Here is a 72,089-nt window from a genome sequence, read left to right as displayed (position 1 = left end):
TACTTGTGGTTGTGTTACAGTGAAGTCACCTATATCCACTCTGTGAAACAGTAGGCCTATCAGATGTTTACTGGTCCAAATTTCAAAATATAAATGGATGGTCTTAGTTTTGTTTTTTCCCAGTGCTAGAACAGCCTGAACACACATAATCAGATCAGAACATTGAACTGTGAGAACAAGCAGATGAATCATGACAGCATGACAAATGTCTTGTTCTTTCTCATACTAGCATTCCTCTTTTATCTAAAGCCTGAAACTGAAATTTATTCACAATAGATTACATTACATTCTGTAAGGATTTTGAGATTTACTGGTGTAAATGTAGCTAAAAGTGTTTGAAAATGTGGTTTAAAGAGTTCTACCAGTGTTTTTTCTTTTTTTGTTTGTTTTTACCATGCTGAGGGAATTTGCTTCATTCAGCCACAAGAACATTGGTGATGTCCCACTTTGTTGTTTGATGAGAAGACCTGGCCTTCAGTCCATGTTCAAGTTAAAGTTTGATTGATGGGGCTGAGCTCATGCCATGTTAAGTTAAAATAAATTGAACAAAAATGACAGTCAATTCATTTGAGTTTAATAAAATCAAAATCATTTCAATTCACTTCGATTTAGCTTAATTCAGTTTTGTTTCTATAACACCAAATTCAAACAAAAGTCATCCAAAAAACCAGGAAGGGGGGCCAACTGCTTCGACTGGCTGGGGGTTTAGAGGACAGGAAAGAGGGGACAACAAGCACAGACACGGGATACCTACTGACAAAGAGAAACACAAGGTAATGACAATAATAATGTCATATGTACATAGAGAAAAAAAGAGAACAGAGTGAGGAGAGGTGCACCATGGGAGGTCCCCCAGTAATCTAAGCCTATCAGCACAGCTATGGAATGTTTCAGGGTCACCTGAGCCATCCTCAATAATAAAATTTATCAAAAAGGAACGTTTTAAGCCTTAACAGTAGGGAGGATGTCTTTCCGGCCTGATAACTGAAGGCTCTGCCTCCCATCCTACTTTTAGAAACTATGGGAACCACAAGTAAACCTGCAGTTTGGGAGCAAAGTGCTCTGTTGGGAAAATATCCAACTATGAGATCTCCATCCTCACCACCTCCATCACCATATGTTACACTGCTGCTACTGTGGCTGAGCCCCTCCCACTCAGGACATACAACTCTTTGAGGTGCTCCCCTCTGGCAGGAGGCTGTTCTTCAGGACCAAAACCTCTCGCCGCAAAAACAGCCATTTCCTGAGTGCTATCAGCATTATCAACAAGGATAAAGAGCCTCAGTAACACTGACCCCCTTGCTCCATCACAGAACTAGTGAACATTCCTTTCACTTTGCACAGTGTAAAAATGTATCTTTATTGCAAATATTCCACATTGCCATTACTTTGCACACTGTAAATACTCATTATTACAAATTATTTTATGTTAATATTCCACATCCCTGCTATAAACCTAACTTTGCTTACTTTTTCCTTTATTTTAGTTTTAAATGTATTCTTCTATTTATTTTTCTTTTCTACTTTTTACAGAAATCACCATAATAAACTTCTTGTATATGAAAACGTACTTGTCAATAAAACTGATTCTGATTTAAGATATAGAGGAGCTCGGTCATTAAGAGCTTTATATGTGAGGAGAATAATTTTAATTTCTATAATGAATTTAACAGGGAGCTAATGAAGCTAAATCAAGCTAAAATCTCTCCTGCTCTCATCAGAACTCTGGCTGCAGGATCAGCCGGTGGCTTTTTTAGAGAATTTTTTTGTCCTTCTGTCCTTTGACAGAATCTGTCAAAGGACAGATTCTGGTCAGAAATAACTCCAAGGTTCCTCACTGTAGTACTGGAAGCCAAGGAAATACCATCTAGTAACTATATTGCTTTACAGTGTCTTCCTGAGGCTCTAAGGTCCAAAAACAACTTCCAACTGACTGTTTTCTCTAGCTTTGTAATATAGCAGAGTATCATCTGCATAGCAATAGGAATTTATGCTAAGCTGTCTAATAATATTACCTAATGGAAGCATGTAGGTAGTGAAAAGTATTGGCTTCGGCCCAGAATCTTCAGGAACTGCATGACTTACTCTGGTGTGCGAGTAAAATTATTTGTTTTCAAGGACAAACTGGCATTTATCTGATAAAAATGGTTTAAACCTGCTGCAATGCTTTTATTTTATGTAAAGCACTTTGAATTGTTTGTACATGAAATGTGCTATATAAATAAATTTGATTTGATTTGATTTTGATTAAACCAGCCTAATGCTGTTCCTTTTCCTGTAATAGAAGGTTGTGATTGAGTGAATCAAATGCAGCACTGAGATCCAACAGGACAAGGGAGCATATCTGAGATATACTTAATCTAAAAATGTAAATCAGTGTTTTCTGTGCAACACGTTGAGAATAGCAGATAAGACTCATTATTGTGTTGGCATAAGTACTACATGTATCTCTACATATCAGTGCCGGTTTTCCTCTGAGTCTGGATTTAGGTCCTCATCTCTTCACCATCACACAACCGCAACAGTAAGATCTGATCAGACATGGACCCAATGGACCAGTTTTAGCCAGAATAGTTCCAAGTCGTTCACTTAGCGGTAAAGTCATTCTTTGACAAAGTAAATGAATCCTATTCACCATGGCATGCCTGAGGGTGACTGGTGAACTTCTGGAGGTGCTGTGGGTTAGACTGTGGCTCCTCTCATCTCTGGATTTGGCAGAGGTGGAAGAGGAAGCTGGGGCGGTTGGCAGTGCAGCTCTGTAAGAGATCTTTAATGTGGAGCCTGTTGTGTCGCCGCCTTGTTCTCCTGTGTTCTCGCTGCATGGCTCTCCTGTCTGTGAATGGTCGGGTGTGGCTTGCTTGGAGGTCTGGTTGGGCGCCCCTCTCTCTGCCTCCAAGGGGGTTGACCGTGATGCTTCATTAAATTGTCCATCTAGCAAAAGATGCTCCAGGCTACTGGCTGTCTTTGTCTGAACCACAGCAGAAGTTGGATTGAGGAGAGGAGATGATCACCCTTTGAGTTTTTTTGCTGGAAGGCAGCCAAGACAGTTCTGATGATGAGCCTATGCAGCTTGGCAGAGCCCAATTAACATCTGCTGAAAGGTTGAGGAGACAACAGACAACAGCAGCAAGTGTCTGCATTGTGAAAAGCCTGGTAATCTGGTAACTGATATCCATGTCCGCTGCCCTGTATCGCCAAAAGAGGGGGTTCATCAGCAAACCTGGGAGTAAAGCCCGTTTCCACTATGCAGTCCGGTAGGGGACAGTTCAGAACGGTTCGCTTATTTCAGTGTTTCCATTACCACGAAAGCGTACCGGTCTCATGGTTCCCGTTACCATTTTTGTAACCCTTCTGCTTGGGGTACCTAGCACACAGGACCGGTTCCAGGCTCTGCTCTCCGTTGTTGGTGAGGAGGCTGTGCAGCGGGAGCTCGATGGCGCTGTGCCAAACCAAAATTTTTTCCAGATGATTGCTGCAAAAATGGCAGAGAGTGGTTTCAAATTATGGATGCTATTTACGCTTCGGCACGCACTCCGCTCACCCCTGAGGGTCCCCTTTGTAAAGTGGGAACGCAAAGCTGACCCCAAAGCGACCCGACCCGTACCGTACCGATACGAAGTGACCCGAACCGTACTGATAGTGGAAACGAGGCTTAAGACTCAAGTTAAGGCCATCATTTACTGACTGAATTTAACAGGGAGCCAATGAAGAGAAGCTAAAACTGGAGAAATATGATATCTCCTGTTAGTTCTCATCAGAAAAAATAAATCCAGAATAAATCCAAAATCAAATCAAATCAAATCAAATTTATTTGTATAGCACATTTCATGTACAAACAGTTCAAAGTGCTTCACATAAAATAAAAGCTTTGCAGCAGGGAGTGGAAGAAGCATTAAAAATACATAAAATAATATAAAGAGAAACAAATAAAATCATTTAAATGAATTTAAAATCAGGCAACAGTCTAGATAAGTTAAAAGATATTTCAAGCATAGACACATGAGAAAAGAAATGTTTTTAACCTGGATTTGAAAATGTCTCCATTTGGTGAAAGTTTAATCTCCACTGGCAGTTTGTTCCACTTATTTGCAGCATAACAGCTAAATGCTGCTTCTCCATGTTTAGTCTGGACTCTGGACTGGACCAGCTGGCCTGAGTCCTTGGATCTAAGAGCTCTGCTGGGTTTATATTCTCTGAACATATCACAGATGTATTTTGGGCCTAAACCATTCTGGGATTTGTAAACCATCAGCAGGCTTTTAAAATCTATTCTGTGACTGACTGGAAGCCAGTGTAAAGATTTTAAAGCTGGTGTGATGTGTTCAGATCTCTTAGTCCGGGTTAAAACTCTAGCAGCAGCGTTCTGGATGAGCTGCAGATGTTTAATGCTCTTTTTGGGAAGTCCAGTTAAAAGAGCATTACAGTAATCGAGTCTACTGGAGATGAATGCATGGATGAGTTTCTCCTGGTCTTTTTGGGAGAGGAAACCTTTAATTCTGTTGATGTTTCTGAGGTGGTAAAAAGCTGCCTTGGTGACAGCTTTGATGTGGCTGCTGAAAGTCAGATCTGAGTCTATCAACACTCCGAGGTTACGAACTTGGTCAGTGATTGTAAGGTCCCGAGTCTCAAGATATTTACCAACGCTGACCCTCTTCTCTTTGCTACCAAACAGAATGATCTCAGTTTTGTCTTCATTTAATTGTAGAAAATTCTCTCTCATCCAGGTGTTTACTTCCTCCAGACACTGACACAGTACGTCTGCTGGGCTGCAGTCGTCCGGTGACAGAGACACATAAAGTTGTGTATCGTCTGCATAACTGTGATAATTGATGTTAAAATTCTGCAATATCTGACCCAAAGGGAGCATATACAAGTTAAACAGAAGAGGTCCAAGAATTGACCCCTGGGGGACTCCACAAGTCATGGCCACTCGCTCAGATTCATAGCTGCCAATAGTAACAAAATAACTCCGGCCTTCTAAGTAGGAACTGAACCAGTTAAGGACCGCTCCAGAAAGTCCAACCCAGTTTTCCAGCCTGTGCAACAGGATTCTGTGATCTACAGTATCAAACGCAGCGCTGAGGTCCAACAGAACCAGGACTGAAACATTACCAGAATCAGTATTCAACCTAATGTCGTTTAACACTTTGACCAGAGCTGTTTCAGTGCTGTGATGACGTCTGAAGCCTGATTGAAACTTATCAAGACTTCCACTTTCATTCAGAAAGTCGTTGAGCTGGTTAAATACAACTTTCTCAGTAATCTTGGATATAAAAGAGAGATTAGAGACAGGTCTGTAGTTGTTCATCATAGAGGCATCTAGAGTTCTCTTCTTTAGGAGTGGCTTAATGGCAGCTGTCTTTAGTGACTTGGGAAAAATGCCTGATGCCAGTGAGCTGTTAACTATTCGTACTACTACTTTCTACTGAGGTAAAAACAGTTTTTAAAAAGTCGGATGGTATTATTGATGATTTTATGAATTATGATTATTATTAATTAATTGAATTCCAATTGGCTTGAATTGGACTTACTATCTAAGTGCCTTGAGATGACATTTGTTGTATTTGGCGCTATATAAATAAAAATGAATTGAATTGAATTGAATTATGTCCAGAGAACAAGTTGTTGATTTCAGCTGCCGAACTGTTTCCTCTAGGATTTTTAAATTAACAATATTAAATTGTGACATAACGTCAGAGTTATTTCTAGGTTTTAGACACAGATTAGTTTTCTTGTTTGTCTGTGTTGCGTTAATGTTTTGTCTAATTGTTTTGATTTTTTGGCTAAAAAAGTTGGCAAATTCGTTGCATTTCTCAGTGGAGAGGAGGTTTGGGTTTGACTGTTTAGGAGGATTTGTGAGTTTTTCAACCATAGCAAACAGAGTTCGAGACTTGTTGACATTCTTATTAATCATTTCAGATAAATGCAGCTGTCTGGCCTTGCACGGCTCATTGTTATAACTACGCAGGCTTTCTTTGTACAGCTCATAGTGAATCTGAAGCTTTGTTTTCCTCCATTTACGTTCAGCTTTCCTGCATTCTCTTTTCAGGTTTTTGACCGTAGTGGTGTTTCTCCATGGGGTTTTCTGTTTGATCAAGGTGCTCTTGATTCTTATCGGTGCAACAGCTTCCATTACATTAAAAATTTTCAAGTTAAAATGATCCAGCATTCCTTCAACCGACTCTGCGCTCATTGTTGGTAACATAACTATGGCCTCCCTAAACTGAGCACTTGTTTTCTCATTGATGTACCTCTTCTTAACTGAGAAGCTGGTTGTTTGAACATTCTGAGTAATATGTAAATCAAATAAAATACAAAAATGGTCAGACAAGGCAAAATCAGTAACAACAACAGAAGAAATATCAACACCTTTAGAAATGACCAGGTCCAGAATGTGACCTCGAAGGTGGGTAGGTTCTGTTACATGCTGCCACAAACCAAACATGTCCAGCACAGAAGAAAATTCTTTGGCATTACCATCCGTCATATTATCCATGTGAATGTTAAAATCCCCGGTCAAGATAAAATGGTTAAAATCAGTCGAAATAACAGACAATAATTCAGAAAAATCATCAATAAAACTTGCACAGTATCCTGGAGATCTGTAAATGATTAAGAACAGGATTTTAGGAACACGCTTTAAAATAAAACTAAGATATTCAAAAGAAGTGAATTCCCCAAATGAGATATCTTTACACTGGAATGTATCTTTAAATAAGGCAGCCTCCCCCCCACCTTTCCTCCCATTTCGGCATTTATCCATAAAACTAAAGTTTGGGGGAGCTGCTTCATTAAGAACAGTAGCACTTGTGCTCTCTGTTAACCATGTTTCTGTCAGAAAAAGAAAATCTAAATTGTGTGAAATTATGAAGTCATTAACTAACAGTGACTTATTGGACAGAGATCTAATATTAAGTAAGGCTAGCTTTGTGGAGTTTACACTGGTCTCTGTTGTATTCTGAGTTGTACGTGGTACCGTTAACAGATTAGATAAATTCACCCAGCAGGTTGACTGTTTTCGATTCCTTCTTTTACTAACTAAAACAGGAATCCTATTGGGCCCCAGCTTGTTCTCAGAACAGCTGTCAGAAGTCGGACTTCTATAGCAGGGACCCTGAACACATCATGGCATGGTATCTTTGGTTTGAACAGTGCTATCTTTGTTTTGAACTCTGGATGTTGAGCTGCTCCTTGAACATCCTGCACATCCCCTTGTGCCCTGCTCTGCCAGGACAGATGATGTAAGAGGAGGAGGAGGGGGTGCCCTGCGTTTCTCGGTTGATGGTGGTCGCTGGAGTCCTGGCTGGGATAGAGACATCCTTTTGAGACCTTGGGTGATGTGGAGTAAAGGGTCTGGTGAGGGGGGAGGGCTGGGGGTTGTTTGCCTCGCTGCTGTGTCCTTCAGTCTAATCTGTACAGTCATGTTTGGGTTTGCCGTCCCAACAGCATGACGTAAATGTGCACCAAGTAATCTGCATCCAGTTCGATTGGGATGCACGCCATCAGGTCTGAAACGCTCCTTACAGTTCCAAAAGATATTAAAGTTATCAATGAACTTAATCCCATGGGCGATGCATGCATTTGACAACCATGTGTTCAGGCCAAGAAGTCTGCTGAAAAGTTCAATTCCTTTATCCACAGTAGGAATGGGGCCAGAAATGGAGACCCGGTGTGCTCCATAGTGACACAGTCTCTCAAACAGCAGAGAAAAGTCTTTCTTCAGGATCTCAGAGCCAGTCTTCCTTCTCAGAATATCAAAAGACCCTGTGTGGACAATGATCCTCGTGCCATCTGGATGAGTAGACAGAATGGTCGGCAAAATATCTATCAGTTCCCTGACTGATGTATCAGAAAAAGTTGTATTTTCCGTCTTTGCCATTCTGACATGCTGTGTTATAGAGTCCCCGATTAGAATGCTGTCTATTCCTTTTTGTGTGGAGGTGTCGATCGCTTCTGTAGTCCTCACCTTGGTTGTGGGATTTGGGCTTCTCCTTATGATCTGGTTAGCCCTAGGCTGAGGTTTGGGGCCATTTCTTTTGTTTGTCTTCATGTTTGGGTTACATTCATCATCACACACTCTATTTTGAGTCAACGGATCGTATCTATTATGCAATAGAGCTTCAGGTGGCGGAGTGAGTGCTGGAGGTTTAGTTTTGGTGCTGGATTTACCTCTGCGACGGACAACATGAGACCAGATCCTGGCTGGGGTTGATGATTTGGGTTTGGCACCAACACTGTTCCAGTGGGAGATGTCAGTCGGACCGTCCGGTTCGGAAGCTTCACCAGATATTCCAGTGTCATTTGGACACATCCAGGGAAGTGTGTCAGCCAGGGCTGCAGTGTGAGATTCCACATCAGCTGTGATCCCGTGTAGGAATATCTGAGTTAGTCCTTTGGCACATGAAGGCTCCACAGCCTGCGCAGGAACTATAATAGAGTCAATAAATTCCTCGTCGTTACGAATGTCTTGCAGCGTTTCAATCCTCTTCTCGAGCTGTGCTACCTTCGCAAAGAGTTGCTCACACTGTGTGCAGCTCACTGATACTGCAGGGTTAGGAGACGTTGTTCTGTCCGATTCTCTTTGTAAACAGGAGGGCTAATACCGTTTACAAATATACAATTAAAAGAAAAAGAATAAAAGAATAAAAGAATAAAATTATATCCAAGACTTGTGGAAAGAAGTAGAATGATTTAAAAGCGAATAAAGCAATAAGCAGCAGGAGGAAGCAGAGACACGTCTGCACTCTTCAGAAGCAGGAAGAGGAACCAGCTTAAAAACGTTTCTTTTCTCATGTGTCTATGCATGATATCTGCATGATATCTTTGAACTTATCTAGACTGTTGCTTGTTTTGAATCATTTAAATTATTTTATTTGTTTCTCTTTATGTCGTTTTATGTATTTTTAATGCTTCTTCCACTCCCCGCTGCAATACTTTTATTTTATGTAAAGCACTTTGAATTGTTTTTTATATGAAATGTGCTATACAAATAAATTTGACTTGACTTTTTGACTTGACTTGACAATGTGATAAAGAACTTTGCAGCAAGTACAGTCAGGAAAGTGAAACTGCAACTTGACAAAGACTGACTTTTTTTTATTCAATGGCCTCAAGTCTGTTGAAAAAGCTCAACAACTATGTATCCATTGTAATACAGTATATATATTAGTCATCACTTTATTATCTCTTCAGTATTATCTCCTCCACTTCACACCTCACCCCCCCCCCCCCCCGCCACACATCCTGTGGACATCAACCCCCGACTGCTCTCAATACCTTTGTCCTCCACTCCTCAATCCCCCCTGCTGAGTGCATTGGACTTCAACACCTCACCTCCGGACTGCTTTTACCCCACTGAGGCATCAACCCCTCTCCCCTGCCTGACTGTGAGTACTGGCCAGGTGAAGAGACAGCTGGAGAGACTCCACCTAGGCAAGGCTGCAGGACCTGATGGCATCAGCCCCAGAGTTCTGAGGACCTGTGCCAGCCAGCTGTCTGTGGTATTCCAGCACCTGTTTAACCTGAGCCTGTACCTAGAGAGGATCCCAGCACTGTGGAAGACGTCCTGCGTGGTTCCTGTCCCGAAGAAGACGACTCCTTCTGGACTCAATGATTACCGACCAGTAACCCTCACATCTCATGTGATGAAGGTGCTGGAGAGACTGGTCTTGACGCATCTCAGACCGCAGGTGGCTTGTTCCCTTGACCCTCTACAGTTTGCCTCCCAGCCTCACCTGGGGGTGGATGATGCTGTTGTTTACCTGCTGCAGCGTGCTCACTCGTACCTGGATGGATCGGGTTGCACTCTGAGAATCACATTCTTTGATTTTTCGAGTGCATTCAACACGATCCGGCCGGGTCTACTGAGTGACAAACTGCAGGTCATGGGGGTCGACACATCCATCATCTCCTGGATTGCCAACTACCTGACAGACAGACCACAGTATGTCCGGCTGGGCAGTGTTCTGTCTGATGTGGTGGTTGGCGGTACAGGAGCTCCTCAGGGGACTGTGCTGTCTCCTTTCCTGTTTACCTTGTACACCACAGACTTTAAATACAACTCAGAGTCATGCCACTTGCAGAAGTATTCAGATGACTCTGCAGTTGTTGGGTGTATAAGGGATGGACAGGAGGGGGAGTACAGAGCGCTGGTAGAGGATTTTGTGGATTGGTCTGGCAGAAATCACCTGCTTCTGAATGTGGCAAAGACCAGAGAGATGGTCATTGACTTCAGAAGGAGGAGGACGGCTCCAAAGCCTCTGTGCGTTTTGGGAGAGGACGTTGCAGTGGTGGAGGACTACAAGTACCTGGGAGTGCACCTGGATAACGGACTGAACTGGAGGACCAACACCAATGCTGTTTACAAGAAGGGGATGAGCCGACTCTATTTTCTGAGGAAGCTGAGATCCTTCAACGTGTGCAGCAAGATGTTGGAGCTGTTCTATCAGTCTGTTGTTGCCAGTGCACTCTTCTTCGCTGTGGTCTGCTGGGGGAACAGCATCAGAGCCGGTGACGCCAGCAGGCTTAATAAACTTATTAAGAAGGCTGGTTCTGTCATCGGCTGAAAACTGGACTCATTCGAATCGGTGGTCGAGAGGAGGACACTGAACAAACTGTTATCCATCATGGATAACCCCACCCATCCTCTCCACCAGCTGCTGGTTGGACAGCGGAGCTCATCCAGCTCTGCTGTCACAAGGACCGTTTCAGGAAATCCTTCCTACCAGCAGCCATCACCATATGCAACACCTCCCCTCTAGCTGGAAGAGAACTTAGACCTCAAAGTCTCCCCTAAAAAAACAATAACAAAAAACAAAAAATACTGTAGATTTGTACATAGCGAATGTTTATTCACTATTTTTATTTATTTTATTTTATATTTATTTTATTCGCTTGTTTTTTACTACTTTAATTGTTTTCATATCTTTACTGTATGCTGCTGCAACAAAACAATTGCCCAAATTGGGATTAACAAAGTATTTATCTATCTATCTATCTATCTATCTATCTATCTATCTATCTATCTATTATTCAGTGCTGAATCTTAAAACTTGGTAAGTTAGTTGTTTTTTAGCTGCAATTCAGAGGCATCTGTTTAATCAAGCCCCTTTATTAAAATCAACCATTGGTGATGATGTAAGCATCAGGGGGACATCTTATCTTACTTATTTTCATATATTTAAGTCTGTTAAAAGAGGCCAAAAGCCTACCTCAAATAGCTACCTACAGTCCTCATTACTGACAGTCACACTTTCTACATCTGCAGTCAGTCCATTCCTGCAGCAAACAGCTTTAAAACATGTGCACCCGCAGCCAAATCCATCACTCTGCTGTATTTCTCAACAAAATCATCAGCATTGTTGGGAAAGTAGATACTTTCTGTTGAATTTCTCTCAGATTCTGCTATACAGGAGGACAAACTTAGTTACTTATGCTCATTTAAACAGTAAGATGATTATTTAGAGGAAGTCTGAACAAGCAACTCCATTTCAGCAATTAAAAAAATAAATATATATATATATATATATAAACAGTACTGAGGATATCTACAAGCAACTTTTGTGGAAGTTGAGAAAACACAGGTACAACTTACAATACTTCCGTCTCTATTCTCGCTCCACACCTTCTGCTCACAACACAGAACAAAGATCCAGGGGAATTCAATCAAGAGGGGAGGTATTTGAGGTATTTGAGGGAATTTAGCCACTTCTCCCCTAAATAATTACAGTTATTATATCTGAAAATGAAAATAACGTTAACTTAGTAAAAAAAAATCCTTTTTAATCTTTTTGATTTACATCTTGAGTCGGTTCTATTTAGTGAGATTTAACAATCATTCCAGCAAAGTTGAGCTCAAGAAGGCCGACTTATAAACCCTCTGAAATCGCGCGCCATGTTCATTAAAGGCGGGGTAGGGGATCTTTTTCTGGAACATTTATTTACATATTGCTTGAAATACTCTTCACACCCCCATTGCAACCAATTAATTAAAAGTTTTGACACAAATATGAAAAGTTTTAGTGGCCTCTAGAATGTACAATCTAGGAAAAACAGTATCCAATCATTGTGAACGGACCGTTCACAATGATTGGATACTGATGCCTTCTATCAAACTGCAATCTGCTCCTCCCTCCCCCTCCTTCCCCCTGTGCGTACCCTGCTCCATGAAAGTCCAGAAGCTTGGCAGGAAGCTAAACTAGAGCCAGCTTGGCTAGCACCTAGCATTAGTAAACGTATAGTTAGCATAAACTAAATACTAAATACGGCAACGATCGATGCTTGCTGTCAGAACAGCGCTCGTGCACCTTCGTGCTCGTTCATGTACTCTAGAGGCTGCCTTCGGGGGAAAAGTGAAGAAAAGGGTTGGGACTTTTTACCTGTGTATTTTTAAAATGCAGCTTCGCTGGACTCAAAATCCAGGATCTCCTACCCTACCTTTAAGTCAAAGTTGATCTAAACAAGCCGACTGCAGAAAATGGGAACACAACGATGAACTTTTCACAAAGTTGCTGCAATTCAAATATTTTCCACACAGTGGCAGTAGCGTAAAGCCCCAGATCCTGCAAGCACAAGCAGCATAAAGACACACCGTGCAGGACAGGTGTTTCAGGTGTTGCTCACAGCTGATTGAGGTCATCCTTCATGATTAAATGAGACGGAAGTAGTGCATGCGTCATTTTATTTTAAACAGCAGTGGAGCAACTTTTCTACATGCCAATCATCCTGTCTGTGCTGTCCCTCTAACAGACTTAAAGGGGAACTCCGGTATTTGGTGAGGTTGCGTTTCAGTTTTATGCCCCTAAAATCTGGAACAGTCTTCCAGAAGATGTGAGACAGGCCTCAACTCTGACAATGTTTAAATCCAGGCTGAAAACAGTTCTATTTAGCTGTGCATATGACACCTGAAAGTATTTTATCTGCACTCTTCACTTTTTAATGAATTAATGATTATTTTAATGGGTTTTAAATTTCTTTCTTTTTTAATTTCTTTCTTTTATTTTTTTTATTCCTTTTTAATGGTTTTATTGACTTCTTGTGATTTTATGTAGCTGTAAAGCACTTTGAATTGCCCTGTGTATGAATTGTGCTCTATAAATAAAATTGCCTTGCCTTGCCTATGTTCAACATTAAGCCTCTTTTCTGAGTCGTCTGCAATGTTTTAGAACCCCCCTCACCGCTTTTTTGATGTTTACTACTGTCTCCGGTATTTGCCTAATTTTGATTCATCTCAACCTGCTTCAGAACGGCAAGTCATATGCACGTCTTAAAAGGTCCGTAAAAGCACCATAAACGTCCGTTTTCAAAATAATCAACTCACCGGAGTGGTTACTGGTGTGCACTGGTAATCCATATCAAATTTCGTGGCGAAAAGTTGCTTCTGTCGTGTTTTATTTGACATTTTGTACTGGATGTTCGTTGATATTACTCCGCCACCGCTAAGAAAATAGTGCGAGCATGCACGAGCTGCCAAATTACGGAAAATACCGGAGTTCCTCTTTAAACCTTTACTGTCTGTTGATGTTACAAACACGATGGACTAGACCGAGATGTTTCATATGAGGCTGTCAAACTTTCGATTAACTCACAAAAGTGCTCATGAAAAGTTATGTTAAGCCGACAGCGATGAACCACTCACAGGCCACAGTCATACGGCCTTTCTTTGTCAAATTAACTGTTCCACGTGTTCATCTTCAGCACTGGATGCACAGCTCTTAAAGCTGCGGTCGGCAACTTTTTTTTAGTCATATTAGCTTGAACTGTCATGGGATTCTGGAAGTAGAATATTAAATAGGCTGTTTAGGAAAAATAACGAAATCTGTAGCTCCCTCTGAAGCCTGTAATCATGCTTGCAAAAACCGAGCGCTCCCGGCTGTTTTTAACCAATCAAGTTAGGGTGGAGGAATCCTACCTGTCAATCACAGCTTGTGCACACGCTGCTGAGCGTGAGTCTGCCCCAGCTTGTGTGCGCTCACACTGGTGTGAACTCACGTGCACAACCTCGTCCACAGAGGGGGAGGGGTTTGGGGGGGCGATTCGGTGCTTGTTAGAGGTTGGGGGAGGGACCTGAAAGTTGTATCAGTTCGAATTTTCCGACTTTAGACTCGCAATTTTGAAAACCTGCCGACTGCAGCTTTAATGTAGTGGTTTCTGTGGTCCGTCTGTTTATGTGTCGAGTTTATTGGTTGTTTATTCTGGCCTAAGAGTACAGTGTGCGTTTATTATGATGCGCCATCATCGATGTGTAGGCTAGGCCTATATGTTTCATGGCTATGGTGCGCCATCACCAAGGTGTTTTCATGGCTATGGTGCGCCCTCACCAGCATGTTTTCATGGATGTGGTGCGCTGTCACCAATGGTTCCATTCAAGGTGCGCCGTCACTATTTTTCCATGTGTGTGATGTGTGATCATAAACTACTGAGAATTGCATAATTGTATGTTCTTGGCCTATTTATGGAACTGTCGCCCTATCCTGGACTTTTATCACGTGTTTATACGGAATATGGGGCCCACCTAGACAATGTTGTTTACGGGCCTATTGTTGTGTCGTTACGCCACTGGTTAAGGCAGAGTTTTGAATGGAACAGAAACCACGCAGCTGGCTGGAAGGTAACTCCCGCACATGGCCGTGCTGGGTGAACCCTTTTCGGCCCGGGGGCGGAGCCAAGGCAGCTCTAAGACGCGCTAAGACGTTTGCGGCAGTTTTAAACAGATGGCAGGGTGAGAACTTGGTCTGATTTGAGTATTTTGTGATAGTAGAAGGGACGGAAGAAGGGGTAGCTTCAGTCACTCGATAATATTTGAAGAGGCGGGTTAGTGATTAACTGAACTGTGTTGCAGCAGCTGCAGAGTTCCCAGCACACAGGCAGCGCGCTCCTCCGCCGGTCTGTCCGCGTCACCATGCAGTGTGTCCGCTTCTCCATGCAGTCTGTCCGCGTCACCATGCAGTCTGTCCGCTTCACCATGCAGTGCGTCCGGGCTTGGAGAGGTCCGACTTCCCTCTGCAGAGCACTGCACTTGAGATCCTGGAAACGGACCCAGAGTCACGCAGCAGCTGCCCGGCTGGATCTGAGCGGTATTTATCCGCCTATTGCTACTCCTTTCACCGCCAAGGAAGACGTCGACTATGAGAAACTGGAGGAAAACCTGCAGAAATATGCGAAGATACCATTTAAAGGTCAGGCAACAGATGCGTAATCCCAGTTTACTAACCGAACTCTGCGCTGTGCGGGATCAGTGTAGTCTGCAGCACTGGACGGGCCTCCAGAATAATGGTGCCCAGTTCATCCAGAGGCCGAGACTTTGTGCAGTGAAATAGATTCAGATTGAGCCCAAATTACCCACCCAAACAGAGAAGTTCGTTAGGCTGCTAAGAACGTCGACTCATTCGCAAATGAATAAACTCGGTTTCCTTTTTTTCCCTTCTTACTAACCCTTTATTTATAGCCATTTGTTCAGAGATCAGAGGTCCGACAGACAGGACAAAGTTCAACACGCACGAACAAACGCAAACTCGCCTCAGATCTGCTGCTAATGTTATGTCGCCCCCTGCTGTTCGTTTACTGCTACTGCAGATAAAACTTCTTCTTCTTCTTCTTTCGTTTATTGGCAGATTACATATTTTGGTTGTTGTATACCGCTACCTACTGTACAGGAGTGTGTAGAGATACTATGGCGATTTTATCTGATCAGTCAAGAGGGTGTAAAATAAAGCTACAGATAATAAGTAATAACAAAACAAAACAAAACCAACAAATAAATAATATAAAATAAACAATAATAAAAATGAATAAATAATATATATATATATATATATATATATATATATATATATATATATATATATATATATATTAAATTCTTTTAATTAATTCAGTGTCTTTCAGGAAGGTAAATAAGGCTCTAATTATGTCTCTTTGCATTCCTTGTTCCCCAAGAATATCCTCAATATGATCATCTAAGTCTTGCCATATCTTTCTTTGCTCATTGTACCTCCTACACCTAAATAAGACATGATCCACATCCTCCTGTGTTAGGCATTCAGTACATAGACCATCACTTTTACCTAATAGTTTAAGTGTTGAATTCAATCTTGTATGTCCCATTCTTAATCTTGAGTACACTGTTTCTTCTTTTCTATTTTGCATATTCATTCTTTTTAGATAAAACTTCAGCATGTGTGCAGTACTTCATCTGATCCTGCAGCAGCAACAAAAATAGCTGCTTGTTTGTGACTGCATCATTCTCTTTTATTTACAATGCTTATATTTACTGTGTCTACTGCTTTAATTACTAATGTATCTAATCAAATCAAATCGAATTTATTTAAATAGCACATTTCATGTACAAACAATTCAAAGTGCTTTACATAAAATAAAAGCATTGCAGCAGGGAGTGGAAGAAGCATTACAAGAATAAAAAGAGAAACAAATAAAATCATTTAAATGAATTTAAAAACAAGCAACAGTCTGGATTAAAAGATATCGTGAAGTTCAAAGATATCGTGCAGATTTCATGCATAAACACATGAGAAAATAAATGTTTTTAACCTGGATTTAAAAATATCTCCATTTGGTGAAAGTTTAATCTCCACTGGCAGTTTGTTCCACTTATTTGCAGCATAACAGCTAAATGCTGCTTCTCCATGTTTAGTCTGGACTCTGGACTGGACCAGCTGGCCTGAGTCCTTGGCTCTAAGAGCTCTGCTGGGTTTATATTCTCTGAACACATCACAGATGTATTTTGGGCCTAAACCGTTCTGGGATTTGTAAACCATCAGCAGGGTTTTAAAATCTATTCTGTGACTGACTGGAAGCCAGAGTAAAGATTTTAAAACTGGTGTGATGTGTTCAGAGGTCCGTTTCACGTAGCAGGTTTAGTGAAAACTCTGAGTAGGTTAACCCTGAAATGAGGGAAACCCTGAGTTTTCCGTTTCACAAAGGGAGGTAACTCAACCCCGTGAAACAGGCTAGAGTTTCTTTGTGAAACTCTAGCCTGTTTCACAAAGAGAGGTAACTTAACCTCACGGTCAGTTACCGGAGTAACAGACTCTCTGAACCTAACCTGGTCGGGACCAGGTTTTATTCAAGAAACCTTGAGTTTCTTTCTGTCTCCGCCCTCTTTCAGCCACACACGCCATTTGATTTCCTCATTTATTCAGTCAGCAGAGCGAGTTCTTCTACTTCTAGAAGTCATTAGGCACAGTAGGAGGCGACTTTTTTCACGAACATGTCCTTTTGACAACGATCCCGTGGATGAAGGTGCAGCATTATTGCGCAGAGAAATAAATATTCGTCGGAGATGGTTATCAGACCGCGCATAGATTTTTGCATTTACAGACAATTATCTTTTTGAGCGGCACCATCAGAATGTGTTGGGACAAAAGAAAAAAAAGACATAAAAGACAAATAAATATTTGAATGAATAGGCTTAAAAAAGACATATATAGGCCTATTATATTTTATAAAGGCACTCGTGTCTTGGGGGTGGATTCCCTCCGGGGATTCCCACTGCCCTCCCGTTAGAGGTGGTGGTGCTGGGCCACCACCCGTTTTACGGACATCTGCCTTCTTTCTGTTGGCTCAGTAGAAGTCTGTGTTAGTTTAAATAGGCTTAATTATTTAACAGAACATGATATAGATGATGACTCTAAATTGTCCTTCGGAGTGACTGTGAGTGTGTATGGTTGTTTGTCTCGTTTGTCTCTATGTGGCCCTGCGATGGACTGGCGGCGCAGGGTGTACCCCGCCTCTTGCCCATTGACCGCTGGGATAGGCTCCAGCCCCCCCGCGACCCGACTGACGGATTCAGCGGTATAGATAATGGATGGATGGATGGTATAGATGAGAAGACATAGTTTATGTGTGTGAAAACAGCATTATGTTGGGAATAAAATAACTGCACAGTCAAATAGCCACTTAATATTTATTTTACAGTGTAAAACATGATCAAAATGAGGTACCTCCATGCCGAGGTCTCACCTGTTTGAACAATGTTTTTATATTTCATCTTAAACTGCTGCCAGGAGCGCTTCTCCCCTGCGGGATTGCACCTAAATGAAATAAATGAATGGGCTACCATTCAAGCAGTTTCCCTGTAATATTATTGTGATTGCAAAGGACTACATTTAAACTTACACTTTTGCTGCTGCAACGGTGTTGCACTTATTTATAAAAACGTATTGAAACTCGCCGTATATGAGCGCATTATATTTCCAATTCGAGGTTGGTTAAAAACGTAGCCCCTCCTCTTCCCCGTTGCCAAGGTGACTCGTCGAATCGGGGCTCCATTGATGCTGGCTTTTTAAAGTTGTGGTGCACGCGCTAAACTCAAGGTGAACTTACTCAGAGTTGATTAACCTCACTCAAATCAGCGTTTCTGGAACCGAAAACTCAGGGTTTTCTATCTCAGAGTAGATCAACTCAGAGATCAGGAATAGACTCAGAGTTGGTTGAACCTGCTACGTGAAACGGACCCCAGATCTCTTAGTCCGGGTTAAAACTCCAGCAGCAGCGTTCAGGATGAGCTGCAGATGTTTAATGCTCTTTTTGGGAAGTCCAGTTAAAAGAGCATTACAGTGATGGAGTCTACTGGAGATGAATGCATGGATGAGTTTCTCCTGGTCTGTTTGGGAGAGGAAACCTTTAATCATGTTGATGTTTCTGAGATGGTAAAAAGCTGTCTTGGTGACAGCTTTGATGTGGCTGCTGAAAGTCAGATCTGAGTCTATCAACACTCCAAGGTTACGAACTTGGTCAGTGATTGTAAGGTCCCAAGTCTCAAGATATTTACCAACGCTGACCCTCTTCTCTTTGCTACCAAACAGAATGATCTCAGTTCTAGATCTAGTGGCATAATGTGTACCACATGATCCATGTTTCCTCCTCAGCGAAGCGAATCTCTGCTTGTATTGTTTCTTGTTTTGAGGTGTTTACATAACGTGAATTATATTAAAGTATGATCAAGAACAAATTTTATTTATATGGCACCTGTCATACTTAAAAAAGCAACACAAAGTGCCTCACTGAGGCTAAAAACAACAATGACATAACAAATAAACCCTCCCACCCTCAGAAATAACCAGAGAGACACAGACATGCATGCACGCACACACACACACACACACGCACACACACAAGCTCAGACCCACTGCACCGATTAGACAGAGACATGGCCGGGCACCCAGACCTAAGGCAAAGAAAAAGACCGACCACACTGAGAGGGCTCCCCGGCTCACGACTACAGGGAGCGCCGCCACAGAGACAGCCCCGACCCGGGCAGACAAGAGGCCCCACACCAAGGTGCAGAGCCCTGTAGACCCCCCGGCCAGAGCAGTCCACTGGACAGCACCCCTGTCAGTTGACCAAAAGCAGCTCCCAGTGTGATAGGCCCCCATGAGGGAACACTGGAGCTAAAAACTGAAAGACTAAATAGAATAGAAAAATACTTTATTTATCCCCCAATGGGGGAAATTCAAATTCGTCAAGTAGCTCAAATTTTTTTTAAATATTTACAATGATTGTAGTAACAACAATAAAACAATAATAATACTACTACTACTAACTAAATAATAATAAATGACAAAATAAACAAATAAATAAAAATCAATCAATTTGAGAAGAACTCAGCAGTCACTGTTATAAAGCCTTATGGCTGTAAAATAAGATAAAAAGGTGTAAAATGCTTTTCAGCTCGTGTAGTTAAAATGTCTAACTAAAACATGTAGTTAAAATATATAATTAAAATAGTATAGAACAAAAAATAAATATGATAAAAAGTTTGATTAAAGGAAATCAATAAAATCAAATAAAAGCCTGATTTAAAAAGGTGAGTCTTGATTATTAACAGTGAGTCTTGAACATTAACAGTCTCTGCGGCCCTGAGGGTCTCCGGCAGGCTGTTCCACGATCGGGGGCCACAATAAAAGTGTGTTTTCGATCGAACGGTTAAAAGGCCAGTGCCGGAAGACCTCAGGCTCTGTGAGGGTTGATATGGTAAAAGTAAGTCCAATAAATAAGAAGGCCCAAGACCGTTAAGACATCTAAAAACAAGTAAAAGAACCGTAAAATTGATCCTGAAGCGTACGGGGAGCCAATGGAGTGATTCTAAAACTGGTGTAATGTGCTCCTGCCCTCTGGTGCTCGTCAGCACTATATATACTTGAATCAATCAATTAATCGGTCAACACTTTGAACATTGCTCCTGTTGATGCCAGTGTTCCTTTTAAAGCTTTTGCTCGTGCCGCCATTACAGCAGCTTCACATGATACTGTAATAATTTGTTGAACCATTCTTACTGTTATTAAGAAATTCACAACTATTACTATGATGTGTTTTGGGTGTTGTAGGTCTGGTGGTTCAGGGCTCCAACGGTGAATATCCGTACCTGACAGAAGAGGAGCAGGTGGAGGTGGTGAGGACGGTCAGACGATCGCTGCCGGTGGAAAAACTGCTGATGGCCGGGTCAGGCTGTGAATGTAGGTGTGAGTGTGTGTGAAGTCAGTAAATACTACGACAATCAGCAGGTCAGGTGGGGTTTTTTTTCAGTTGATTCAAGGATAAAAAAGAAAAGAAAAGTCTCTGTGTGTGTGCAACAGTTCTCATAAGTTTACCCATATGGAGAGCAAAGCCCCTCAGACTCATCACGATCACTGAAATTAAACAATGTAATGTTTTATAATGATGGCAATAAAAAAAAAATAGCTTCAAATTCATCAAACTTTGGGGGTAATTATTTTTGTAGTTGACTCATACTTTAAAAATCACAAAAGGTCAGCGATGCAAACACTCAGAACATGTAAACTTCACTTTCCCTGGGATAGCCTGAATTAAATCCAATTTGTTCAGAGACACAAACATCTGGATTTCACTTATTTTGGAAGGTTTGGTCGAGAATACCAACTTGAGGAGTATATTTGAGGAGTTGCCAAACCTGAATCTTCTTTCATGCTTTTCTGATATGGATTTTATATTTCATACTTTATAATGACCTTGATTTAGGGTTGATTATGGAGACATTTCAGTTTTCATCTGCTGATAACTGAAGTTAGATGGAGGCTCAGCAGTCCTGCAGTATCTGATGCGCAGAGGTCATTTACTCCATATTGCCTCAAGTTTCCTCTGGCTCCTTCGCCCTCTGCTTGACAAACCTTGTGGGTTCTTACTTCATCAATTATTTCACATACACAGTATATTTATAGATTCAATATGACATGGGCATTTATGGATATGTTTTGGCTTTATGTGGTTTGATACTCCACATTTGTAACCTCTTTACATTAGATCAGTGGCTCATATGGCAGCTCAATTACATGCCAATCTTTAAATGTTCACATTTAACAAAAATGCTAAAATAAATAAGTAAAAAAAGTAAACGACGAGTTGTTGTTTTTTTAGCTCGAGAGGAAAGCTCAGTTTCTGCTGTCACTCTTGCATTAAATAAGTCTCTTGCAGCTATGTTGATCCTTCTAAGGTGATGCATCTTGAAGGGTTTTGCTGCATTTGATTGGATGCTTGAAATTGATGTCAGTTACTTCAGAAGCAGACATAGCCATAATGTTAAATCAGAACCTGACTTGCTAATTTTGTCCATGAAAGTTTGGTTCTGGGACCTGTTTTGTTTAAAACCTACATGGTTGATGTGGTTTATTTAACTGAATGAAATGTTTAGGTCTGTGTTGGAAAAACCTAAACTACACTAACTAAATGACTGATTATGATGATCCAAGTTACAGAGTATAAGTATCTTTGAATTTGGAAGGATGAGCAGGAGACTTTCTGATGAAGGAAGGTCAAAGATCTGAAGTGTATTCTGTAAATCATGCTTTCCTCTAGTTGGGAAAGGTTTCTATCAGTCTTGGATTATTGTGATGTTTTTATACCTCCATTCCTTATCCTTCAAACTCTTGGATATTCTTAATCCATTTTTTTCCCATGAGTATTTTCCCGTTCAAAAGCTTTCTCCTCATCATCGTGAGCTGTATGCTGATGTTGTCCCACCCTTCTTCTCTGTAAGACTGTCAGGTGTGGGTGAGGATGGAGGACACGGATGCAGATTTCAAAAAAGAAAACTGGATTTATTCTCCAAAAAACAAAGTAACAACACAAAGCGCGGCTAGGCCGGATACAAAAATAAAACTGTGGAAAAACAAACAAAAAGACTGGGCATGGAATAAATATATAAATACTTAGCTTGGAAAAACTGGTAGCATGAGTGAACAGACATCAATGGCAACAGGTCAGGTAGGTAGACAAAAACAAAGATCTGACGACAAGACAGGGGAGACTGGAAACTAAATAGAGGGCTGGGAGTGATTGGAGAGTGAGTGCAGCTGGAGACAATGGACAGGTGAGGGGAATGAACTAATTACCTGAGTGAGGGAAGTGAGGGGAAAAACAATAGCAAAACTAAAAACTCAAAACCAAGACATGAACTGAACACAAAAACACAACCTAAAACATGAAACTAAAAATGAGTCCCTGGGCGTGACAAAGACACAATAGACTCTGAGGTTTTATTCATCAAGTCTTACTTTTTTTCTAACCCCTGACACTGCGGTACTTTGCTCCCATCCTTTAATTTGATCACGTTATGGGTGCTGGCTCTAGTTCTGCTCACAGTGCAGCAACTTAGAATCCTGACTTTTATCCAAAGTTTGATTTAAGTTACCCTTCTTCGAGCCATACTTGTTTAAGTTGCTTGTTTTGTCCAAAATTTTAATTGCTTTTTATCATTATCCATGGCTAGAGGAGATGGAGGAATTGGACCCAAATGCTGGACTTACAGGCAGCAGGGAGGCAGGTGTACAGTGACTTTATCGCAAGAACTAACTAAAGGCACTGTCAGAAAAAGCAATAAAATAATTGATGACTAATAAGAAAATAGAAACCAAACCAAAAAATAAATAAATCATGAGGGTCGTCCATGAGGCTGGACAGGCAGGAGGGGCCACATGCAAAGAGGGGATCTCTCAGGTGGCCAACCAGGAGGCTGGTTACACAGGGAGCCCCCTGGGGACCAGGCTGAGGCCAGCAGAGCAGGCTGAACTGGGGCACCCTGCAGTTCCAGACATGAAGCTGGCATGGCAGGCACAGGGGCTGCAGCTGGGGAGTCGCCTGTAGGATCATTAACTGGTGGGACACTTGCAGGTTCAAAGGCAGGTATAGAAATAAGAACTGGTCGGACTGGCTGGTGCAGCGCATGCAGGATCAGAAGCACGGACGCCTGCATGCTTAGAGACATGGGTACTAAAATGGGCCCTCCTAGGCCCCACCCTCAGGGATTTGGATTGGCGAGACAATGATATTTGGAACCAATAGTTAGGGTTCTGGTTTGGTACCTGCAGAGCCTAAGGCAGGAACAAGGGCAATGTCTGCAAACTCAAGCGTTGAACATGGCTTTGGGGAACTTGGCTCTAGACTCGGGCAGGGGCCATTGTGCGGGCTCTGGCGTGGGTGCTGGTTGTGGCTTTGAACTGCACCATGTTTGTGGTAACTCCATGGCTGGTTCTTAATCTTGATTCTCCCCCAGCAAGATGGGTGAGCTAGGAGCAGAGACAGAATCTGTGTCAAACTCCTCATCAGCTGCAGACTCCTTGTCCAGGTTCAAGATCATGTCCTTCAGATGGGGCTTACAGGCTGCAAACTCTCCTTGAGTTCATTCAATTATTCTCAACTTCTCAGCTATTTGTGGTCTGCAGACTTCGGGTAATGTCCATGTTGTCAGAGATTGCAGTTGAACTTTGTTACCTCTTAAAGTGGGGCTGGGTAGCCTGCTTGGTCCAATTCTGGCCAGATCTTACTGTCACAATCCCTGGCTGGAGGAGAAGGAGGAAGAGGACCCAAATACAGGACTTACAGGCAAGAGCGGGGCAGTTGAAGAAACAGTAACTTTATTGAAAGGGCTAACCAAAGGCACTACCAAGGACAAGAAAAGCAAGACAGGAATTACAAACTAGTGACAAAACACATGTCTGGTGTACTCACTGACTGAAAATCAGGGATAACATAGGAAGAAACCACAACAGAATACAGTTTTTTTTATTTTTCGTTCAATTTCCTTTATATGCTTTTATTTTCATTCTCTATCCAAGTTTTATTATTTGTATGCATACATCTGTTGTGTATTAAGCTTATATACCCGAATTTTTTCTGAGGTTGAACAAAGTTCGAAGGAATAGGTGAATAAACAAGCTGATGAGAACACACTAGTGTTGTCAAAAAATACAAATGATACCCACGTACTAAGTGACACTGGAACTGTGAAGCTTTTTAGATTCTCATTTGCAGTAATACTGGTAGTAACAGTGCTGTCACAGCAGATGGAGCAACATCTGTTAATTTGTGAAAAGATCTTTCATCTTTAAGGGAAAATAAAAAAAATAGATCATTACTACCAAGAATAATAATTCAACATCGAAGAATGAGAGGTTAAAAGAAAAGTGATGGAATGAAATTGATTCGTTGAGGAACTTTATACAAATCAAACAATTTTATCAAGGCACGTCCAAAGAATGGAAACCACCAACCTTAAAGCAACATTAGAGGAACCTGTGAAATTTAAAACTATGTGCTTTTAACTTATCTTTAGATACTTGACTTTTGTTAGTTTTTTTGCACATTCATTGGCCTGAATCTGCCCTGGAGTGCCCTGAGTTAAAGATACCACACTTCAACTTTAGTTGTTTCCAGCCCTGCACCACAACACTTTGCTTTTCAGTCACATGACATATCTGTGGCCTTTTGATGTTTGTTGTCTCTTCAACATGCCAAACAAAGCCACGTGCATGGCTTCACATGTGCAGGGCTCACACAGAGATTTGTTTTTAAGACAGTGGTGTAAGGACAGCCAGGGAGCAAAACACTTTCCAAATTCTCTAGTGTAGCTTTTGAAAAAAAAAAAAGCAGAAGTGAAACTGAAGTTTCCCTGAAGTTAGCTTCTTTGCTTTGGACTGAAGGCTGTTGCACAGGCCCTGTCTTTTCTAACAGGTTCAGGTGGACCTGAAGCATCAGTTGTCACCAGTCACCTTATCTACTGGATCATGTTCAGCTCAGCTTAAGTGCTAAATTGATGTTGCCACAAACAGCTGTCAAAAGATAATCCTAAAAAGGAGATAGGTGGATGATAGCAAAACTTCCAAAAATTCTCAGAGCAAAAATGTTGCGATATAAAAAAAGAAAAAGAACACAAGGTACTTGATTCTTACAGATTTGAGACAAATGTTCTTTTAAAGTACAATAAAAGTGTTTTCCGCTTCTTATCATGTTCAGCCACCAGAGCCACAGTCCGGCTCACAGAGAAGATGGTGTCAGCTGGAGCCGACGCCGTCCTCGTAGTGAACCCCTGCTTCTACAAGGGCAAGATGGACAGTCGCGTTCTGATTAATCACTTCACAAAGGTCAGCTGACAGTGCAAGAGTACAGAGGCACACACACATTTCTCATTACATTCTTGTGACATTACCCTAGTAGACATATTTCATTGGTTAACCCTGATACTAGTCGTAGCCCTAATCAGAGACCTAAAGCCAAGTTTTAATCCTCAAACCGTTCTTTTTAACACATTTTTGGTGTTAAATGTTGTTTTACAGGAAATAATGTGGACAAAAATCTAAGTCTGTTTTCTACACCAGCAGTTTACAGCCATTTGAAGTGAGGACAGTTAAAGATTGCTGCATGATTTCTCTTCTTTTATCACCTTGAGCATTTTAATAAGATCTGTCACATGAAAGAAAAAGCACAATTTTTCATTACATTTAAACGTGGAGACCAGTGTAAAATTTGTATCCTCATGATTTACAGTAGTGAGGCTTTGAACTAGCAAGTACAAAACACTTCACTTGGCTTAATATCCATTAAGGCAAGTAAAACCAAGTTCCAGTCAGAGGAGTGTGAGGACACTTGGAGAAGACAGACAGAAACAAAACTAACAAATCAGGCTGTGGATCTAACGTCATCCCAGTAGTCAGTCCCCTGTGGCTCACATTTACATTCAGCATTTGTAACACTGGCCACCAAAACTTCTCATGATGGCAAGTGTGAGCCTGACCTGAGCTTCTAAAATGTAAGGAGGGAGGAGATTTTAATAAGTGCTTTATACGAGCTGTCACCTATCCTGCAGGTGGCGGACAGCAGCCCAGTACCGGTGGTTTTGTACAACGTTCCAGCCAACACGGGGCTGGAGCTGCCGCTGGATGCTGTGGTGGAGCTCTCTCAGCACCCGAACATCCGAGGCCTTAAAGACAGCGGAGGAGATGTAAGCACGCTACCAGCACCTTATTTTTCTTTTCCCATGTAAAATGTGTCATCAAGAAATCCTTTTAACCTGTCACTGCAATGCGAGTGTGTCTGAAACACTAACATATACATGTGAAGCAGCCACGCTGCTGTTTGATAATACACCACCCAAAAATATGGACTAGAATTGAGTGACACCACATTTTGGCCTCTCAGCTGGCTGAGTATAAAGGGACCCGTAACAAGGAGAAACTAGATGCCTTTAGATCAAGCTCCATATTTCTAGTTTGACAATCTGAAACAAAGCTCGGTGATAGCCAAGTGAGTTCTGCATTTATTCATTCAAGTGTTTAAAAGTAGCCGATAATAAACGAGGGAAGATAATTCCTCGAGCCACAATGGAGATGACACCTCGCATTAATTATAGATTTAAAAAAAAACAACAGTGCACATGTCTGAATTATTTGGTGTCTGTGTGAACAATTAAGCCAAATTCAAGTAATGTGGAAAACCATTTAAACTCCATATTTTATAACCAGTAAGTGTGCATGGTTGTGTGTCTCGTTTCTTCTCTGTGTGGCACCTGTGACGGACTGGCGACCTGTCCAGAGTGTACAAGGCCTCTCGCCCAATGACAGCTGGGATAGCCCCCACCCCATGACCCTAAATTGGATTAATCGGGTATAGACAATGGATGGATAGATTAGCCTTTTGTAAAAACATTCCGTGTTTGTGTATTTATTGAAGAATTGACTGACTGCCAGTTACTTCTGCACAGACCGACGAGTGTAGACTGTTGAGGAAGCTAAAAATACTCAAGTGTGTGTTGTTTTCTAGTGAGAGCTGATTGTATTGTAGTGCAGTGTTATGTGCTGGAAAGAAGGACAGTGTGCTTTTGTCGAGCTTTTAATGCCTTTTTATCTGTGTAGGAAGTGTTTGTAAGAAGTTGCAAATGGATTTCTGATTTGGGAAATAACATGTTTGTCCACTTGCTGGGAGACAGGAGTGTGGGTGTAGTTCAAGTACAGAGCAGCACTGCTCCGTTGTGGGCGTGATGAGGACAAACACAGAAAACAAGGGATTGTGGGTCAGTTTCAGGAGAGCACAGAACTTGTAAAAAGATTATTTCGAAGATGAAGGGAACCATTTCCTCACGTCAGCCAGCTCCTGTTTCACAACTTTGATAGAATTTGTATTTAACTATTTACTTATTAATGATGTTCTAAGCATGGGTTTAATCTTCTGACCAAAGTGAATTTGAGTAGTATTTGTATCCAGAAAAAAATGGTCAATTTCCTACAAACTCAGATGTGGAAGGGGTTGTCAAAGAAATATGTCTCACAGTTGCATGGCACCTGTAGTGTTTCCTTTCGTAAAAGATAGGCTTCTTTCCTTTTCCTCCTGATTGTAAAACATTGTCATTGGAGGAGCTTGAGTGATCAACAGTTTTTTGAGTGCTTGTTGGAGAACCAGCAGCAAAAATATTATAAATGACAACATTAAAATGTGTGTTACTGTTTGGAATGCAACTGTCTTTGCAGCACCTATTTTCTCTGCACAGCAAACAGATTATCAGCATATCAGTGAATATGGTGGTTGCACTTTGCATTACAGCTAAGTAATAGGATGGAACAGTGGTGTAGTCTACCTTTTTGAGGTGGGTATACTGTATAGTTGGCCAGTCATTGGCCCGTGGTACCAAACTAGGGGTCGGGACTCGGGACCCCTCGGAACCAATAGTAGCCCCTTAATGCACGCCGTACCTCCAGTGGCGCGCTGTAATAGTCATTGAAAAGTAATAAGTACCATAGTACTACAATACTATGACATAACACAGTTCAGATGAAAAGCCCTCTAAAAGCTATGACAAAAAATAGGCCAATGTAAAGTTTCATTTTTAAGCATTTTCATCTATGACAATCAAAAATGTTACTATCAAGTAGGCCTACAGCAAGTCAAGCCCAAACAAAATGAAATGAACTGATTTTTAAATGTAGGCCTATAGAAATATAGCCTGTTTTGTAAACTCATCACATGCACTAAAGGTTTTTGCATCTGACATTATATCGCAGTAACAGTGTAGTAGATAATGTAATTACCATTGCCTAAGTACAGATACATCTCCCCATCCATGCATACCATGGAGATAGCATGGTTCTGGCTAGTAAATAAAGTTTAGTTTATGATAGATAAATTACTTAATCCAGACAGCCACTGTACATATCATCATGTAGACCATATACAGACAGGTATGGCGATTAGGAGTTATTCCCAAAGAAGAATCCCAGATAAACAAACGTCTAGAATTTTAAACTAAGTAAGCAAACGTGGATCAGAGTAGCTAGCTTGCTAGTATTGAGAGAAGAACGAAAGCTAGACTACAGCATGACTAGCCTGTGTTATTGCCAGTGATGCCGGTAACGCGTTAATTAGTAACGCGTTACTGTAGTCGGACTACTTTTTTCAGTAACGAGTAGTCTAACGCAACTACTATTTCAAAACTAGTAGTCAGATTGAAGTTACTTATCTAAAACATCGTGCGTTACTATTTCTGCATTTCAGGGGAACATATATTTGGCTTTTGTCAACATATAGTCACGATTATTACAACCATACATTTGTATTGAAATAATTTGGGATAATTTCGTTTTCTTATGAGTTATATCAGTGTCCGCGACGGGAAGTCACTCGTTATTTTACATCTACCTACCCAGTAAAAGGGATCTGTCCCACTAAAATGTTAAACACCAGCGATATCATTTGTTACATTTTACTCACTTTCCCTAATCATTTTCAATAAATACACCAGTCTAAACCACAGTTTTCATCAGTGCCTGTCACAGACGATAGTTGATGGGTTTAGCTATTCGTGCTAACTTTATAACATATAGCCTACGTTTCAGGCAGTGCTATGGAGAGGGCTAGCTAGTTACCTGGTTGCAATTGATGACTCAAAGATGACTTGTTAACGTCTTTATACTGTATTACATCTTCTATGATATCTGAATGAGTGTACGGGTGTTTATCTATGTATACTTCGTCAGGTGTAGCTTTGGGTAATCCAGTAACAGCTGCAGTTGTAGGCGACTAGCATACAAACATTTCTGCAAAACGACGGGTCTGACGATCAATCAGGTTTGTTTAAACTTTTATTGGTCAACGGGTGGATAAACGTGACATTTTTCGTTCAAAAACTGGCTTGGGCCCATAATTATCAGCAGGTTACGTGATATAACCGTCCGTTTGTCTGCATCGCTGCGAGTGAATGACTGATGTTTTGTTAAACCACTCCTTGCTGCTCAGTGCTCTAATGCGGGACAAGTACATGTTCAATATAACTTAAGTGTTACCGTAATTCATAGATAGATGCAATCAGAGTTAAATGCATGGAGTCAAGAATGTCTATTGTATTTTTTTTTTTTAAAGAAGTGTTTATGTTAAATTGAGTCAAGAAACGCTACTTTATTTCTTATAAGAAGTATTTAAGTTAGATTTAATGAAGTCAAAAAAGCATTTAATTTGTAATAAGTATTTCAGTTAAATGAAGTGAAGAAAGAGTATTTAGATTTATTTATACTGTTTTTGTTTCATAAAACCACTTCTTGCTGCTCTAATGTTAGACAACTACAGGTTCAAGGGATGTTCAATATAGGTATTATGTATTACTTTTTTACGTAAGAGGTTTGTTATATTTTAAGTAAAGTCAAGAAAGACTGTCTTATTTTTTTTTTTTTATTTAAAAAACATGTAAGCCTATTTCAAGAAAAAGTTTGCAAATGCCAGTGTCATTTTTGATGTTCTGGTTAAAATGCATGTCAATAAAGTGAGTATTGGCAGAACTGGTAGTCATTTTCATGTTATAGGGGCGGGGGATCAGCCTCTGCTGAAAGTAACTAAAAGTAATCTAACTTAGTTACTTTTGAAAGCAAGTAGTCAGTAACTTAACTAAGTTACTTTTTAAAGAAGTAATCAGTAGTCAGTAGTCGGATTACTGTTTCAAAGTAACTATGGCAACACTGGTTATTGCCGTGTTATGTCCACAAATTAAACAACCTAGAAGGGTAACTTGGTAGCAATACTAGTCTCATAAAAAGCGTGAATTATGTTTTTGACTCAACTTAACTTACTTTCGGAAACGTCAGGTCGGGCAACCTTATTAAAAAAGTTCCTAAGGTCTTGCTGTCCCTTGCGCCTGGCCATGATCCTCGTCGTCCCCAACAAAAAAAACCTGGAACGCTGCTGCTTTGTTTAACCGGCAGCTCGCGGTCGGCTACCTAGCGAAATTCACTGGCATGTTTTCATCACGCATTGAGGCTTTTCAAATAATAATGATCATCATCATAATAATAATATATTGTAACGACCCAGAATGAGGGTAAAAGCACACGGACTGGCTTGTTTCCTCCTCTCCCTGTCAATCACTGGACCGCAGGTCATGTCACTCAGGTGTGGGCTGGTGATTGGGGGAGAGGAGTGGGCGTGGGCCAGTCTGTGTGCAGGTCTGGTGTTCTCCTGGGGCTGGTTGCGGAGCAGGACTGAGAGTCACCCGTGTTCTGCGATTGTACTGCTTGAAATAACTTAATAAAGAGCCGTTCGGCAACCGCCGGTCTCAGAGCCTCCGTGAAGTCATTACAATATGTTCACGAAAGTTAGACAACGTGTTAATAAATCACTACCATACGTGTCAAAAGCCATGGAAAAGTGTGCCCTGGAAATGCAAACTCTCGGGTTGAGATGATGAGATGATAATTCCATAATCCGATCAGAATGGTGAGAACATGGAGATCATATCGTATCAGCCCATTCCAGATGTACAATGACTTTTCGTAGAAGCCTCGACTTTACAAAGTCCTTTCCTTAGCCACCAAGCACCTACGTATGCACCCCATGATAGATTTTTGTTTTGGCTGACAGCGAGACATAAAAAACGCGTCTGATTGGTTGGAGATTGACTGACTGCCGCAATTTCCGAATGAATGCAATTCTGAAGTGTTGTCGTTGTATTGTTAAATTATAACAAGGCTTCCATGATAAGTGGTAGTTGATGAAACGTGGCTGCTATTCTAAATATTGAAAAACGAATTTTAGGTGGGTATACTGAGCATTTTAGGTGGGTATACGGAAATCCCCCAAAAAAAGAGGTGGGTATACGCCGTATACCTGTGTTCAACGTAGACTACACCACTGGGATGGAAGTAATGGGGTAGTTATCTGATAATAGAGTAATATTTAGGTAATTATCATACATAACAAAGTAATAACCAGATAATAGCCAATCAATAATAATGGGAATACTAGGGTAGTAATTACCACAAATGAAAAGTTATATAGGTAATTAGGCTCCATTAACCTAGAATATTGTTGAGAAAGCCTAAAGATAAAAACAAAGCAAAGCTACCCGGTAATAGAATAATAATCTGGAAATAACACGAAAATTAGCTAATGATAAAATGGTAATATTGAATCCATATTTTGATTTAACATGTCATATGATTTTGGTAATAAACTAATAATTATCATGTGATACAGGATACTTTAAAAATAGTTTGGGTAAGAATCAGCCAACATGCCTTGATATATTACTGATGTAAGTTATTGTAAGTGAAGATGAAAGAAATGTTCTGTTTTTGGCTGCAACCTATAACCTGGAAACACTTATGGTAATATATGTGGTTCAACAATAGATCAGGGCTGCAAATTGACCAATTACCTGTTTCCCTATTCTCTCTTTTTGAAATGACTTGACACCAAATACCTGGAGGTATAATGATTACCTGGAAACATGTATGGTAAATTCACTGTAATAACCATGAATCAAGGCTGCATGATGAAGTCTGTTTCTTTTAATTTTAATGGTTATATTACATTAAACCCAGCTTTGGGGCATAATGAATAACTTGGAAACATTATGCATTTATTGAACTTTAGCAGATTCCCTTAACCTTGAAAAATAATGAAACTGAAAATGGCACCAAATAAATTGATAAGTAAATATGAACTGAACTTAGCATGCCGCAGCCTGGCAGAGAGCAAAACAAAAACATCATTGTGATAAGGACTGAGGCACAATGATAAAATAAGTAATTAATATACATAAACATAAGCCCTGGAAGCCATACATAACACTCCTGCTTAATACCCAGTTATTACATATTCAGTTCCAAGTTTTACATAACAACGTATTTGCATTTTTCCCACAAGAGCCAGAAATTAGACACCAAGCTTAACTGCACTCAAGATAAGGAAGGGAGTTGGGGAAAAGTCATGATTGTATGTAGTTCTTTTAAAACTTAAACTTTTTGCCATATTTTTGGACAAATAATCGTGTATTAATTATCTTAGTCATTTATATAATTCAATACAACAACTTTCTTTTTACCAATCTTGATGCTTGCATCTGGATGTGGGGGCATGGCAGCAAAGACTTGGCACAGAATTTAGGTTTTTCTGTTTTGTATAAAGTGATGATAACCACAGCTTAAATGACAAGCTGTTTGATTGACCAAGAGGGTCTCAAGAGATCAGTTTTTCCTTAAGTAAATGTTTTTTTTTTTTTGTGTGTGTGTGTGTGTGTGTGTGTGTGTGTGCATACTTGTTATTTGTTTCAGGGTAAAGTTTTTTTTGTGGGCATTTTAAAGGTCAGTGAAATGTGTAAAAACACACCAGCTGTGCAGTGATGCACATCTGCTCTGAGCCTTTGAGTCACTCCTCTGCTCCAAGCTGATTGCTTTGACCATAATGCTCCAGTTCAGACCTGTAGGTGGTGTCATTGCATGCTTTGTCCATCTTTATACTTTGTAGCCATATGGCACATTTTTTAATCTTTTTCTGTAACAACAAAAAAAGAATGAATAGTAGTGATCACTAAGTTGGGGGTTACATTTCCTTGTGCTCTCAACTTGCACAATGCAGGGTCATGACAATAATGAGACTTACAGAAATAAAAGCTAATGAGTGTTTCTGTCACCCAGGAGACGGTAGTCTTACTGCAGCGTTATTTTTGCCATCAGGGAGCTACATCTTAATAGCCAGAGTGCTTAAGCTTTCAGGAGACCAGCATGAGCTCCTATAACCTGATTGACTGACTGATCAATTACAGTCCTGTGTGTTTGAAAGGAATAATATGGGGGAGATGATTGACAGGTGGTGGCTGAAAATAGACCCTCCTTGGTACCACTGATGGCGGCTGAAACACGATTCTGTGGGTTTTCCCAGAGGAGCCTTCAGTGGAGACGTCTTCCTATGCTCTCTTTGAACATTTCAGGTTTATTAGAAATTCTGTGCTTCATATTTGGATTGACAAAAGAGAATTAACAGAGGCGAGACAAAGTAGGGAGCTGATATTCATGAGATGTTATTCATAAGCCTCTCCCACTCAACCCGTTCCTCTCATCTTGTGAAGTTGATTCCTCCTTTTATTCTCACTAGGGACTTATTTGTTTTCCTCACTTTCTCCTCCTCCCACTTCTGTTTTGGTTCTTGAATGAGCCCCTCTTTTAGAAACCACCCCTCAGTGAGGAAACGATGCTTGTCTCATTTTGAGTGATTTGTTTACCCTGTGAGATGTTGAGCTGTTGTCTCTTGCGACGGCCTCCCCTGGGATTAAAATGCTCAACTAGATATTAGCACTGGCAGCAGGGAGTAGTGCTGATGATGAAACGGTTCCGTTTTTGACTTTCTTCCCCTTTCTCTGTTTCCTTTAAAATGTTCCGCAGGTCACACGGATTGGCCTGATTGTTCACAAAACGAAGACGCAGGATTTCCAGGTTTTAGCAGGCTCAGCTGGGTTTCTAATGGCTGCCTATTGTGTCGGTAAGAAGCCCTAAAACAGTGGTGCTGTTTTTCACAGGAAGCCACAAGCAACAGTTTTTCACCCAGGACCAAAGGAAAGAAAGCGTAGCTTTTTTTCAATATTTCATGTCAGGTCCTCACTACACAATCCCAAGTGCAAAGAGATTCCTTCATCAGTCATGTTTGTTAGTCATCAACAAGAACAGCTACCAGATATCACACATGTATTCATATCCCATAAGATTCAGATCACAAATTGATTAAAGTTTCACAGTCTTACTCCACAATTCACAGCATAATTCTCAGTATTTTTTTAAAAACATTCAGGAGCTAATTTCTAATTTCTAATGCATGTGTTTCTACACTGTTTTCTAAAATAAATACAAAGTCCCTGGATAAAATTGGATTTAAAAAAAAATCTCAAATAACTGCAAATTGTCAAATTATTTTAACTTGGCCCACATGCTGGAAAAAATATATTGTCAGATTATATTGACAAAGTCCTATCTCATAAATCACACTGCGCCTTTGGGTCTTCACAGTCTGTAAAACAACTTTTACAGCTCAGACCTGCTATGACCTCCTCTGCGCTGCTTCAACCAGCAGACCATTAACACAGCTTGGCCAGAGAGAGATCAGAGGGATAAAGACCAAAGGTGAAGTTAAATCTCCTCGATGATCTTCATTCTGGATTGAAGTACTATGTGGGTGCAAACATAAGCCCTAACGTAACGTAACGTAACGTAACGTAACGTAACGTAATGTAACGTAACGTAACGTAACATAACATAAACCTACTAACTAACTTTTGCAGCACTGGTGTGCTCATTCCCCCACTAAGGTCAGTCCACCTCTGGTTCTTCTCAACTCACAAACTAATTTATCTCTGATGAATGATTTCTCCTAATCCTAGTCCTCTGGTTTCTTTGACGTCTTATCATGCTCATAACTTTAAAGGTGCCATGGCATGAAAATAAGTGGAGGCTTTTATTTATTTTTATAGGCTTTAGTGGTCCCCTAATACTGTATCTGAGTTTTTTTCCCCAAAATTCTGCCTTGGTGCAGAATTACAGCCAGTACCAAAAATGAGCTTTCCTTAGGATCCTCAGAATGAGCTGTTTAGGGTCTGCAGCTTTAAATGCAAATTAGGAGGAGAAAGGCAGGGCAAAGATTGCTCTGGTTTGCAAAGATGCACGTAGCGCTAGTCATTTCAACAGGGGAAAGGCAGATATCGTGCGCGCCATAACACCAACAGCAGGACGGCTATCAAAACAACAGATAAGTACACAACACTCGCGTTACAGTAAATGAGGTGTCCACTCCCATACCTCATGCTATTTACTGTTACATTAGCGACAGTGACTGAGCTATTAGCTGCAGAGCTAACGACACAGACAGACTGACCGTTTTGACTCTGGAACCATGAATGAATCATTATCCTGATGAAATGCACTGAATTTGCGGATTCATTCTTCTTCAGGAAGCTTGAAGTAGGGGGTTTTGGTCTAAAATGAGCGAGCTATCTCATGGGCATGCAAACACCTCCAACAGCCCAGTTGATGCTATTAGCTGCATAGCTAACGATACAGACACTTTCTTGTGGTAACAAGCTTGTAACTATACTGTACATACTGGAAAGCAACACAATTATAAAGCGTTAAATTACTTACTTGTCCGAGGTCTGTAGTTGGGCCAAAGAGGGTTGGTACTGATCCAGGGTTAATTTTCAGACGTTCGGCAAGGCCAGCTCGGTATTGGCCCAAGTTCTGGAAAGATTCGTCGGTGAAATGTTTGGCGCACACATACACTAATCTCTTCGGTTCTGTCGTCACTTTCCCAGAAAAAACTAAATCTGTCCACTGGCTCTTTAGAGGTTCTGATGCAGGAGCTCTAAACAGATTTTTTACATCCATGTACAGCACAATGAGCTGGCCAAAGAGCTGTGGGCGGGGAAAGGCAGTTTTGCCATAGCCATATATGGGCTCTGGGAGGAAACAACCTCGACGTCATATGAGGCGCTACGTCATATGAGGCAGCTTTCCCGATCAGACCATCTGCATGGTCACATTACCAAAGGCGGAGAATAATTTCCATTGCATGGTTTAGGTCTATCGTCATTTTTAGCCACTGGGGGACCGCAGGCAGGCTAGGGGAATTCATATTAATGTTAAACAACCTTAAAAAGTGAAAATTTCATGCCATGGCTCCTTTAAGGCCGGTGTTTAATTTATACAAGTCCATTTTGACTTCTGGACTTCCAATCCATGCTCTGCACAGATGTTCCTGTACACTATTCCCGCCACTTATTTATGGCGTTGCATGTGGGCCGTTCTTGCCTGCATCTTATACTCTGCTACTCTGTGCTGGACTGTCTTGGAGGCCACTTTGCACACTTTTCCAGCCACTTATAGGATTTCTCAACATCATCCACTTTGTTAGTCTGTCAGTGGTACCTGCTGTGCAGGCCTATCATTCCATAATTGTTCATCTTCCTCCACTCATTTCCTGGGTTTCAGCTGCCTTCGGCACTAACTTAGAACTACCTTATATTCTGGTGAGTTGTATCAGTGAGTTGATATCTCGCTCAGTCCTGGCATATTCAGCTTGATGTTGTCCATGTAGAGGAGGTGGCTAATGATTCCTCCACTTTGGAACTGGATTCCATAACCACTCTTTGTGATGATGTGACTGAGGGGGTTCAGGTTAATGCACACCAGCAGTGGGGACAGAGCATCGCCTTGGTAGATTCCACACTTAATGTTAATTTGTGCAATTGCCTTAAAATTAGCTTCAAGGGTTGTCTTCCATAGTCCCATTGAGTTCCTGATGAAGGCTCTTCATGTCCTGTTGATGATGTAGAGTTTTGAGTATTCCAATATCCATGCATTTGGTATTGAGTCATAGGTTGTCTTGTAGTCAATCCAAGCGGTGCACAGATTTGTATGTCTGATCCTACAGTCTCGGATGACGATTCTGTTGATCAGTGGCTGGTGAGTAGCTCCTTTAATATTACTCCCAATTCCCTATTGGGCCTTGCTCATATATGTCATGTAGCCATGTACCTCCTCACTTTATCCGATATGATGCCTAGAGGAGCTTCCATGTAGTAAAGAGAAGTTAATGGCAGATAGTTGGATGGAATCACCCCCCTCTGAGAATCTTTCTGTCCTATATTGGGTTAAACACTCTGTGTGAGCCCCATCTGTTAGCAGCTGGTTCATTTGTGCGTGTAGGTGTTCATGGAGTGGTTAGTCTAATAAGCCAGTAGGGATGTGTCATTTCAGGACTTGGTGCAGTCCAACTTTTCATACATGAGATACATTTTTGGATGTCTGATGGTCATTGGTTCGTGTTCAGGTAGACTGATGTGAAGTAGCGTGCACAGACACGTTTTATATGTTATACAAATGGCACATTATATAGCCTTAAAACAGACTTAACTAGACCGACTATTCAGGTTAGTTTGCTTTTAGGATCAGCCTCCATGAGAACTGTGTGGATTTCAACGTTGAACTGTGAATAACACAGCGACATGGATGTATGAAGGAAATAAATAAATAAATAATCTCTAAGGGGTCTTGTGGTCTTCCCCCAGAACATTTTCAATTAAGTAGATGCCATTTCCTGTATTCTAGTGCATTTTAATACCATATTAGCACCAGATAATCCAAACTGGTTCTGTGAGATATATTTCTGTCTCAATATAGATCAACAAAGGGCCCAACATAAAAGTCATAGTATTTCTTTGTCCTAATAGTCTTCTGGAGTTGAATGTATTTTTGTTTCACCCAAGAGGGCTCTGTGATAAAAATCACACAGGGAACAAAACACATTTAAACTATTTATTTGACAACTCAAAAGAAACAAACTATGATGAATGTCTTTGTGCCCATATTGACCCATCCCACGTGACGTCACAACAAAAGTGTCAGCCATTTTGGACGTGAAAACAAGTAGTCTACCACAGCCAACAACGGAGGAGCGAGGAACATTCAATGGAAAATATCGATTCGATCAGTAAGGTTTACATCATACCGGCATATTGTTGCGCGCCTGGGTGTACCAACAGTCAGCAGATGAGGAAAGATTTGTCTTTTTACCGGCTCCCCACTGACCTTGAGCGACGGAGAAGATGAGTCGCGGCGATCAATAGGAAAGACTGGCAACCTTCAGTATACCAGCGGTTGTGTAGTGACCACTTTGTTGGAGGTAAGTGTCGAATAAAGATATATAACATATACATATACATGCAAAATAAAGATAAAGCCTGAGAGGGATTTTCCACGGCACACCAGATGATCTCTCACGGCACACTAGTGTTCCCCCGTGCCATTTCAGGGTTGCCTTTCTTCTAGATAAAATACAACACAGCGCCTTTAGTAAAGCACTACGACTTGGTCATTGCAATTCTCGTAATAGCAAGATTATAACACCGTGTCAACGGGTTTACATGTCGTTTATCCACCAGGAAAATGTAAACAAACCTTAGCTGTAAAAAGATGGCGCCCACCGGCTCCAGGGACGATCCACTGGTAAAGGCAGGTCACAAAGCCCGACACAAAATATTTGTAGGCATCCAAACTCTTGTATGCCTTTAGATCCTTTCCCGTGTATGGCGATGGTTTTTTTACAACATAAATATAAAGGTCGTGGGGGCCAAAGTTGGGTAAAGACGAGGCGGTGGCATGCTGTCGGACGTCTGTAAACAGCCCTAGTGGAAGCAAGTACACGTCGTTTTCTAAACCTCCAATTTTCAGCTTCTCCAAATACCTCTACCTCTGCTGGCCCCCTAAATGCCCGACCTCGCTGGATAGTGTAGTTTTTTTCTGCATCTTGTTCTTTCTTCTTTTATTCAATTTTCAGTCTGTCTGTATCGTTACTGTTACTATCCTTACTCGCAAATCGTTGTCTTCTATACGTCCAAAATGGCGGTTGCTTTACGAAAGTCACGTGACTGGGAAGGGTCAATATGGAAAGTGGAACGTCAGTAAAATAGGACATTTCAGGATCGCCTGCTTTTCCCATATACTTTTCCAGTATTGTTCAGTCCCAGCTCTGGACTGGTTTGTTCTGATAAAATTACCCTGCATGCCACTGAGAGTACATTTTGGATGGTTTGGTGGAGAATATATAATTTTCTAATGTACCTTCTCAGGTGAGTAGCAAGAGCTCTGAGTCCTTGTTTTTTCAGTTCCCAGTGCTTCAGGTATGTTGTAGTTTTTAGGAAAGTATTTCTTCATTTAATTTATCTGCCAATCTGGTAGGTGGAGCTAATCTTCATGGATATTACACCCTGCACTATTCTAGAAAAGGTAACCTACTAAAAAGTAGATATTTTACGCTCTTGAAAAATTCTGATTGGTGAGATTCCCAACCCTGAGAAGGCAGCATCAACCATTCTAGTTTGCTCTGGTGGAGTTTCATAAAAAGAAGAAAAATTAAATGCATTATAGGCATTAACCAAATATAGGATGAGTACTCTACCTTTTTACTTGTTTTTTTATTGAGATGACAGATGCTTAACTAGCATAAAGATTGACTGATGCAAGATTAGATCTGTGGTTGTCTTTTACATTGTTAGACTGTTTTTTTATCTGAACATTATTTCTTTGTTAGTGGTTTCAAATTACTATAATAATAATTTCCTAATGGACTGTGCTAGGTAAATAATAGTTATTAAAAGAAGAAAAAAATATTATAAAAATTAAATGTGCAATGAATGCAACTACATCAGATCCTGGCATATTGTTTATGTGTAGCACAAGACAAGTTACATTACAATACTTGAGCATCAAATGTGACTTCTGAGCTACATGTAAATGGGGCAGGACTCTAGATTTTGATCACAATTTATGGGCGAGTGTCCTGACTTACAACTACCTCTGGAGTGAAACAGAAGTGAAAAAATCTCACAATACACTGCTCAACAGACACACAGGGTTAGGATTTTGAAGATTTTGAAAATTTCATGTCGAGTGTATCTTTTCTCAGGTTGGTGAGGCTAACTCCATATTTTTGTGAGACAGCCTGGAAACAGATGATTATCTACCTCCAACATTCAGCTTTTGCTTCGCTTGTGTATGGCACCTGTACAGCAAGTTAATTACACTCCATTTTAACCTGGCTATTCCTAGTTTTTTTTTAGTTAAATAGGGTTTTCTTCCAGTAAGAATGTATGTTCTCTTTCATTTATCTTGACCATTTTGGTATGTCAGACGCATACACTGTGCCTATATCCAGAAAATAGTCCTGGAAATAGGCACCAGTATGATGCTCAGCAACCTAATGACTCATGTTCTCTTATATCCAGATCTGTCAAACTCACACAGTCTGTTCTTTGATCCCTGACACATTCTCATCTCCATGACTACATACATAATATTCAAGTGATTGTGAGACTGACACTGCTAATGCAGAGCAAGGAAGCAAAGAGCGATTGATATGATAATGTATCCATGCTGTGAGTGTGTGTCTAAGTTATGATAATTGAATATATCCCCTTAACAATCCACATGATGGTCCTGTTGCAAGCAGATTTTTACTTTAGCAGTGCTCAGAGCTTTGATGGTAAAATCAAGACTGCTGACACACAGCTACACTGCACACTCAGAAATTTCTAAGATGTGCAGACTTCATCAGTTCAAGTTTGCTGAGAAGTCAGATGGAGGCTTTTACATTGAAGCTGAATTTTCTGGCCTTTTTTAATATAATAAAATGTTCATGTTTCACCATTTAGGCTGATGTTCACATTTGAATTGGCATGGCAATTCCCATGAATCAATATTTAATTCACAATAGTATAAAACCTATCAAATGTTGAAAGTGAGACGTTTTACTATTTCATGAAAAATATGATTGCGTCTTAAAATTGATGGCAGCACCATATCTAAAAAAAGTTGGGTACGGTCCATGTTTTCCACTGTGTAGTCGTAAATATGGTAAACTTCTTTTAACAACAGTTTGTAAACATCTGGGAACTGAGGAGACCAGCTGCTGGACCTTTTGAAGAGGAATATTGTCCCATTCTTGTCTGATAAAGGATTCTAGCTGCTCAGGAGTCCTGGTTCTTTTTTGTTGTACTTTGTGTTTCATGATGCTCCAAATGTTTTCAGTAGATAAAAGGTCCGCACTGCGGGGAGGCAGTCATATGGCCCAACATATGAGAGCATATGTTGCTCTAAAACCCGCAAATGCTTTTCAGATGGTTGATGGTGTCTTTCCAGATGTCCAAGTTGGCAGTTTCTCAAAATGGGACACAGGGGGAGCTATAAAGAGAAAAGAAGAGAGACCCAAAGATGGACCCCTGAGGGATACCACAAGATAAAGGTGCTGAGGACGGTACACAGTCACCAAGGCTGATAGAAAAACTTCTGTCAGACAAGTAAGACCTTAACCACTCCAGTATAGTATAATTAATACCAACACAGTGTCTGGGCATGAAATAAGAACACTGTGATCTACCGTTTGGAATGCAGCAGAGAGAATAGCTCTAAGAGTCCCTAGAGTCAGTTGCTAATAAAATGTCATTTAACTGTGAAAAGATTTAAAACCAAAATGGACCACCTTAAGAAAACTGTGTAGATTTAAAAAGGATTGCAGTTGACCAAGTACAACTTTTTACAGAATTTTCTAAAGAAAAGGGAGTTTAGATATGGACCTAAAATGTAAAAGAATTTAAGTTTTTTTATTTTATTTTATTTTTTTTTAGCTAAGTCATTAAGAGCTTAATGTGTGAGGAGAAGAATTTTAAATTATATTCTGAATTTAACAGGGAGCCAATGAAGAGAAACTAAAACTGGAGAAATATGATCTCTGCTGTTAGTTCTCATCAGAACTCTGGCTGCAGCATTTTGGATCAACTGAAGACTTTTCATCATGAGTTATATTGAGGGTTATATTCAAAGGACTTATAAGACTGTTTCAATTGGAGGACTTGTTGTCATTGACGCTGTAACTCTGTCAACAAAATAATCAACCTGTATAGGAGCAAAGTCAAGGTTGATGCCTTCTCTTGTATTGGTCACAGCACTGAAGAAAGTAATACTGTAATTGGGTTTGAAATTTGAATGCAGCATTCTGTGATAGACACATAGGGTAGTTTCATGAAAGTTCCTTTCAGAAATTTGCAGAAATGGTTGGCAATTAAAAAACTCAAAGGGTATTAAAAATGGCCAGATAAGACAGGGTTATAAGGGAAAACTCTCAACTGTTCACTCTCAATGCCATAAGTCAGCACGAGATCAAGGGTGTGATTAAGGCAGTGAGTCGGTCTGTGAACACTCTGAGAAAATTCAATAGAGTCTAATATAGAATTAGAGTTCATATTCAGGCTGTCATTTTCAACATCTACATGAATATTTAAGTTACCCACTACCAGTACTTTATCTGTACTCATCACTAACTGAAATTTAAAAAAAACCCTGAGAATTCAGACAGTGCTAACATGATCCTCCTGCTGCAGCCAGGTTTCTGTAGGACAAAATATGTCACTAAGCCAAGTGGACATAGTCATTATGTAGGTTTGGCTCTGCATCCTGGTCTCAACCCTGGATTGGATGGCTAAAAAAATTATCCCAGAGTGTAATAAATGCCATCTGGGTGAACATGTCATCACTGTTCAGATTTGGCAGTGGTCCAGAGAAAACTACAGAGTACAACAATGTTCTCTCTACTACTCATTGGAGGAGCAGCAGCTCTCTGTGGTCTCCGCTGGAGATGCCGGACACATCGGGGGAAGCGAGCCGGCGCACTTGTCAGATTGCGGCAGCGGGGGTTTCGCACTGCGCTCCCGTCTATTCACCTGGCCAACGTCCGCTCTCTGGCGAACAAGGTGGACGAACTGCAGCTCCTCAATACAACCAACACGGACTTCAACAGATCTGCTGCCTTGTGCTTCACCGAAACCTGGCTCGGTGAGCACATCCCGGACACTGCTCTCTACCTGCCTGGATTTCACCTGCACCGAGCGGACCGGATAACGGAGCTTACGGGGAAAACGAGGGGAGGCGGAATCTGCTTTTACATTAACGAAGGTTGGTGTACTGATGTCACGGTCCTAAACAAATCATGCAGTCCTCAACTAGAAACACTCTTCATCAACTGTAAACCGTTCTATTCGCCGCGGGAGTTTTCCTCGTTTGTTCTGGTCGGAGTCTACATCCCTCCTCAGGCCTGTGTTACTGAGGCGTTACAACACCTGGCCGACCAGATTAATAACGTGGAGAAAAAACACCCGGACTCTCTGCTCATTGTTTTGGGGGACTTTAACAGAGCAAACCTCAGCCACAAACTGCCAAAATATAAACAGCATATTAAGTGTCCCACCAGGGACACAAACACTCTGGACCACTGTTACACTGTTTTTAAGAACTCATATAACTCTGTCCCCCGTGCAGCCCTGGGACTCTCTGACCACTGCATGGTTCATCTTATCCCGACCTACAGGCAGAAGCTGAAATCTGCTAAGCCTGTGGTCAAGACGGTGAGGAGATGGACCAACAACGCCAAAGTGGAATTACAAGCCTGCTTTGACTGCACTGATTGGAGTGTTTTTGAGACTGCAGCCTCAGACCTGCATGAACTGACTGATACCGTGACATCTTACATCAGTTTTTGTGAGGACATGTGTGTGCCCACCAAAACCTTCCGCACATACAGCAACAACAAACCCTGGTTCACTGCAAAACTCAGGCAACTTCGTCAGGCCAAGGAGGAGGCCTACAGAAGTGGGGACAGAGTCCTGTACAACCAGGCCAGAAACACGCTGACAATGGAGGTGAAAGCAGCCAAGAGGAGCTATGCTGAAAAGATTAAAAACAGCCTTTCAGCCAACGATCCAGCGTCAGTGTGGAGAGGCCTGCAGTCCATCACCAACTACAGGAGACCATCCCCAAACACTGCAGCGAATCATCAACTGGCTGACGAGCTGAATGTGTTCTACTGCCGGTTTGACACATTCACACCTCTCCACCCCCCCCCCCATTGACATCACCTGCCACTCTGCCACCTCTCCCCTCTGACCCCCCACCAGCACTCACGATCTGTGAAGAGGATGTTCTGTCAGTCTTTCACAGACAAAAGATCAGGAAGGCACCCGGCCCAGACGGTGTGTCACCTTCCTGCCTGAAGGTCTGCGCTGACCAACTGGCCCCCATCTTCACCCGGATCTTCAACAGATCCCTGGTGCTGTGCGAAGTCCCCTCATGCTTCAAACTCTCCACAATAATCCCGGTCCCCAAGAAACCCACCATCACAGGACTGAACGACTACAGGCCTGTTGCCCTCACATCTGTAGTCATGAAGTCCTTCGAGAGACTGGTGTTGGGGTACCTGAAGGACATTACAGACCCCCTGCTGGACCCCCTGCAGTTCGCCTACCGAGCGAACAGGTCAGCGGATGATGCCGTTAACATGGGACTGCACTACATCCTGCAACACCTCGACTCTGCAGGGACGTACGCCAGGATCCTGTTTGTCGACTTCAGTTCGGCGTTCAACACCATCGTCCCAGCCATCCTCCGCAACAAACTCACCCAGCTCACTGTGCCCTCCTCCACCTGTCAGTGGATTACAAACTTCCTGACTGACAGGAAGCAGCAGGTGAGGCTGAGGAGCATCACATCCAGCACCCGGACCATCAGCACAGGTGCCCCCCAGGGGTGTGTACTCTCCCCACTGCTCTTCTCCCTTTACACCAACGACTGCACCTCAAGAGACCCGTCTGTTAAACTCCTGAAGTTTGCAGATGACACAACAGTCATCGGCCTCATCCGGGACGGTGATGAGTCTGCATACAGACGGGAGGTTGAACGGCTGGTCTGCTGGTGTGGTCAGAACAATCTGGAGCTGAACACGCTAAAAACAGTGGAGATGACAGTGGACTTTAGGAGAAGCCCCCCCACTCTGCACCCCATCACCATCACCAACAACGCAGTGTCTGCTGTGGAATCCTTCAGGTTTCTGTGCCCCACAATCTCTCAGGACCTGAAGTGGGAGACCAACACAGTCACTACCATCAAAAAGGCACAGCAGAGGTTGTACTTCCTGCGGCAGCTCAGGAAGCTCAACCTACCTAAGGAGCTGCTGATCCAGTTTTACACCGCCATTGTTCAGTCTGTTCTCTGTTCATCCATCACCGTTTGGTTCGGATCAACCACCAAACAGGAAAAAAACAGACTGCAACGGACAATAAGGTCTGCAGAGAAGATTATTGGTGTCAGCCTGCCCTCCATCCAGGATCTGTACCTGTCCAGAGTCAGGAAACGGGCAGGTTACATCTCTGCAGACCCATCACACCCTGGACACAAACTGTTTAAACTCCTCCCTTCTGCAAGGCGCTACAGAACTCTGTACGCCAAAACAACAAGACACAGGAACAGTTTCTTCCCTCAGGCTGTCTCTGTGTTAAACAGCTAAAACCGGACTTCAGTGTTTCATCCTTGCACCATGCACCAATTTGCACTTCTGATTTAATCTTGTTCTATGTCTATTTTTTTGTCTATTTTTTTGTAATTGTTGCACTAAAGAGAGTGAGGTGTAACCGGAGTCAAATTCCTCGTGTGTGTCCACATACCTGGCAATGAAAAGCGATTCTGATTCTGATTCTGATTCTGATGTTATGACAAAGTTAAATACGCATATACATGTTTTATATAGCAATATTAGTGACTTTCAGTTGAGCTCATTGTTGCTGATTTGAATAACAACCATTTTAAAATAAGACACCAATGCACAACAAAGGCAGATCATTCTTGAGCTGGAAGTCATGTGTGAAAAGGCATTTTAACTATGGTCGCTGGTGTCTCTAATGTTTCCTTTCGGACTATGGAACTGCCAATTATCAGGATTTTATTCCTCAGTGAGTGTGTTGCTAAATTGGGAAAAGTGACAAGAAACATGGACTGGTTGGTGATAAATCATGGGCTTTAGTTTGGGGCTATGCCTCATCTCATCACCCATCGGACCCAAGGTCCTGGCTGCGCAGAATCCGCTGGAGTTCAGATGCCAACGTCGCCCTAAATGTCCTTGAAAGACTACCCTTCAACCTGATGGGACTCCACACATGCAGCTCAGTGTTTTTTTTGTTTTCTTGTGTAGCTAGCTTTTATATTCATTGAAATGGTTGCACTTTTGTTCAAAGAGCAGCACAGAATCAGGATGTCACCTGATTAGTGCAATTTCGACCACATGTAAATTTTCCCACATTAAATGGTAAATGGACTGTACTTGTATAGCGCTTTTCTAGTCTAGCTGACCACTCAAAGTGCTTTAACACCACATGCCATATTCACTCACACAGCACATCTTCGTCCACATCTTAAAGACCCAGCTCTTCAGAGAGCATCTCCTACCCTTGCGCTTACCTACTGTACTTTGTCTTTCTGTACTTCCCTCTATGCCTGCACTCTATTTCTACACAGTGCTTTTCCTTCTATGTAGCTTATTGTTAGCTTTGATGTTAGTTGAAGTGTTATGTCCTCATTTGTAAGTCGCTTTGGATAAAAGCGTCTGCCAAATGCATAAACATAAAAATAAACATGATGATGGGTTTTTTTTGTTACTCGTCTGGTAGGTGGAGGAGTGACCGCACAAAAAAGCCAGCGCTCTTTGAAAAGACTTTTCCCCTAATGTGGGTCCAAAGCATTGGGATCAACTGAAAGCGTTGTGTCAAAATAAGCCCTTGACATTAGAATTCTCTGAACTTTTCAGCTTGGCACTGTTGAGATTTTTTTTCTCCAGACAACTAATTATATGAGCTGGCACAGTCACCCAGGGCAACGAAAGACAAACTTGTTCTCACCTTTGCTGTGCTCTAATTCAGGGGCTGCATGCTTAGAAGGATGCAGACAGTACTTCCGGCACCCAGTGCTTTTCCGTGTGGGCACGGGCCCAAAGCTCTCAGAGCAAAACTGAAGGCAAAGCTCTTTTAAAAAAAGACATGTTTGCAGTGGAACAACTTAAGAAAAGCCCTGGCGTGGACACAAGCCCTACACATATATTCATCTGAAATCACAACCCAGAGATCTGTAACATAGATGTATGGTAGTCTTGTCAGATTATGCCACGATGTTAAATTACAATGTTGTGTCGGTATTTCATTAGAGCAGAGCAGCAGACCAAATTGCTCCAATTATGGCCACTGGTTGATACTTTTTTTTCATTTATTATTGTAGACTTGTTTCACCATCTGACAACAGAAACAAATAAGTTTGTCAATGAGAGAAGCAATTATTGGTAATCCAGCTGTACTAGTGTTCAATATATGTGAGCACACAGAGCCGGAAAGCAAAAGCTCACAGGTGTTACAAGAAATGCAGCCGTCTGTTTCACAAAGGTTGGATGGACATTTTGAACAAGGCCTTGTAGCTCCAAAATTACTTGAAATGAAGCAACTCTGTGGCTTACTGCTTGAATCAAATTGTTTTAGAAACACAATTTGGAACAGTTCAGGTGAATAAGTGAAAGTCAAGTCTGTTTGTAGAGGGGGAGTCATCTGTCACAATGCCGCTCTTGACAGCGGCATTGTTTTCTTCTCCACTTTCGTGGTTGTAGAGTAGAGGTAACCTTCACGTAGCAGCGACACCTCTGTGACGGAGAAAATTGCAACTACTGGCGCATCGACTTGCGCCACTGTACATGGCGGGCACGAAATCGTGACGTCATCAACACCGCTCGCGCTAGCAGACGCGGCAACCATGCTAGAGCCTTAAGAGGAGAGGTCTGCCATTGGACAATATTGGGCTGCTGCCTTTCTACTGCCTCCTTAATTTGATATAAGAAATGGAAATAAAGGAGCCACAAAATATGAGTTATGAAATTAAGTTTCCCACTGAAAATGTCATTTGTTTTTCTTTTTTTCAGTTAATTTCATCAGGACTTTAATTTAATTCAGAGGCTTTTCTGTATTTAGTTACTAACTGATTCAGAATGACACAACATTCTATACACAAGGATATGTCATACTGTTAATATCCTGCTACTTGGCAAAATGTTTGTCTACCTATCCCTGAAATAAACCACACGCAAGAAAAAACGGCACCATGAAGCCATGCTGCCCACTGACAGGAAAAAAGTTGAAATGGAAACACAGACAGTAATGGATGGCTTTACGTAAAAATAATAAACTTCATGGCTGATAAATAATCAGCAACAAGACATCCATCTCCACCCCTCTCTTGTTTGAAGACTGACTTAAAATCTTCACAGATTCTATATTTTTAATCAACTAAACATACGTTGAGAGAAATGGTCGAACCTCCCTAATGAAATAAGACATTTAAATATGGATTGTGAGGACAATTGCTTCACTATATTGGAGATTTGTCGTCTTTGTTGTAATAGTCTTTTGGTTTTAGATCCTTCATTACAAAGAAACCCAAAGAGATTGAAAGATGGCAGGTTCATATTTTTCTGTATAAAGTTCTTTGATTGTCCTCAACAATTTAACTTTAATTGATTATTGAGACTGTGGGAGAATATTGTCAAATTTATACTGTAAATTCTTGTACTTTAAATAAATGATATTAAAAGCTAAAAATGTTTCAACTTGAAAGGTTAAAATGGGTCATTGTAAAATATTTGTCAATTTAAAGAGAGAAAAACAAATGCTACTAAATTAATATATCTGTATATGAATGCATAAATATAGTATATAGAAAGTGATTCTTGAGCTTTGTGGTGTGTGTCTAGGTGCTGTAGGTGGTGTGTGCGCGCTGGCTAATGTGCTGGGTCAGGAGCTCTGTGAGCTGGAGCGTCTGTGTGTGTCCGGGCGTTGGGAGGAAGCCAGAGTCCTGCAGCAGCGCCTCATTGAGCCCAATGCAGCTGTGAGTGCCGTCGGCTGCACACTTTTACACATCACACCATGAAACAGACACCACTTCATAAAGTTAAAACTGCTCTGGAGCCTGAAATAATCATGATGTTAAAACTTGGACCATAGCAATCCTGATTTTCTTTTGTATGGCACACATAATTTTATTTTGAACCAAACAAAAACTTAGCTGTTCTCTGTGAAATATATCACATCTTATACACACAGAAGAAAAGCCATTATTACATCTGCCACTGAAAATTACATCCACGAATGAAAATCTCTGTTTTTAAGTCTGTCATAATTTCCACTTGTACTTAAATTGGACTTTGTCCAAATAAGTTTACTATAGGCAGCAGTATATGACATGTGTATATATGTATCTATGTATATGACATTTATATATACGTGTGTGTATATATGTATCTATATATATGACAGTCTCCAGCACCGCCTCCTGTGCTCTGAGTTGGTGAGTATTGAAAATAAATGGATGGATAGAGTTCAAACTTTCATCAGATTCTGTTAGTTTTAGAAACAGTAAGTAAATACAAAAAATGAATTTGGTATTGAGCTCCAAGTTAACACAAAGGTAAATATCAGAGGTGCATGTTCTGTTCTGCTCCAAGATGTTCTGAGGCTGAGTGAGTTGGTGCTTAGTGAGCCTTAGGCTACAAACATATTCATTAAGGTGTGCTAAATGTCACTGCCGTACCAGAACAGCATCACCTACACACACACACACTGCATCAGGGAGACCCCTCTTCCCTCCACTGTGAAGTCACATGAGGTGCAGATGTTGTTCAGCAGCGAAATATTAATCGCAAATGTGTCTGAATCTTAACTTCATTACTCCTGCTGCTGAGAAACAACGATGCACTTCATATTGTGGAGGAATGGATATTGACTGAAGCTTTTTGTTGCTAGGTGACCAGAAAGTTGGGAGTTCCTGCCCTCAAGCAGGTGATGGAATGGTTTGGTTTCCACGGTGGTGCCTGTCGATCACCTCTTCAGCCACTCACAGAGGCAGAGATTCAGCAGCTGAAGCGGGACTTCTCCACCAATGGATGGCTGTGAGAGGACCCACGCTGAGTGTGTGTGTGTGTGTGTGTGTGGTAGGTAGAGAACCTCTTAACTGTTCTCCCTGTGAATCTATCCAAACCCCTTCTATTTGAATTACCTGGCCAGGAAATTTCATTCACATCTTGTAAGTGTTTTAGGCTGACCAACAATCCAATATTAGAAACCTTACAGAGATAGAATTTTGTTCCTTTTTTGTGTATATCAATATTTACCAACCAATAAAAACTGTACAATCTGAAAAAAAAAGATTTTTTTCTTTAGATTTTTTTTGTGCTTTCTATTAGTTTACATTAAATGAAATGGTTGTCAAATCTTTGAATTCTTTCTCATGCTGTTGCTACTAAAAAAAGTAATGTTAGACAGAAGTTACATTATATACACTTTTCTTATTTCAGCAATAAAATTGCATTTTACGAAAGTGCCAATTGTTTTGCCTTAATTTCAAGTGTAAGGGAAAAAAGACAAGCATGTGAAGATGACATTATTATGACGCTGAAGTAAGAACAACTACGACAACCGGCGATACATTGACAGAGGATCTGGTAGTGAGCAGAGAAAGCCAAGGAGAATGAATACTGAGCAAGTTACGAGGAGAGGGAAGCAGGTGAGCTAATGATGAACAAGGAGCAGGTGGGGAGAGTTGCAAGCAGAGGAAGGCAATCAGTGAACCTGCATGAGAAAAAAGAAAAGAAAAGAGAGAATGGGCCTCATGCAAGAACATTTTCCTATTTTTATTCTAAATTTCTTACTTTTTTCGTAAGAAGGTCTCGTACGAACACGCCACGCCAGATTCAACAAACGCTCTTAAAAGGATAGTTCGTCTCTTTTGACATGAAGCTGTATGACATCCCATATTAGCAATATCATTTATGAACATTGACTTACCCCCCGCTGCGTCCTGTGAGCCGAGTTCCAGCTGAGTTTTGGCGTCCACGAAGGTAGTCCGGCTAGTTGGCTGGGGCTAGAAAAATAAAGCGTCTTGCTTCTCAAAACAATATGCGTTCAAAAGAGTAATACATTTGCATCACAAAATCGTAGGCTATTTTTGCCTCCCTTGATATCAATGCGTCCAATGTAAACTGAGCAGACCGTAGAGCAGACCGAGCACTCCCCTGCTTCCGAGCAGCAAACACCGTAACAGGTGCGGCTATCGCTAGGTGGCTTGACGCATTGATATCAAGGGAGGCAAAAATAGCGCCAAGCGATGTGAGGTCTGACTTTTTCATCGAGAACGATTTTGTGATGCAAATGTATTACTCTTTTGAACGCATATTGTTTTGAGAAGCAAGACGCTTTATTTTTCTAGCCCCAGCCAACTAGCCGGACTACCTTCGTGGACGCCAAAACTCAGCTGGAACTCGGCTCACAGGACGCAGCGGGGGGTAAGTGAATGTTCATAAATGATATTGCTAATATGGGATGTCATACAGCTTCATGTCAAAAGAGGCGAACTATCCCTTTAACTTCGGAAAAAGTGTGTAAACGACCTGCGTAAATGATGAATCCCACTCGTGCGTATCTAGGTTCACGTGCACGAGGATAGTCAATTTGCATACTCCACGCCCTAAATTATACCATATAAGGCTGTGCTTCCTCTCTCCTGTGCCAGGAAGTGTTGAGTCATGAGAATGGTATCAAGGCGCTAAAAGAACAACTTTAGGGGCTCTGAGATTGAAGTTCTGCTTTCAGAGATCCAAAAAGGAAAATCTGTCATTTTTAGCAGTGTCAGCAGTGGAATTATGGGACCTGCTAAAGCGAAGAAATGGGAAGCAATTACGAGTGGCAATTACGAGTGCTGTTAATTCTGTGTCACCTGTAGTTCGTAATGTCACCGAAATAAAAAAATAAATGGTTTGATATGAAAATGGCTTAAAAAAAAACGTCTCGCCATGGCCAGGCGATCAATGACTGCAACTAAAGCCGTGCAATTAGTTTTTGCCTCATCATGATGGCACTTTGATGGGGTGGTCCATGAGGGGGGTCTTCTGGCACCACACCTTCTGGTCTGCCTGGACTGGTTCAGGTGGAGACCCTCGTTCATAGCAATATTGCGCCATGAACGAGGTATCGAGACACACCCACCTGGCCTTCAGCTCAGTGCGTTCCACGACAGGGGCACGGGTGTTTTGATGCGTATGTGTGTCTCGTGCTCCAATTATGATTGGCAGTCCAGCCACGGGATGAAAGTCCCTCTTAATTTGTACTTGTTGGACAGCGGTGTATGGGAATTTGATGTACCATGGGTGATAAATTGATGAGAGCTTTGATGACCAAGGGGAGCGCACGACTCACAGAGGACTGGGACACACCCGATCTGTCTCCAATCTCCCTCTGAAAGGTTCCAGTGGCCAAGGGTGGTGAGGACCTGGGCGTGTGGTGGAATTGGGTTTTGTTATGTATGACCATACCAAGGATTACCACGCGAGGGCATACTGCCACTAGGGCATTCGATGTAACCTAGGCAACCTTAGTTGAATAATAAACCACCATTGAACCAGTAAGAAGTGGTCCGTGTTGCTCTATGTATCCGGTAATATTGATTACTAGAAGGTACTAAAAAGGAGCGACACAACATAAATTGGCGACGAGTCGTGTATTTCGGAGTCGTTTTCACTGAATAACAGTGAACGTGTAGTTAAAATTTGAGTGAGTTTAGACCGAAATGAAACCCGCGTACCTGGATAAGCTAATGTGCTAACCAACTATGAGCCAACCGTCAACAGCTGATGTCTCGAGAACAGCTGACGCAACTGATTCAACGGCATCAACAACTGTTTCAAGTTCATCTACAGTAAATACAGGAAGACGTATAATGGCTGGAATATATGGACATATGGACAGTTTCGATGAGTCGGGTGAGCAATGGGCTACGTATATTGAACGTTTTGAGCACTATGTGGTGGCTAATGACATTCTTGAAGCTAAGAAAGTCTCCATACTCTTCAGTGTTATGGGATCAAAAACGTATGGACTGCTTCGTAGTTTAGTGGCTCCCGTGACACCTGGCTCTAAAACTTATGATGAAGTTGTGACTGTGCTGAAGGATCACTTTACGCCGAAACCGCTTGTTATCGCCGAAAGGTTTAGATTTCACAAGCGTAACCAGGGGGAAGGTGAAGCGATAGCACAATATGTAGCGGTGCTAAAGAAGCTATCAGAACACTGTGAATTCGGAGCTTACCTAGAGGATGCTCTGAGAGATCGTTTTGTGTGCGGATTAAAGTGCGAAGCTGTGCAGAAACGTCTTTTGACTGAGGATAAGCTCACGTTCAAGAAAGCAGTGGAAATAGCAGTGTCAGCAGAAACAGCCGCACGCGACGTACAGCAGCTGAGTAATTCCCTGAAAGTGCACGCAGTGTTGTCGCAAAGTGAAATGTGCCGCCGCTGTGGAAAGGGAAATCACAGTGATGATCACTGCTGGTACAAAGACCGCGATTGTCACCAGTGCGGGAGGAAAGGCCACACCAAACGAATGTGCAGGGGGAAAAGCAGTCACGAAACAGAACGTAAACAACACAGAGAGGGAAAGCCTGAACGGAAAAGCCACACACACAAACGCAGCGAGAGAGACAGAAAGAAAAGGATACATCACGTAGATGCGAGTGAAAGTGAATGCACGAAATCGGAGAGTGACAATGACTTGGGACTGTATGCAGTGTCAGAGAAGGGAAAATATTCACGCATAACAGTAGTGCCAAAAGTCAACGGGAAGAAATTAGAGATGGAATTGGATACAGGGGCTGCAGTGTCATTGATTCCTTATGAACTGTACAAAAGAAAACTGCACAAATTACCACTGCAACCCACGGACATTGTGTTAAAGACATACACAGGAGAGGCTTTGGCACCAGAAGGACTCATTAGAGTTAAAGTGGCACTTAACAAGCAACAGGCTGTCTTGCCATTGTATGTGGTGAAGGTGGATGCTCCACCATTGTTTGGCAGGGAGTGGCTGAGAGCCATCCAACTGAATTGGAGAGACTTAAAGACTGTGCATGCTATTGAACACACACAGACAGACAGCTTAGAGACTGTGTTAAAGAGACATTCAGCTGTTTTCTCCGATCAGTTAGGCACCATGAAGGGAGTGAAAGCCAGGCTCACTCTCAGACCAAACAGTGTCCCCAAATTCTGCCAGCCACGCAATGTGCCATATGCCCTCCGACCGCGAGTGGAAGCCGAGCTGAAACGCCTCACTGAGCTTGGGGTCATCTCACCTGTCGCACACAGTGACTGGGCGACGCCAGTGGTGCCTGTGAGCAAAAAGGACGGCGCCGTGAGACTCTGCGGGGACTTCAAAGTCACCCTCAACCAAGCTCTGTGCATCGACAAGTACCCTATTCCACGCATTGAGGACTTGTTCGCTTCCCTCGCTGGTGGTCAACGCTTCAGTAAGCTGGATCTTTCCAATGCATACCTGCAGATGGAAGTGGAAGAGAGCTCCAGGAAGCTGCTGACCATCTCAACGCAGAAAGGACTCTTCACCTTCAACCGCTTGCCATTTGGTGTAGCGTCATCGCCCGCCTTGTTCCAAAAGGCCATGGACCAGGTACTCCTCGGACTGCCAAACACACACTGCTACCTGGACGACATTCTTGTCAGTGGTCCTGACGAGCAGTCACATCTGAAAACCCTGGATGCAGTACTCAGCAGGTTAGAGGAATACGGCCTGCATCTCAAGAAAGAGAAATGTCTCTTCTTCCAGGAGTCCGTGGAATACCTGGGCCACATCATCGACGCCGCTGGTCTCCACAAGTCACCGGAGAAGGTCCGCGCCATCATGGACGCCCCAGCACCAGGCGATGTGAGTCAACTGCGCTCTTTCCTAGGAATGCTCAACTACTATGGACGCTTCATCCCTGACCTTTCCACTGTGCTTAAGCCACTGAACGAACTGCTGAACAAAGAAAAGAAGTGGCAGTGGACGTCAGCATGTGCAGCAGCGTTCCAGAAAGCCAAAGCACTCCTGGTGTCACAAGAGGTGCTCACACACTACAACCCTGAGCTGCCTCTCCGCCTTGCCTGCGACGCTTCACCCTATGGGGTCGGAGCTGTTCTGTCTCACATCATGCCGGATGGCGAAGAAAAACCCATCGCTTATGCATCCAGAACACTCAGCAAAGCAGAACAGAACTATGCACAGATCGAGAGGGAAGCGTTATCGATCGTCTTTGGAGTACGAAAGTTCCACCAGTATCTGTATGGCAATACATTTACTCTACTCACTGACCATCGCCCGCTTACAACCATCCTCAGTCCAGTCAAAAGTACACCATCCATGGCTGCAGCTCGCATGCAACGCTGGGCGCTCCTGCTGTCTGCTCACAATTACACCATAGAGTACAGAAAAGGGCCCCTACACGCCAATGCTGATGGACTGTCGAGGTTACCGCTCCCTCATGCCCCCAGTGAGACACAAGGTGCAGTGGAGGTGTTCTACACTTCACAGTTGGACATACTACCAGTCAGCAACGCAGAGATCAAGCGTCACACCATGTCTGACTCCACCCTGTCCCGTGTCATGGAGATGGTCACAACTGGCCGTTTTCCCACTGCAAAGGCCACTGGAGACGAACTGTCACCCTACCTCCAGCGCCGCCATGAACTCACTGTGCAGCAAGGATGCCTCATGTGGGGTCTGAGAGTGATTGTGCCATCCAAACTGCGCCCCTGGGTACTGTCAGAACTACACTCAGCACACCCAGGTGTAGTGAGGATGAAGAGCTTAGCTCGCAGCTACGTATGGTGGCCTGGCATTGACTCCCAGATCGAAGACCAAGCAAAGTCATGCCACTCATGCCCACGAGTACAGAAAGACCCTGGCCCAGCACCTTTACACCCGTGGATATGGCCATCCAGTCCCTGGGAACGGATACATGTGGACTTTGCCGGCCCATTTGAAGGGCACATGTACCTGGTCGTAGTGGACGCCCACTCCAAATGGCCTGAGGTACACATCATGGACAGCACCACATCTAGTAAGACTATCCAAGTGCTTAGAGGACTTTTTAGTCGCTATGGCATTCCACTCAGCCTGGTAAGCGACAACGGCCCGCAGTTTTGCTCTGAAGACTTCAGCACGTTCCTGAAAGCCAATGGAGTCAAGCACATTCGCTCAGCACCGTACCACCCTGCTTCAAATGGCTTGGCAGAGCGCTTTGTACAAACCTTCAAGCACGCTCTGAAATCTTCCAGAGGAACTAAGCCAGTGCAACAGCGCCTAGATACATTCCTCCTGACCTACCGCAACACCCCTCATGCAACAACCAAGGAGAGCCCTGCAATGCTCTTCATCAGACGCAAGCTGCGTTCACGACTGGATTTCCTGAAACCTAGTGTGGCTGGAGCAGTGCACCAGTCACAGCAGGCTCAACAACAACGACGCGAGCTACACTCCAAGCAGAGACAGTTTGCAGTTGGCGAGCCAGTGCTCGTGCGCGATTATAGGAGGGGGGAGGATAAGTGGATGCCTGCTGTGGTGATCGAGAAGACCGGACCAGTGTCCTACAAGGTAAATGTGGGAACACAAGGGGTCTGGAAGCGTCATGTAGACCAGATGCTGGCTCGGCCCGAGTCAGATCCACCAGAGTCTGTGAGTTTTTCAGTTACACCATCACAGACAACCACACCTGGTACCACACCTGACACAAATACACCTCAACAGAAGGAGGATGCTGATACAGTTACACACACACCACATGCATCACCCAAAACACCCAAGACACCACCACAGTCCATAGAAATGACACACGCAGAACATTCAGAGACAACAGGGACTGTACGACGGTATCCTGTGAGGATCACCCATCCGCCAGTACGTTATGGACATGAATGAACTTTTTGTTATGGACATGAATGAACTTCTAAAAAAAAAAAAAAAAAAAAAAAAAAAGAAAGAAAGAAAACTTTGAAAAATGTTGAAGAATGCTTTAAGATGTTTGCTTGTGCAGAAATGTTGTTTAATGATTGAGTTTTGGAACTCTGCAGTGATTATAAATAATTTAAGTAATATATATATTTATATGAGTAATATATTTGTCTGTTTCCTATTAATGTTATTGAGAAGTAAGTCAGAAGTAATCTCAGGTATTGTTTAAAGATATATTTATATATTATACAGTTTAAATTGTTAATGTATTTATTACATAACCTTGTGTAGTTTTAAAGGGAATACACTGTTGTAAATTATATTGCTAATGTATTCATTATATAATCAGTTTAAACTGAATATACAGTAAGATTGCTTCAGAAGAATGTTTTTGTAATTGACAACAAATCTTAGTGGGAAGGAGATATGTTATGTATGACCATACCAAGGATTACCACGCGAGGGCATACTGCCACTAGGGCATTCGATGTAACCTAGGCAACCTTAGTTGAATAATAAACCACCATTGAACCAGTAAGAAGTGGTCCGTGTTGCTCTATGTATCCGGTAATATTGATTACTAGAAGGTACTAAAAAGGAGCGACACAACAGGTTTGATCGGTGTGTTTTTCTCTGGAGTTGTGGCTCTAGCAAGCTGCATATTTGTAACAGCACAGTCCTTGGGAATCTTAATCGCGATGTCAGCCATTCGTCTGTCTCCACACGCTCTCTTCCAAGAGCCTGACGCACTAAGGCATCCAAAAGTAGCAAGTCAGCTGCTGATTACACTTCCCATTGACCTTATACAGATTCAAATGAACCTTCAATTAGTGCACAATTTAAGTCAAACAGAAAAATGTCAGCATCATTATGGGGTATAATGTATATTTATTTATGTTTTCTTCAAAGTAATTAAATATTCAATCCATTAGTCAAGCAAACTTGATTTAAATAACAGCGGACTATTTTACGAAACTCCTACGACAGGTTAGCCTGGGAAATCCCATGCTGCTTTGCGCGCGATTTCATTCACACTGCAAAGGCAGCCTGGAAACCACCGCCCTTATTTTTGCCTGAGTTAGGGAACCAATCACAGAACGGGGGGGGGGGGGGGGGGGGGGGGGGCAGCAAGACGATGACGACGTCTATGTGCTACACCGAAGCTTGTAGAGTGTTAATCCAACATGGCAGCGGACACAACGTTACCGTTCGATGCAGCCTTAGAAAGTGTTTTAAGCAGGGCTCCGAACCGGTTCAAGGAACGAAAACGAAAACCGAAAACGAACGGAAATTTACGAGGAACGGAAACGAAAACGAAAACGAAAACGAAATGGTCTTCAACTGTTCCGGAACAGAAACGTTATTCTGAAATCCACAAAACCGGTTAATAACGTTTTTTTCGTTCTCTATATATTTGATAAAATTTCACAAAAGCGTAGCCTTTGTCAGGGAAAAAAAAAAAAAGACTACTTCCGGTTGTGCGTTCACTTCGCTGCCCACTAGGCTCAATGCAGGCAGCTGTCACGAATCACTTCCTTTATCCACTACTTAGTCTAGTTATCCACTAGTTATCCACTAGTTATCCACTAGTTAAAGTGATGGTTCGGAGTAGATTCACCCTAGGGTCATTTGAACCGTGACATCCAGCCAAGTAGCCCACCCGAAGTTATCCCGAATAGCTTAGTACAAGCGCTAATGGACCCTGTCAGTATCTCCAAAATTACCTCACTAAAATCACATGCCATGACACCAAACTTCTACAGTAGTACAAATATGGTCTGTACTCACAAAACGATGCATTTGGAAGTTTGTACATAGTCTAGGAGTTTATTATTATCAACATAAGCCTAATAGCTTCTCTGCTGCTAAAGCTGCGTCGACGTCACTTCCTTGATCTGGGAGCTTCAATGTAAGATGAGGGTTGATCTACTACTGTAGACAACAAAGCAAGGCTGCTCAATTTCTCCATTGATAAAATAAATCCACAACTCTACAACATAAAAATTCATGTAGAATATAGCATATACTTTGTTCTGCCCTCATTAAAGAGTCCCCCTTCTTCAATTAGACAGACAGATGACTCCCATCACACACTGGTCAGATTTGGTAGATTTATTCAAACTGACAGCATGTAAATAGGTGTAAAACTAAAATGAAGAAACAAGATAAAACACACAATCAGCATAAAATATGTAATCACTAAAATATCTAATACAGATCCCCAAACATAGGGCCTACAACTAGCCTAGAAAACTACTATAGCATCTAGCTGGATATATGAAATAGCATGTCAAAGATCAATAGCTCTCACTTCGATGAAATTACAAAAATATGCAGAAATATAGACATTATATATTTATCCTAACAATATCCTTCAAAAATACTTACAGACGATGCTTCTATAAGTGATTTCAAAGAGGATGGATTAAGATGTAGCTGCTGCTCACACTACCATGCCAATACTGGTCTGAATTTCAATATGACTGCCCAAATGTTAAGCCCAACCCCAAAAGCAAAGACACCACCTAGTGGCAGGAGGAGGAAATAGCACACTAATTACTTTTCTAATTACACTGAAATGAACTCAGTCCAGAACACTCCCCACCTGGTATCTAAAAGATGCCACCTTTAACAAGTGGAGTTAAGAAACTATAGACCCTAATCAGTCTCTGGGGACAGGAGTAGGACGACCTTTGAGACAGGCCGCAGAAAGGTTTTGTTTGACCCATTCCTTACAGTCTTGATCTCCACCTTCCTTACCCTCCCGTCTGCGCTGTGGAAGGTCTTGGCGATGACGCCCATGGGCCAGTCGTTTCTCTGCAACTGGTCGTTTTTCAGGAGGATGACATCACCTTCTTTCAGATTGCGTTTCTCCTTTTCCCACTTCCTGCGTCTCTGCAGGGTGGGGAGGTACTCAGTCCTCCATCGATGCCAAAAGATGTTGGCGAGGCTTTGGACCTGCCTCCACTGTTTGCCGTAGAGGTCCTTCTCGTCAAATTCACCCTTGGGAGGAGGAAGGGCACTGACCTTCTGTGTGAGAAGTGTCGCTGGTGTCAGGATGAATGGGGAGTCAGGGTCTGTGGACACAGGAACCAGTGGATGGGCGTTCAGGATAGCTGAGACCTCTGCCATGAATGTTATCAGGACCTCATGCGTGAGCTTTGCTGGCCCAACTTTCAACAGCATCGAGTCCAGGATACGCGTTGCCAGTCCGATAAGCCGCTCCCAACTGCCCCCCATGTGCGAAGAGTGTGGTGGGTTGAAGATCCACTTACACCCATTGTCACTGAAATATCCTTGCACCTCCTTGTCGCTGGTCACAGAGTCCATCTGCAACTCCTTACAGGCCCCGACGAAGTTGGTTCCACAATCGCTTCTGATCTGTTTTGCTGGCCCCCTGACTGAGAAGAACCGCCGTAGAGCGTTGATGAAGCTTGAAGAGTCCATTGACTCCAGTACTTCTATATGTGTGGCCCTGGTGCTCATGCATGTAAAAAGCACAGCCCATCTTTTGCTGCTAGCCAGTCCTCCTCTGGTCCGCCGTGTCGTGACTATCCATGGTCCGAAGACGTCCACACCCACGAATGAGAAGGGAGGATCTGCGCTGAGGCGGTCCGCAGGTAAGTCAGCCATCTTTTGAGTCTCCGTCTTCCTGCGTAGTCTTCTGCATGTGACGCAGTGATGAAGGATGCTGCTGATGCGCTGTTTCCCACTAATAATCCACAGGCCTGCCGCTCTCACAGCACCCTCGGTGAGGTGCCGCCGTTGGTGCTGCACCTGCTCATGATAATGCCTGATGAGCAAGGTTGTGACGTGGCTCTGCCCAGGTAAGATTACAGGACTAACCTCTTTTCCATCCAGGTTTGCCTTGGACAGGCGTCCTCCAATGCTGAGAATGCCAGCACTGTCAAGGTAAGGACACAGGCTGAGGAGTGGGCTTTGTTTAGGAATGGCTATTCCTCCCCGGATGCATTCCAACATCTCTGCAAAGGCATCTTGTTGGACAACCCGTATTATGACGTTTCTTGCTTCCTCCAAGTCTTCTGTGGGACAGAGCCCTTCATGTATGTGCCAACCCTTGCAGTTGTTCCCCTGTGTGAAGGAGTGGGCAACATGCAGGAGCCTAGCAACTGCTCCATTGAGTGACCGCCAGCTGGAGAACCTCTCAAAACGCATAGGGTCAAGTTTGTCACTGGTAACCCTGTTGAGATGACAAGTGATATGTGGGCGGATGTCAGAGTCAGAGCTAGAGTCAACCAAGTCAAAGGAACTAGGTGCATGTTCAACTTCAGCTGACGTCAACAGAAACGGTGGTCCACACAGCCATGAGGTATGATTTGAGCTACCTGCTGGGACTGATCGTGAGCCATGGTCAGCGGGGTTTTGGCCGGAGGGCACGTACTTCCATTGCTTAGGGCTTGTTGACCTCCTAATACGCTGCACCCTGTTGCTCACGTAGACGTAGAATTGTCTTGACTCATTGTGGATGTAGCCTAGGACCACTTTACTATCCGAGTAGAAGGTCACAGCGTCAAAGATGGTGTCCATCTCATCCACAATCGTGTCTGCAATCTCTACAGCCAGGACCGCAGCACACAGCTCGAGCCTTGGAACTGTTGTTTCTGGACGTGGAGCAAGCTTTGCCTTGCCGAATATGAAGCCAACCTCCACTTTGCTGTTTACATCTGTTGTCCTTACGTAGGCGACAGCAGCTATAGCAGTTGTGGAAGCGTCGCAGAATACACACAGCTCCTTACTGCATGCTTGGCGGAGAGAGATTGAGGTGTATTGGCACGGGATCTTGAGCTGTTCAAGCTCCTTCAGAGAGTCCCTCCACAGCTTCCATTCTCTGTACTTTTCCTCAGGGAGAGGGGCATCCCAGTCACATGACTCTGTGGTGAGCTCCCTCAGTATGGACCTTCCTTGAATGCTTACAGGGGCAGCAAACCCTAATGGGTCAAACAGACTGTTTACCGTTGACAGGACCCCACGTCTTGTATAAGGCTTCTCTGCATCAGCAACTTGGAAGGTGAACACATCTTCCGAAATGTTCCAGCTCACCCCTAAACTTCTCTGTATGGGAAGGGGGTCTGTACTGAGATCCAGATCTTTCATCCCCTTAGCCAGATCTTCAGGAGGGAAGGCTCTCATCACAGCCACCCTGTTCGCCAAGATCTTGTGAAGCCGGAGGTTGGAGAGGGCCAGCATGTCTTGAGTGTTGTGAAGAAGAGTGATGGCTTCCTCTTCTGAAGGGACAGACAGAAGGCCATCGTCAACATAGAAATTCCTCTCAACAAACAGCCTCGCCTCTATGCCGTACTCTCTCTCTCCCTCTGCAGCAGCTCTTCGGAGCCCGTATGTGGCCACGGACGGTGATGGGCTATTTCCAAAGACATGTACGCACATCCTGTACTCAATGACATCGTCATCCAGGTCATTATTGCGATGCCAGAGGAAGCGCAGAAAGTTCCGATGGTCCTCACGTACAACAAAGCAATGGAACATCTGCTGGATGTCAGTTGTCACTGCCACTGGCTCCCTCCTAAACCGCAGCAGTACCCCGAGCAAACTGTTGTTCATGTTTGGGCCCGTGAGGAGGACATCATTGAGGGATACCCCTTGGTGTTGTGCGCTGGAGTCGAATACCACCCTCACCTGTCCAGGCTTCTGAGGATGATATACCCCAAAGAACGGTAGATACCAGCACTCCTCATCTGGTGGTAAGGGTTGCGCCACTTCAGCATGTCCATTCTCGAAGAGCTTGCTCATGAACTCAGTGAAATGCTCTCTCCTCTCGGGGTGTTTCCTGAGTGTCTTGGTGACTGTGGCGAGACGGGTCCAGCCTGCTCATGGTTGTTTGGCAGATGCTGGCGTGGGCTGCGGAAGGGGAGTGGAGCCTGCCAGCTGTTATCATCACCCTGTTTCAGTTCCTTCTCCATAATCCTCAGGAAGGCAATATCCTCCATAGAAGGTGCTGTCTTGTCATCGTCCTTTCTGTGGCAGAAGATGGACTCCCCCATGAGTCGCGTTTTGTCACTCGGCAAGGATGACTGTTCTGAGGCCGAAGGATTCTGGAACTGGCAAGTGTGGTTGAGCTTCTCTTTGATTTCAATCTTGTTTAGGCAGGGACACAGAACGCTGGGACGCCCATTCTCAAGAACGTAGGTTCTGTAGGTGTTCACTGGCGAGGGCACGTGTGCACCGTTAATACACGCATCCCCTACTATCACCCAGCCGAGGGCTAATCGTTGGGCAAAAGGAGCGTGTGGGGGGCCATTGCGCTGTTCAAGGACCTTGTGGACCTGAATAATGTCTCTTCCTAAAAGAAGTAAGATCTCAGCGTTAGGTTCAAGAGGAGGTATCTTGGAGGTTAGGGACTTCAGGTGCGGATGGTACTTCACAGCAGCTGGCGTGGGAATCTCTGCCCTATTATCAGGAAGTTGATCACACTCGATGAGTGTAGGCAGAGCTAGACTGGTCTTTTCATCAGCTGACTCCACGATGAACCCCCTTGCTCTGCGGCCTGCAGCCTCTGACACACCCGCACAGGTTTTGAGTGTGTAGGGAGAAGTGTTGTCGGCTATGTTGAACATCTCAAAGAATGATGACCTGGCTAGTGACCTATTGCTCTGGTCATCTAGGATGGCGTACGCTCTTGTCTTCTTCTCGGGTTGTCTTCTCCTCGGTGCAAACTGAGGTGGTGACTGTAGCAGGAGAAGATTCCTCTCCCTCCCCGCCATGCTCTTCAGAGGGGCCACTAGCTGGCTTTGTTGACCATGGTGCGGGGCCGGCATGAAGGGCTGCGATGTGCTTATCGCTGTTGCATTCAGAGCACTGGATGATAGCCTTGCAGTCCTTAGCTTGGTGGGAGGTTGAGGAACAACAACGGAAGCATATGCCATTCTCCTTAAGGAAGGCCTTGCGCTCGTCCAGCAGTTTTGCCCTAAAGGCTCTACACTTAGGTAAGGGGTGGGGCTTTTTATGTATGGGACACTCTTTCTTTAGGTTGTCTGAACCCTTGGTCTCATCCCCCTTGGCAGGATTTTCCACCTCTGTTTTATGCACAGCTATAAGGGTTTTAGCTGATTTTGTTGAAAAATTCTCCCACTTAGGTGGCGTGTTGCCGGGCGCTGCAGCAGTAAAGCTTGGATCATTTCTCATCTTTACTTCTGCACGAATGAAGTCGGCGAACACGGAGAAGGGTGGGAAGATGGTGTGGTGTTTTTCTTTATACTTCGTACCGTGCACCTTCCACTTCTCCTGCAGGTTGAATGGCAATTTCTCCAGGATTGGGTTAATGCCTCGCGCTGTGTCCAGATAAGCCAAAGCAGGCAGGAACCCATCCTCCTTGCCTGCCTGTATCTCCAGGAGAAGGTCACCTAGTTCCCGTAGCCGCTTGGGTTCTTTATTGGAGAACTTGGGAAACCGTTCAAGCTTGTTAAAGAGGGCTGTCTCCATAGCCTCTGGCGATCCATAAACCTCCTCTAGTCTTTGCCAGACCATGCTGAGGGCCTCACCAGGATAATTGATACGAACTGACCTCACTCTCCTTGCATGTTATGCAGATTCCGGCCCAAGCCACTTAATCATCAGGTCAAGTTCTTCACTAGGCTTCAGACCCAGATCTTCAGTAGCGTTAGAGAAGGCGGACCTCCAAGCCCAGTAGCTTTCGGGTTTGTCGTTGAACTTTGTGAGTCCAGCTGTAAGTAGTTCACGGCGAGCTAAGAACCTTCCCAGCACTGATACATTTGCACTGGATTCTCCTCCCCGTGGATAGCTGTAATCCACTGTATCGTGTCTGGGCATCCATCGGTTCTTTGGTTCAGATGCTGGGTGTGATGCAATAAATTCACTTTCTCTTTTTGGTGTGAATTGCACTGGCGGCCATTTTGAATAAGCAGCTGTTGCTGTTGGCATTGTGGCTGTCACAGACAAACGTTGCCTCTCACTTTGCCTAGGTAGCTCATGATGTGTCTGAGCATCATCATTAGAGTTGAGGTTAACAGCTGCTGAAGGAGTAAAATCAGCCTTTTTATCCTGCTCTGGATCGTCTGTGCGCTCATTAGATTTCACATAGGCATACTGTTCTCGAACATATTTCTCTGTGAGTCTTGGCCAACATCATGAACTCCAGTGAGCTCCCTCATAGCTGCCAAATCCACTGCAGATTCCAATACATTAGCTTCAGCACAAGCCGCGTCGGCCTCCTTCTCTTGCTGTATGGCTTCCAATGTGGCATCAAGACGTGTCTCCTCTACTTTCAGCTGAGCCTTTTTTACTTTAACATCAATCTCCCTTTGTGCATGCAACACTCTTGCCCGATCTCACAGAGTGCTTCGAAAGATTTCGATGTTTTAGATGAGCGTGAACACTCTGACCTTGTTTCATAATTCTTTCCTTCCGTTGCCGACATCTTTAAACTGGTAGATGTAGAACAGGCTGGATATCTTACTCACTGAGGTAGAAATCACTGATGAGTCCGTCTTTTTACTGTTCTGCCCTCATTAAAGAGTCCCCCTTCTTCAATTAGACAGACAGATGACTCCCATCACACACTGGTCAGATTTGGTAGATTTATTCAAACTGACAGCATGTAAATAGGTGTAAAACTAAAATGAAGAAACAAGATAAAACACATAATCAGCATAAAATATGTAATCACTAAAATATCTAATACAGATCCCCAAACATAGGGCCTACAACTAGCCTAGAAAACTACTATAGCATCTAGCTGGATATATGAAATAGCATGTCAAAGATCAATAGCTCTCACTTCGATGAAATTACAAAAATATGCAGAAATATAGACATTATATATTTATCCTAACAATATCCTTCAAAAATACTTACAGACGATGCTTCTATAAGTGATTTCAAAGAGGATGGATTAAGATGTAGCTGCTGCTCACACTACCATGCCAATACTGGTCTGAATTTCAATATGACTGCCCAAATGTTAAGCCCAACCCCAAAAGCAAAGACACCACCTAGTGGCAGGAGGAGGAAATAGCACACTAATTACTTTTCTAATTACACTGAAATGAACTCAGTCCAGAACACTTTGTTGTCTACAGTAGTAGATCAACCCTCATCTTACATTGAAGCTCCCAGATCAAGGAAGTGACGTTGACGCAGCTTTAGCCCATCTGAATGTTTTTGGATGCTGCCGGTGATTTATTATTTTTGGGCATAGAGCTACGGTGTAAATCAAGGGCAAATACTAATGAGTACGTCTATTCTAAGGTAAAGTCCACACACGTAGACTTGATAGGCCCGCCAAACACTGCCGGAACGATAAGAACGAACGATATTTTACGTTCCGAACCGGTTCAGGAACGATATGTTGATGGCTGAACGCAAGAACGAAAACGTTAAACATGCCTGAACCGTTCGGAACGGAACGATTGAAAAATAATTTCGTTTTCAAGCCCTGGTTTTAAGTAGCTCAGAACGCAAGTTTACTTTTATTTTACTTTTTTTTCTTCTTCTTTCTCGTCGAATTTCTGTCACTCTACATACGTCATCTGGTATAAGTGATACAATTGGCTATGAATCGCGCGCAAAGCAGCATGGGAAGAACCAGACGCCATTTGATAGACATTTGTAGCGCCCAATAAACGGCTCTAGGCATTCGTAAACCACGCCTCAAATACGAGAAAATGCACACCTAGTTCCCAGACCACCATCTCATCGAGATGTGGACGCGTCAGCCAGGCTAACGACAGGTCTGGATCACTCGTAAATTCTGTTCGTACCTGAAAGAAAACGTAAAATACGAAAAGATTGGTGAATGCGCAAATTCTCTTAAATCATTCGTACGGACGACTTAAGAACAAATCTGTGCGTACAAACGGTTCTTGCATGAGGCCCATTGTGTGGTGTGGTGGTTAGCACTGTCGCCTCATGGTTCTCCCCACGAATGTGTGGGTTCTCTCTGGGTACGCCGGCTTCCTCCCAACGCCCCCCCAAAAAGCAGTTAACTGACGGTTCCCAATTGTCCATATGAGCGGGTGTGGGCATACGTGGTTGTTTGTCCAGCGACCCTTAATTGGATTAAGCGGGTATAGAAAATGTATGGATGGAAAAAAAAAGGACAAAAGCCAAAGAACTAAACCAAAACTGCAAACCATGACAAATCCAGATCCCACCTGCCTTGGTGTGTTTTCTACAAGGAGGTCTTAGATGCTTGTAAATCTTCATTTTGCACCAACACTGACGAACGTAAATGTTGTCCATCTGTTGACTCTTGTTCACTCATTAACATACTCAGTAAAGGCCTGCATTGTGAGACAGCCACCTACACTCGTCCAGAATTATCAGAATGAGGGTGAGATCAAAACCAAGAATGCATCAAAAAACACTTGAAATGAGAGGAGCAGCATGAAAAATGAGAATTCCAAGAATGGCCATATTTCACTTGAAATTACATTAATAAAAAAAGCCTAAAAACTGATGTAAGAAGCTATTAACAAAATCAAGCCAGGCGAGCTCATTTGTATAAATAGATGAACCTTATAGCACATCACAATATGATTTGAATAACTGAATATGGTTAAACAGTGCTTAACCTAACGCTTGGTGTTCTCAGTATTTATAAAGCCATCATGAAAAGGCCAAGCCAAAGAGCACTTCCTCCACCAAGGATAAGGATAAGCTAGGATTAATTTCAAGAAAAAAATCCATGAGTTGTTTTATAATTTTACTGACAAACAGACACTTAAGAGAGTACATTAATCATTCGTAACATTCTCTACCTCACCTGTTCAAATCCATTCTCACCAGTTTGTTTAGTATTGGTTCTGGTGGTAGATTTTATCTACCATGGAGTGACAGACACAGAGCTGTAAGCTGGGATGCTGCCGTCTGTCCCCTCTTCTCAACCCGTGATCTCAGCGATGAACATCTTTTTCACCGTTTCACTAAGTGGATGTGTGGGGTGAGCGAACACAAAAAGGGTTAGTTGTCTCATAGTCCGTCAAAACAACAGAGTTGGCATGTCACGGTTGGTGGAGATTAGAGGACCCTTATGTAAACATGGACTTTAGCCAGGAGGTTGTAGGAGAACTGAAATTAAATTTATTTTGAGACATTAACAAAAAGCGCAGACCAGCCAAAACACCAAAAACCTAACCTGGTAAAACAAAATCTTAAGGACTGAAATAACACGACTAAGACCATGGACATGGATGTAGAAATAACAAGGTAAACGAGGAGATAACGGCAAGGATCCGGAAATAACTGAGAGAAAACAGGGAGCTTAAATGTGCGTGAGCTGATTAGTGAGTGACAGCAGCTTAGGATAATACACAGGTGACAGGTGTGGCAGTGGAGCTAATGACCAGAAAAGGAGGGAACTGAGGTTGAACTGAGGCAAGATAAGACTAATCTGGCTCAAAGTAAAAATACAACAAAGACAAAAACACGAGAGCAACTGTAAATAACTAAAGACGACAAACTAAACTTAAACAAAGTGCCAAACAAGAACAAGAACAGAGAGCAACCAAGGAGTAATCAAAAGACAAATCAAGACTAAAGAAATACAAACTGACCAAAAAAACCCCACATATCTACAAATCATGACATGGCAGCCCTGAAAGTAGCCACACTGAACTCAGAGGTGAGTGATTCAGCTATTTCACATCTCTGAATGGTATCTGGCCACTGAGCTGATGTCAGCAAAAATAACCAATCTTAACTAATTACTTTAGCATTCCAGAGACAAAGAAATGACTATTTGAGCTAATTTCAAGTTTGGTTAGAGTCAATGGGTCTGGCAGGTTCATACAACAGATGGAAGCTTGATGTTCAACTTTCAGTCTGCACTCGAAAATAACCAAATGTGTGTTTTTTACTGGTAAATAGACTGACAGCCAAAGTGCACTGTGAGGGCTTAGACTGAACCACCACAAAGGGATTCCTTCTTAAAAGAAGGTTAGAAAAACAAAATGTTATTCCCCCCAACCGAATGAAGATGTATATAATGATGTAAGTGCACATCAGCGCATTATCAGTCAGGCATTACAACAGTGCAGGTGTAACCACCGACTTCAGCCTGACCGTAAAGGTTTAGAAGTTCAGCTCAAAGTCAGCGACACCAACACTGACAAAACCTTTAAAGCTCTGCGCTGAAGAAGCTATTTGACATTTTCTTAGAAATGTCCAATCTAAAACCGAGCTGTGGTGAGTGTCTGTTTCTGCAGCAGTGAGCTGCAGGATGTTGTTCATTGCCGCCGGTTTGCGGTGTCATACTGTATCTTCTGTTTGCTTCTGGTGCTAAATACCGGGTAATTATACATTATTCATTTAGACTTTGATCATTTGATTTTTGGGTAATTTAACCTATTAGTAATAAGTTGTAAAAGCCAGTAAGTTACAAAATTGTACTTAAATTGTATCAGATACATATTTACATTAATACCTTGTTTAGTGCTTTTGGATTGTGATCTATCCTTTCTTGTTTTGATATTTCTGCTAGTTCTTTCTAAAATCCAAAAGTATGTATAGATGTTTCTTTGAACTAAGGTGCTTCTCTTGTGTAATAGATTAAATGGGTTCCCAGTCAACAGTACAGGTTTGTGGCTTTTATCTCAAATACAGGCATGATAAAGGTCCTCAGAGAAGCTTTAGATCCGCCACAGGTCAGTGGGAGGCAGAGCTGTAGGTCACAGCCACAGTTTGCAGCAGAATGCCAGAGAACTCTTTGATGTGAAAAAGTTAAAAACAATAATTACAGTAATTAAAGCCAAGAGTAGCAGGTAGCCATGGCAATGAAAGCCTTTGGCTTTTTCTGTTTCTTTGCTTTTATCTTACCAAGAGTCCAATTAGCACCTTTCTTAGCTAGAGATATTTTCAGAGCTGCCTACTGGATCATAAAGAAAGGATGTGATGTGTTTTCCTCCCTTCCTGTGTGACAAGGACAGATCACAGGGTGAAAGCTCTCAGTATTAACAGTTGCTCAAATTACTCACTTCTAAGTCAATGACATATTTTTTCTCTCAAAGTCATTTTGTGCTTATAAAAGTCTTTAATGTTGACCTCAGTGTTAAATGTTCTGGGCTTTAACATGCTTTAAAATGAATTGTTGAATTCAGATCCATTCACTCTAGCAGACATACATTACTGTGATGCACTGACTTGTCAAACATTGTGAATATTGGCTGCATTCGAAGCCATCACAGCCGCTGAGGGTACTGAGGTCACATCCTCTGTGTTTTTGAGAATGTGGAGGCTTTCACAACACGTTGTGATGTTTAACTTTCAGTTTTCAGTGGAAATCTTTTGACAGTATTGATTGTCTACATTAGCACTTATGAATTAAGACCTCTGCTCCAGTATGTCATTTGCTGTGGGGGATACAGCCCTTTAACTTTATGCATTTTATTTTGGAATGGCTGAATGATAATAATCACAAATGCCACATTTCACAACTAAATCAAACTAGTCTTGTGTAATCTATCAACTTGCTTTTTAGTGGACTGTTTTCTTTTAATGCTTCTGTTTTAGTCTTCCATTTGAAATATTTGATCTTTTTTCAAAGTTTCTGGAAATTACTCAATTTTATATACCCCTGAAATTATTTGTGGTGAGTTTTCTTTCTTTGAATAAAACGCACAAGGATTTGTGTGAACTTTAGAGATGAGTTTTGTCTTACAGTAGTGAGGGAGCATGGATTTTTTTGAAGAGAAACAGAAGATAATTTACCTTCGTCTACGATTTCCTTCCTTGCTTCTTAGAGGAGGACCAGGTAAAAATTGATAAACTGGACCACAATTGTGTTGTCCAAACATACATCTCTGAACTTTGATTTTTGTCCTGCCAGTAACTAAGGTTAGTTCAATTTTACATGATGGAGGAGTTAGCTGGTTTCCCAAATTTACATGTCCTGGAATATCTTTTTTGTAAACATGGAAAAATATCTCAGATACGAGTACTGATGCCATGACATAAAAAGCATGGAACCTCGCATTGATTGAAACTAAGCTGTTTGAAACTAAGCTGTTTGAAGGAAATCATTTCCAGTAATATCTCTATTTAGGAAGTCACACATGTTTTCTGAGGTTTTTGTGTTGGATTGTTGCTGCAAAAAACTCTTCATCTGGAGATTTTATGTGCTTAAATTAGCAAAAAAATAAGATAAAAAAAATTGTGTGTTTGAATACAGGAGCATAAGAAAACTCATGAAAATAATCTTTTTAGACATGTTTTTGCAGATGTGGTATTAATGTTTTGCAACATGCCAATTAAATATGTCCTTCCTTTTTAAAAATGTAATCTTAGAAGCATTGTGTTTCTTTCCAGTGTCATTCTGTTGCAAATTAGTAGCGTACACTTATCATTTCTTGGAAACGGGAGATAAAGGCACAACAACTTGAAAAACATCAGATGTACAGTATTATCGCCTCAAAAATGTGTTAAATGTTTAGGAAACAGTTGTAGATTTCCATTTCTTCAAGGCTTCTGAGGGACTGTGCAGGTCAACTAGCAGTCCCTCTTCAGAGACTCTTCAATGTGAGCCTTCAGATGGAAAAAGTCCCAGTGCTGTGGAAAACTTCTTGTCCAAATTAGATTTAGATTAAGATCAGATTTATTGTCATGCATACAGTCATACACACAAAATTTGTTTTCCGCTGTTAACCCATCCGGGTTGGCACCTGTTGACATGCACACGCACACGCACAGGGTCACACACTCATAGAGACAGATGCCATACACTGGAACGGTGGGCAGCCATTCACAGCGCCTGGGGAGCATGAGGGTACAGTGCCTTGCTCAAGGGCACGGTGACAAGGAGATGGACTGACACCTTTAGGACAACCAGTGGAGCTGAGTAACTACAGACCGGTGGCTTTGACATCTCATATCATGAAGACCTTGGAGAGACTTCTTGTTCGTCGCATGAGATTGCAGGTTGCTGAGGCTCTTGATCCCCTCCAGTTTGCCTACCAGAAACACAGAAGTGGAAGACGCGATTCTGTACATGCTGCATCGGGCATTTGCTTATCTGGATGTGCCTGGTTCATATGTGAGAATCATGTTCTTTGACTTCTCCAGTGCCTTCAACACCATACGGCCTCCCATACTGAAAGACAAGCTGCTAGGTATGGGTGTGGCCCCCTCCCTGACATCATGGATTATAGACTATTTGTCTGCCAGACCACAGTATGTCAGGATGGGGAAATGTGTTTCTGGAACACTGGAGTGTAGTACTGGTGCTCCGCAGGGTACTGTTTTGGCTCCTTATCTTTTCACCCTGTACACATCGGACTTCAGGTACAACTCAGAGTCCTGCCACATACAGAAGTATTC

The 72,089-nt window shown here is 42.4% G+C and overlaps 1 protein-coding gene across 1 annotated transcript; it reads left to right on the top strand.

Moving 5' to 3' along the window:
- Positions 1-14,718: 14,718 nt before the first annotated feature.
- On the top strand, positions 14,719-50,138 carry hoga1 (4-hydroxy-2-oxoglutarate aldolase 1). Its single transcript, XM_075464612.1, has 7 exons — positions 14,719-15,176; positions 20,346-20,474; positions 25,267-25,394; positions 26,117-26,251; positions 33,948-34,044; positions 48,712-48,845; positions 49,760-50,138. The coding sequence occupies exons 1-7, from the start codon at positions 14,900-14,902 to the stop codon at positions 49,907-49,909; spliced, it is 1,050 nt and encodes a 349-aa protein (XP_075320727.1). The 5' UTR covers positions 14,719-14,899; the 3' UTR covers positions 49,910-50,138.
- Positions 50,139-72,089: the final 21,951 nt, after the last annotated feature.

The sequence above is a fragment of the Odontesthes bonariensis genome, chromosome 4, assembly GCF_027942865.1.
Source record: "Odontesthes bonariensis isolate fOdoBon6 chromosome 4, fOdoBon6.hap1, whole genome shotgun sequence".
NCBI classification, from domain to species: Eukaryota; Metazoa; Chordata; class Actinopteri; order Atheriniformes; family Atherinopsidae; genus Odontesthes; species Odontesthes bonariensis.
This window is presented reverse-complemented; position numbering and strand designations above follow the sequence as displayed.

Coding starts and splice junctions, on each gene's coding strand:
- hoga1 (XM_075464612.1), top strand. CDS start 14,900: ATGCAGTGTGTCCGCTTCTCCATGCAGTCTGTCCGCGTCACCATGCAG. Junction 25,395..26,116: donor TGATTAATCACTTCACAAAG/GTCAGCTGACAG, acceptor CCTATCCTGCAG/GTGGCGGACAGCAGCCCAGT. Junction 34,045..48,711: donor AATGGCTGCCTATTGTGTCG/GTAAGAAGCCCT, acceptor GTGTGTGTCTAG/GTGCTGTAGGTGGTGTGTGC.